The sequence below is a fragment of the Rhinatrema bivittatum genome, chromosome 19 (assembly GCF_901001135.1).
Source record: "Rhinatrema bivittatum chromosome 19, aRhiBiv1.1, whole genome shotgun sequence".
Taxonomy (NCBI): Eukaryota; Metazoa; Chordata; class Amphibia; order Gymnophiona; family Rhinatrematidae; genus Rhinatrema; species Rhinatrema bivittatum.
This window is the reverse complement of record NC_042633.1, coordinates 11,330,540-11,402,628: the sequence shown is the minus strand read 5'-3', so window position 1 is coordinate 11,402,628 and position 72,089 is coordinate 11,330,540. Positions and strand designations below refer to the sequence as shown.

Below are 72,089 nucleotides of genomic sequence, written 5' to 3'. Positions count from 1 at the left end.
CTACCTCAACACCTTTTCAAGGTGAGTAACTGAGCTGAACTATTCAACTTTTTTACTTTGGTATACACTGCTCCTAGCTTATTTCTAGCTTCTGGCTACTTTTTCGGTTGGTTTTTTTTTTGTTTTTTTGTGGTTGTTTTTTTTTCAATACAAGCACTCAGTTAGTATTAAATGCAACATAGACTTAACTGGCATATCAGAGTCATTGTGGCAGGAGGATAATCAATGGCACAGTGCTATACCAGGGTGCAAAATATATTACAATGATAAGGAGGAGCATCATGGTGGTGGGGTGACGCTTTATGTCTGTGATGGCATAGAGTTCAACAGGATAAAGATCCTGCAAGAGACTAAACGTACAATTGAATATTTATGGGTAGAAATCCCTTGTGTGTTGGGGAAGAATATAGCAATAGGAATATAATATCCACCTGGCCAAAATGATGAGATGGACAGTGAAATGGTAAGAGAAATTTGGGAAGCTAACCAAACTGGTAGTGCAATAATAATTGGAGATTTCAATACCCCAATATTGACTGGGTAAATGTATCATCGGTACATGCTAGAGAGATAAAGTTCCTGGATGGAATACAATACATGACAGTTTTATAGAGCAATTGGTTCCAGAACTGACAAGAGAGGGAGCAATTTTAGATCTAATTCTCAGTGGAGCACAGGATTTGGTGAGAGAGATACTGGTGATAGGGTTGCTTGGCAATTGTGATCATAACATGATCAAGTTAAATTAATGACTGGAAGGGGGACAGTAAGTAAATCCATGACTCCATCACTAAACATTTAAAAGGGAAACTTTTATAAAATGAGAAAAATAGTTAAAAAGAAATGAAAGGTGCAGCTACAAAGGTTAAGAGTGTGGAACAGGAATGGTCATTGTTAAACTATACCATCTTAGAAGCACAGTCCAGATGTATTCTATGTATTAAGAAAGATGTAAAGAAGGCCAAATGATTGCCAGCATGGTTAAAAAGTGAGGCAAAAGACGCTATTTTAACCAAAAGATCTTTATTCAAAAATTGGAAGAAGGATCTATCAGAAGAAAATAAGATAAAGTATCAACACTGGCATGTTAAAGAAAGAATTTGAAAAGAAGATAGTCATAGAGGCAAAAACTCATCATAAAATCTTTTAAAAATATATCCGAAGAAGAAAGTCTGTGAGGAAATTAGTTGGACCGGTAGATGATAGAGGGGTTAAAGGAGCACTTAAGAAAGATAAGGCCATCGCGATAAAACAAAACAAATTATTTGTGTTGGTGTTTACTGAAGAGGATGTTGGGGGAGATACCCATTCCAGAGATGGATTTCAATGGTGATGAATCAGATTTACTGAACCAAATCATAGTGAACCTGGAAGATGTAGGAGGCCAGAATGACAAACTGAAGAGTAGTAAATCCCCTGGACCAGATGGTATACATACCAGGGCTCTGAAAGAACTAAAAAATGAAATTTCAGACCTATTACAATTAATTTGTAACCTATTATTAAAATCATCCATTGTATCTGAAGACAGGAAGGTGGTTAGTGTAACCCTGATATTTAAAAAGGGCTTCAGGGGTGATCCAGGAAACTATAGATTAGTGAGCCTGATTTCAGTGCCGGGAAAAATACTGGAAACTGTTATAAAAAAATAAAATCACAGAACATTTAGATAGACATGGTGTAATGGCACACAGCCAGCATGGATTTACCCAATGTAAGTCTTGCCTCACTGATCTCCTACATTTTTTTGAAGTGGTGAATAAACATGTGTTCAAAGGTGAACTGGTAGATGTGGTGTATTTGGATTTTCAGAAGGTGTTCCACAAAGTCCCTCAGGAGAGGCTTCTAATAAAATTAAAAAGTCATTGGATACGAAGCGATGTCCTTTTGTGGATTGTAAACTGGTTAAAAGACAGAAAACAGAGAGTAGGATTAAAGGGTCTGTTTTCACAATGGAAAAAGGTAAACAGTGGCGTGCCTCAGGGATATATACTTGGACAAGTGCTTCTTAGTATATTATAAATGATCTGGAAAGGAGTATGATGAGGTGATGTGATCAAATTTCCGGATGACATCAAATTATGCAGGGCAATTAAATCTCAAGTGGATTGTGATAAACTGCATGAGGATCTTGTGAGGCTGGAAGATCTGGCATCCAAATGGCAGATGAAATTTAATGTGGACAAGTGCATGGTGATACATATAGGGAAAAATAGCCCTTGCTATAGTTACACAATTTTAGGTTCCATATTAGGAGTTATCACCATGGAAAGAGATCTAGGCATTATAGTGAAAAATGCATTGACATCCTCAGCTCAGTGTACTGCAGAAGTCAAAAAAGCAGAATGTTAGGAATTATTAGGAAGGGAATGGTGAATAAAACAGTGGATGTCATAATGCCTCTGTATTGATTCATGGTGAGACCACACCCTGAATACTGTGTGCAATTTGTCGCTGCATCTCAAAAGATATAGTTGCACTGGAGAAAGTACAGAGAAGGGTGAACAAAATGATAAAGGGCATGGAACGGCTCTCCTAAAAGGTAAGACTAAACAGGTTAGGGCTATTCAACTTGAAGAAGAGATGGTTGAGGGGGGATAATATTAGGGGTCTACAAAAAAATGAAAGTACTTGAACAGGTAAATATAAATCAGTTATTTACGCTCTCTTACAATAAAAGGACTGTGCGTACTCCATGAAGTTAGCAAGTAGCTCATTTAAAACAAATAGGAGAAAGGATTTATTTTCACTTATTGCATAATTAAGCTCTGGAATTCATTGCCAGAGGATGTGGTTATGGCAGTATAACTGGGTTTAAAAAAGGTTTGGATACGTTCCTAGAGGAGAAGTTCATAAACTGCTATTAATCAATAATAGCTTAGGATCTATCTAATGTTTGGGTACTTGCCAGGTTCTTGTGACTTGGATTGGTGACTGTTGGACACAGCATGAACCCTTGGTCTGACCCAGTACGGCATATCTTACGTTTTTCTGTCTGTCCTCCGTATACATAACTGATCAGAGATATGAAAGCAGCGAGGGGAGAGAAAGGCAGGTATGGGAATAGCAGGAGCAATTACCAGAGATATTGGAGCAGAACCCAGCAAGGATGGGGCTGGAGGAGATAAGCTGGGCAATCACTGTAGAGAGAAGAGCAGCTGCTGGGGAGAGAAAGGGGGTAGGGGTAGGGGAAGCAGGTACAAAACCCAAAACATTTAACATCTCTGGGGAAGAGGAATGTTCTTTCTATCTCCTGAAAGTCGATGGGGCAGATTTAAGTGTGAGGGAAAAAGAAAGCCAAGAAATCCTCAGTTTCATTTGCTCTGCTCTTGACTGCAGCATCTGGAAGGAAAAATATTAACAAAACTAAGATTGTGGAAACCCTGGGGGGCTTCTGCCTGCAGTGGTTTTCTTTTGCCCCAGGTTTTTCGCTGGCTCCTTTTGTTTCTAAGTCTGATACTTAAATCCCATCCTGCAGTTTGCTGCTCTGCGCTATCATTCAGCTTAGTGACAGATTCTCATACATTAACTTAAAGAAATATTTTAAAATCTTACTCACTGCCTTCTGAAGTCCTTCATAGCAAAGCTGGAGCTCTCACACACAGGGTCTGATGCAGCTGCTGCCGACTACCCTCTTATAACTTTCATTTATTCCCTCATCACTAGGAACAATTTCCATGATGGGATAATAGCTAATTGTTTTATGATTGTGGCAGGCCCTGGGGGGAGAAGATGTGATTGATAAACAAAGGAACAAAACTTTGAAAAGCAGATTGAAGGGACATTACTGTTTCATGAGTGTGCAGTGTTAAAAGGAGACCTGCCAGTGTCCATAGTCTGGAATCAGCATGAGTGGGGTGCAAAGGAGACCTGCACCTTCTCCTCAGGTTAAGGAATTCGGAGATAAGAAATGCCATGTTGGGTCAGAAGCAGGGTCCATCGAATCCAGCATTCCTTCTCCCAGCACTGGCCAGTCCAGATCACTTGGAAGTTCCTGGCAAATTTTACACTGAAAAGTCTGTAAGAACAAAAGAACTTAAGAAGTTGCCATACTGGGTCACACCAAGTGTCCATCAAGCCCAGCATCCTGTTTAGAACAGTGGCCAATCCAGGTTACATTAAATAGATCAAACACTACTAATGCCAATAATAACAGTGGCTATTCCCATAGTCAAACTTATTAATACAGTTTATAGGTATGTGCAGAAGGAAATAAATTGCTGCTATTCGGAATTCGTTTCACCGGGACCCAAATCTGTTGCATTCATTTCATAGGGAAAAAAAACAATTTGTTGATTAGTTTTATTTGTTTTCCGATTTCCCATTAAAGACAATGGGGGAAGTATTTGCAGCCTATTTTTGGCTGTAGAATTGGAGTTTTCTTATCAATTCTGATTAAACTTCTGGAGAGCAATCATCAGAATGAGAAAAGTGCTCCAAGGTACTTAGACTGTGGCAAAGTGGCACCAAAGTGGCATGAATAGCCTAAGGTACTTTAAAGGGTCAAAGGGGTACCAGGAGTGGCAAGAGTGCATTAACAGAGGTGCAAAGCAGCAGCAAGAGTGTCAAAAACACACCTTAGCTTAAAAAGAGAGCACCAATAATAGATGCATGAACCCTCGAAGGCAGCACGACAGGCAAAGCGGCAAGACAAGTGGCAACATCCTACAGCACAATGAAGGGGGAATATAGCAAGCAGAAAGACTAGCACCAACACACTGAGGAACCATAATAGTGGCCAGAACACCACAAGGAGTTGAGTGACCTGTATGGCAGCAAGTCAGAGTGGCAGAAATCTGATAGGGGAAAGACAGGCTGGCAGAGCAGAGGTTATCTGGTCCCTGTGGTTTTGATAGGGCCAAGAAAGGCTGGCCCCGGGGAGAGTTCCCTTTCCTTTGTGCAGGAAAGGGCTCCCTAGAATGGATTCGCCCCTAGAATGGGGTGTTTCCATTGACATCTAGTGAGCTCTCGCTGGTCTTTTAAAATCTGGTGGATATAGCAGATATACAAACAAGAATTTTCAAAGCCGAGGCAGAGAAGGGTGCATGTGAACAGCGGTTCAACATGGGTGAGAGAGTAGATACAGGCTGGCTACACATGGGGAGAGTTCCCTTTCCTTTGAGCAGGGAAGGGCTCCCCGGAATGGGATGGCCCCTAGAGTGGAGCACAAGCCTTCAAATCGTGGCGACATGGAGCAGGGTGCCATGTGAACAGCGGTTCAACATGGGTCAACTGGTGCTAAGAGATAGGCTGGCTGCTACACCGGGGAGAGTTCCATTTCCTTTGAGCAGGAAAGGGCTCTGCGGAATGGGTTGACCCCTAGAGTGGAGCATGAGCCTTCAAAGTATGGCGACGTGGAGGAGGTCTCACTGTGAAAAGCGGTTCAACATGGGTCAACAGGTACTAAGAGATAGGCTGCAATGCCGGGGAGAGTTCCCTTTCCTTTGAGCAGGAAAGGGTTCCGCGGAATGGGTTGGCCCTTAGAGTTTATAATGTTACAAATTGTTAGGATTTAAGCATGTGCAAACATATCATGACTTCATGAGCAAGATGGAGGAAGTTCTCTTCTATGTCCTGAAACAAAAAGAAAATTATTTGTTTATTTAAGGATCTATGCTGTGATGGATTAGTATTTTGAATTGTCAGAGACTGAGGTTTCCCTTTGCAATGAGGGTTCAGCCATTAGGACCAAAAGAAGTGCTGATGTCATCTCTCGCCCAAATCTACAATATCGACCTATGTTGAATTTGTACCCTACAGTGCCTCTGTAAACCTATGGGAACACAGAGGACGAACTAGAGTGCAACTACCACCAGTTTTCTATAGTACTAGAAACATTACTTTTGGCACCTAAGAAAGATTTTGGGAACATGGCCCATATTATGAAGGTCAGGAAAACTATTGAGCATATGAACTATGCAAGCTCCAAACCACTATGCAAGCTCCAAACAGCTTTTTATGTTCTTACATTCCAAATGTGGATGGACAGGCACAGCAATCGAGGATAGAGGTCAAGCCCTTGTAGGGACGTAAGGCCTGGATGCACAGGCCCAGCATTCGAGGTCAAACCCTAGTAGAGACATAAATCCTGGACGGACAGGCACAGCATTCGAGGTCAAACCCTAGTAGAGACATAAAGCCTGGATATACATGCACAGCATTCGAGGTCAAACCCTTGTAGGGACATAAGGCCTGGATGGTCAGGTACAGCGTTCGAGGTCAAACTCTTGTAGGGATATAAGGCCTGGAGAGACAGGCACAGCATTCGAGGTAAAACTACCACCAGTTTTCTAAAGTACTAAAAACATTACAGTTTATTTATGTATTTATGTATTTATTATTTTTAATATACCGATATTCAATCTGAGATATTACATCAGTTTAAATTCTGGTACTGGAGGTATTTCCCTATCCCCAGAGGGCTTACAATCTACGTTTCGTACCTGAAGCAATGGAGGGTAAATGGAGGGTACGGTTGGCAGCTAAGAAAGATTTCGAGAACATGGCCCATATTATGAAGGTCAGGAAAACACTTTGAGTATATGAACTATGCAAACTCCAAACATCTTAAGTCAGCTTTTTATGTTCTTATATTCCAAATGTTGCAAAACAGGAAAAGAATATTCTGGAAAGAAGTGATGCACAAATACGTGACACTGAAATTAGAAATACTAGAACAAAACTCAGACAGGCACAGCGTTTGAGGTCAGGCCCTTGTAAGGATGTACGGCCTGGACAGTGGACAGACAGGCACAGCGTTTGAGGTCAGGCTCTTGTAGGGACGAACGGCCTGGACAGTGGACGGACAGGCACAGTGTTTCAGGTCAGGCCCTTGTAGGGACGTACGGCCTGGACAGTAGACGGACAGGCACAGCTTTTCAGGTCAGGCCCTTGTAGGGACATACAGTCTGGACAGTGGATGGACAGGCACAGCGTTTCAGGTCAGGCCCTTGTAGGGATGTACGGCCTGGATAGTGGACGGACAGGCACAGCGTTTCAGGTCAGGCCCTTGTAGGGACGTACGGCCTGGACAGTGGAAGGACAGGCACAGCGTTTCAGGTCAGGCCCTTGTAGGGATGTACAGCTTGGACAGTAGATGGACAGGCACAGCTTTTCAGGTCAGGCACTTGTAGGGACGTACGGCCTGGACAGTGGACGGACAGGCACAGCGTTTCAGGTCAGGTACATGTGCTGATATTATCTGGAACATAGGAGGCAGTTGGAGCTGCTGCAAGGCTTTCGATAGCTTTTATTAATCTTGCCATTCACAGGGAAAATTTGGAAACCCAAGCAAAGGCAGGTTTATTTTCAAAAACACTAGCATTTCCATCAACTCTGGTGCCAGCCTTGAGAGGTAAGGGCCCACGATATCCCCTGTCATTGAAAATACACGTTCCTTGGGCACACTTGTTGGTGGACATAACAGATATTGCTGATCCACTTTGGCTAGGTGTGGCCAGACAGTGGACTTGTGTGCCCAATATTCCAGCAGATCTGTCTGCATGTCCTCTGTGGGCTCTGAGAGATACCGTGTCACTGACAGTTGTGTTGATGTCTCCTTTGCTTGGGTGGGCAGAGAGTCACTCATACCAGCTGCCTTCTCTCTAGCCTGTAGCAGAACAGATGACTCTTTATGGGCAACATGCCTTTTGCATACTGAAGTGGAGAAGGAGGAGGAGGTACTAGCTGTCGCTGACAGAGTGCTGCTCCTGCTTGGGCTAGCACAACTTCCAGAAGTGCCCGCCGCTGTTTCCTCCTCTGCATTCCTGTCTAATCTCTCTCTGCCTCTGGCACTCCTGATCACGGTCATTTGATAACAGCAGGTCCTTCACAAATGAGAGATAATTGGACTGTAGGGCGAGTTTCCCTTTCACACAGGAATCACAGACTGTGGTGAGTATGTATGTGTGGTCTTCTGTTAAAGACTTTAATCTCTATTCCACCTGCTGCTGCAAAAGTTCCAGACAATGCAGCACCTCAGCTGTCATTCCCTCTTCCTGTTTAAAGCCCTCCAAATTTTCACCCAGGAAATTAACTAAAGTGATGATATCAGCCAAGGTGGCACTTCTGGAACTCAGCTCCTCCGTGACATCCTTGAAGGGCTGCAGGAGTTTTACCAGCCTACTCATGACTAAGCAATCATGATGCCCTAGGGGATTCTCCACACCTATGTCCATTGAACCAGAAAGTTCATGAAGGGGTGTCTGCAGCTCCACTAACCTCTGCAGCATCATATAGGTGGAATTCCACCGGGAAGTAATGTCTTCAATGCGACGCTTGTGAGGCATCTTCAAATCAGTCTGTTTTTGTCAGAGAACCTGCCCTGCCTTCACACTTCTGTGGAAGTGTGTTGCTATGTTCCTGCACTTGTGTATTATCGTATGCAGGTATTCATTCTTTTGGTGATTGGACTCTAACCCCGAGCTGACTTCACTACCAAGTGCAGAGTGTGTGCAATACATCGGATGTTCTGAAAGCCCCCATTGCCTTTACCATGTTTGAACCATTGTCTGTGACAAAGAACCCTGCCTGAAGATTCCTGTCTTGCTGCTGTAGTTGCCAGCCCATCAGCATCTGTCTGATGCATGCTAGAATATTGTTTGTGGTATGGGCCTCGTCCGTCAGGTAGGTGTGCAGTAAAACCCACCTCTACCCTGATGCTTGTTCAGTAATAGAGCTGCTGCCTGCCCCTGCCTCAACCAGGTCCCACCAGTGTGCTGTCAGGGAGAGGTAAGAGTGTGCAGCATTCATGGTGGTCCAGATATCACAGGTGAAATGCACACTCCCCTGTGCCTTATCTAGCAGCGCGTGGATGTGACTGTGACACTGCTTGTACAGGCTGGGGATGACCTTTCTGCTAAATGTGGTTCTGGAGGGGACTTTCTAATTTGGAACTACGAACTTCAGAAAATGCTTGAAACCCACATTCTCCAGTATCTGCAAGGGCTGGTCATCAAGGGCAATCATTTCCCCAATGCTCCTGGTTACAACGTTTGAGGCTGCCTGCCTCCTACCCCGGGATAGCGTTACCGCACACCACCCATTTCCTCCATGATGGGTTGTTGCTTCTGACACATGGTAGGGGGCTGCTGGTCTGCCACCTGACTGCTAGAATGGGCTGAGGGCATGGGGTGACTCTGCTCCTTTTCAACCACTTTATGCTGCCTGGAAAAAGGGGTACCCTGACTGGTACTGCCACCATTCCCAGATGGCAGTACTGTTGTTGGGTGTTGCCTCTTCATATGATGCGTCATTCCAAAATTAGATATATGTCCCATTTGCTTGCCTCTGCTAATAGCCCTGCCACAGTAATTACACTGAGCAAAACGCGGATTCTCCATCTCGTTAAAGTGGATCCAGATCACAGATGTCTTTTGTGATCCCTTCTCTATAGCCTTCGGGGTGGATGCTGGCACTGGAGCTGAAGTAGTGGGTGCACCCTGAGAAGCAATGCCAGGGGCATCAATCACATTCTGTGCCTGTGATGACTGCTCTTCCTCCTCATCATCATCAGTTTCATCTCTCCCCTGCAGCACTGAAGTGGAGGCTAAGACAGGACTAACGAATTCTCCTAAACCTTCGTCAGCTATTACGTCTTCCATTTCTGATGATGAGAATCCCACACAAGATGATTCTTCATCGGAATCAGAAGTAAACTGTGCCTGCGCTACATTTTCAACACTAAGTCGAGTCTGCTATCACACTGCTGCTTTTGATTCTCACCCTTTTGTCTTGGATGACTCAGCCTCCCCTTCTCTCACCTCCAAAACTATAGGGTCAGAAACAGGTGGTGGAGATGCATCATTTTTAGATTTCATTTTTTCCAGATAAACTGCCTGCCCCTCCAGAGATTTTAGATTGGAACAGGTCCCTTTTAACTTTAATCGGGGACTCTCATTCCCTTTTGAGGTGCCTCCTCTCCCAGTCCCAATCACTCGACCACTTTTAGCTTTCCATGACATTATAGATTTAATGTCTAAAGAAACAAACCGGTCTAATATTGCAGGTAGCGACCAAACAGAGAGGAACCGTATACACCAAATGAACTTTATTGAGATAAATGCCCGACTCAGGCCGAGTTTCGCTCAATTCTGAGCTGCTTCAGGGGCTGTTACTATTGTTCAACTGTCAGGCCAATATGTTCTGTAAGCATGCCTCATTTTCAAAGCCTTTATTTTTAAATGCTGTTTTTGCATGCCAAATTCTGCCTGTAACCAGGGATGTTTAAAACTGGATCATTACTGTCAAAACCGCATTTCCAGCACATCTCCACAGTTAATGCACATACTCGGTTTGACAGTAGAACCACGCAGACATGCTTGAAATGCGTTTTTAACAGCCAGGTTTTGCCGGAGAAACATAATTCAAATTACTTCGGCAAACGCGCATGACTACTGCATACCTCCAGTTTAATAGCAGTAACCGCGGAGACGCGCTGGTAATGCGGTTTTGACAGTAATGATCCGGTTTTAAACAACCCTGGTTACAGACAGAATTTGGCGTGCAAAAACAGTGTTTTAAAAAAAAGGCTTTGAAAGGGAGGCATGCCTACAGCACATATTGGCTTGACAGTTCACTTGGTGTTTACCTTTCCTCATTATCAGGTCGATACAGTACAGTGCACTCCGGAGTGCAATGTTAGCCAGCATTTAGATGCGCGTTTTCGACGCGCTAGCTTTACCCCTTATTCAGTAAGGGGTGATAGCGCATCCAAAACTCAAGTCCAACCCCCCCCCCCCCCCCGAACCTAATAGCGCCCGCAACATGCAAATGCATGTTGATGGCCCTATTAGGTCTTCCCGCGCGATTCAGTAAGTAAAATGTGCAGCCAAGCCGCACATTTTACTTTAAGAAATTAGCGCCTACCCAAAGATAGGCGTTAATTTCTGCCTGCGCCAGGGAAGTGCACAGAAAAGCAGTAAAAACTTCTTTTCTGTGCACCCTCTGACTTAATATCATGGCGTTATTAAGTCAGAGGTCCCGAAAGTTTAAACAAGTAAAAAAAAAAAAATTTGAAATAGGCCCGCGGCTCGCGGGTTGAAAACCGGACGCTCAATTTTTCCTGCGTCCGGTTTCTGAACCCGTGGCTGTCAGCGGGTTCGAGAACCGACGCAGGCAAAATTGAGCATCGGCTGTCAAACCCACTGACAGTTGCTGCTCCTGTCCGAAAAGAGGCGCAAGGGACACGCTAGTGTCCCTAGCACCTTTTTTTACCTCCGGGCCTAATTTAAATAAATGTATTTACTGTATCGCGCGCACAGGAGAGTATCCTGTGCGTGCGCTGGGAGAGCGGGCACTCGCCCGCTCTCCCGCTTTTTTTTTTAAAAATTCTTTATTTATCCATTTTTAAAATACAATACAAGAATTACTTGCAGTATTAAAATTACAGAAAAGAAGAAGAAATAAAAATCAAAAACAGAGAAACATTTTACACAATAACAACTCATAACTTTTCTGTATCATTTATAAGAACATTAGAGAAGTATATCCCTCTTGAGCAATTCTAATGAAAGATAAATCATGAAATTGTAAGTTATTTCTCCAAATTACTTTTCTCCGCCATTTAATTAACTCCCAGGAGTGCTTTTAGATGTTCTGGATCCATATAATGGTATGTCTGACCTTTAAGCTTTATTACACACTTACAAGGGTAACGTAATAAAAATTGACCGCCTTGTTCAAATACATGATGTCTTAAATCGAGAAATTTCTTCCTCCTAAGCTGAGTAGTTTTTACAAGATCTGGATAAATCCAGATCTTGTAACCATAGAAGGTTTTAGATCTATTTCGAAAAAAATATTTCAAGATGTTATCTTTGTCTGAAATAAATGCTAACGTAATCAGCAAATTTCCTCTTTTCTCGATAACTATCTCTTCCTGGGATTTCTCAAGGAAATCCGATAATTCTACCGAGATTTCTTTATTTGGGTCTTTTAGATCTTTACTTTGTATTCCAGATTTTGTTTGCTCTTTCATCTTAGCAGAAGTGGAGGCATTGATATAAAAGGCTTTAACTATTGTGGGAGTACACTGTTCAGGGATCTTTAATATTTGATTTGTATAGGATCTAAATAGGTCTATCGGACCCATTTTACTTGTGATAGGAAAATTTATAATCCTCAAATTTAACATACGAGAATAATTCTCTATGTTTTCAATCTTCCTTTGTAATTCACCTTCATTTTTAATTTGATGAACTTGTACATTCTCTACTTTTAATAAACGTTGTTCCATATCATTTACTTGCTTCTGCTGTACAATCAATACATCAGCATTACTTTTAACAACCAAGTTAGTTTCATTTACCACCTTTGTTAGATTTTTTATAGAAGAGTCCAGTTTAGTCAAATAAGTCCATAGAGTCTCTAAGGTTACATTTGCTGGTTTAAGTATCACTTCCTGAGCCAACATTTGTTGGTTTTCATCACCCAAATGATGTTTCTGTGCTTTAGAAGGGAGAGTATCTCGTTCTGTGTCTTGATCCATTTTTGACGAAGGAATCTTGTTTTTCAATATCCCTTCCTTTACCCCAGTAGTTTCACCAGATTCATCTACACTCTCTGGATCTCCTTGAAAGATATCCGGCAAACTGATGGGTGATACCCCTTCATTGCCAGGTGGGGTTGGAATATCTGGCGCCCCTGGACTTAAAGATATGTCCTCGGCCAAAAGAGACGGAATTTGCCCTAATTCCATCCCTTTAGCGGCCCCCATAATATGACTTTAGTTTTTACCTTTACAGTCAATTTGCTCCCGCGCAATACCTAAATATTATTAATTAATAGTTATATTGTTATTGAAGTTAGCATTTATTATGTAAAGACCTTTCTGTTTAATCGTTTACTGTGTTAAACTGTTATATGTACAGCTGGTTGCTAAGTTATTGTTTCACTGTAAACCGAGGTGATGTATTGCTATACGTACCTCGGTATAAAAGAATCCATAAATAAATAAATACAAAAGAGGCCCACTGGGAATTTGCCTTCAGAGACCACCACTGTCCCAATGTACGTGAGTCTGTAAAGCTGGCTGCCCACAGGCACAGTGCCTTGATGTGTGCACTAATGTAATCTATGTACAGACAACAAAGTTGTAACTACAAAACTACCCAGTGCCCACTGTTACTGAAGCCCAGTGCACTCACTGCACTCACTGCACTGCCGACTTGTATTAAAAGAGCACAGGGAGACAGTGAGTTCAATAAAAAAAAACCTACAGTTATGCCAGTTAACAAAAAAGCCTGGATTGGCACAGGAGCAAAATCGATGAAATTTCTGTTTCAATGGCAATTCTATCAAACTAGCTGGAAATTGAATTTTTCTCCCACCCACAACACCCAAATGCTGCTTGCAACCTACCCCAGGGGTAAAATAAGCAGAAAAATGCCACTGCTAGTGCTAGCAGCTTCTCTCAGTGGCACAGACAGAGAGACCGTGTCAACTCTCTGATCAATTAAAAAAAGTGCGGTAACAAAAACAGGACTACCTGGCACTGCAGCCGAATCAAACAAATATATTTTTCTATCGAAGTAGCTAGCAATTGAATACAGATTTGATACACTCAGACTAGCTCTGAGTTCAGCCACCTCCCAGACCACCTCCCCACCATCCCCTCCAAGAAAGTGCGTGTTTCTCCATTCATTAATCCCATTTCTTCTGTTTTTATTTCCATTCAGACATTATCATGCCAGGAAAACGTACCATTGTACAGGTAGAGCCAGAGTCCAGAGATCTGCAACAGCAGGCAAGCACAAGTTGTAGCCATCCATCCAAGAAGTGAACATGTGATGCTCGCTTTATGGATGCAGAAAAGAAGGTATTGTGCCGTACTGTCTGTGAGAACTACAAAGTTCTCTTCCAATCCAAGGTTTCTTGCTCCATGAAGAAACGGATTTGGGAGAAGATCGTGCTGGATGTCAGCTCCCTGTCTGTTACGCCCAGGGAGGTATATCAGGTACTGCATGGTGGCGTGACACTAGAAAAGAGGTGAAAGAAAAGGCTGCCAAAATTGATGCGGCAGCAAAGAGGACTGGTGGAGAGTCACCATGTCATATAGTCTTGACACCACTGGAGGAGCTGGTTCTCTGTACTGTGCGGCCAGAGGTCATGCTCGGTGTGCCCGCACTGTACAGCGCTGACACTGGAGCAAGTGAAGGTATGCATTAGGAGATATCTTGTTTGCATTGCATGTTTACTTTTGTGCTCTTGGGAGGCAAACTGTTGACAACTAGAACTTCAACCTATCTTTCTCCATCTTTCTCCACAGTTAGAGTTAATAAGGATGATGTTATTAGTGAAGAAGATAACCAATCCATTCCCATACCTGAATTTGTATTCCCTATGTCCAGTACTGACTCCCCCAGCTAATACGTACAGGGTGGTGAGACACAGGAACTTGTCACACTTAACCTGTTTGAAGTGTCTTCTGCGAGCCAAGAACGTGAGACATCTGAGGCATCATTACCCATTGAGACATCTGAAGCATCAGCACCATCTCCGCTAGAGGTTGCTGTGGCACTGGAACAGGAACTGGCAACAGTGTCATGTGACCTGGAACAGGTGTTATTTGGTATTGAAGGGCTAAGTGAGCACTTTATGACTGGAATAACATTGCAACTCAATTGATCATCAACGAAGGTTCAAAATATTCCATAAAATTGTCAAAAATGGGAACCTCGTATAAACTATAAATTTCACAGACAAATTCCTTCATAAAATTTATATAAAGTGAAAAGTGGTGGTTTCATATATTTTTTGACTGGAACCATCCAGGTTATCCTGTCCTTTTGTTTTAATCCAAACCAATGATAAACCAACCCACCAGCGGTGATGTGCCACTGGTCGCACATCTGAAATGAGAAAAAAGAAGTAATTACTAGGGAGCAAAAAAACAGAACATGGGACCAGCGGGCCTGACAGCGTAAAATGACAATATCCCATACTTTATATAGGCCAATACTATTAAAGGCTCACCTTGTGGATGCGGCGATAGAGGTGGAAGGTGAGTTGGTTTATGATTAAAACAAAAGGATGGAATAACCTGGATGGTTCCTGCCAAAAAAATATGTGAAACCACCACTTTTCACGTTATATAATTTTTATGAAGGAATAGCTCTGTGAAATTTATAAATAGTTTATACGAGGTTCCCTTTTTTGAAAATTTAATGGAATAACATCACAACAGGTTCAACGGAACAACTTGATGCTCCAGGAACTGAGGCAGATCCGAGCTGACAACAATGGGGCACTGGCTTCTCAATCAAAGTTGATGAAGGAACTGATCAGCGCCATCAGAGATGTCGCCTCCGCTTGTCGCTCCCTTAACCATGCATAGTGGTTAAGGGAACGACATTAAATAAAAGTTTGTTTTATGTATTACAGGAACGAATTGTGTTTCATTTTTATGAGTACTTATGTTAATTCATCACCCATAAAGCATAATTTCTGTCTCCCTCGCTTCTCCAAACCTGTCATGCCTCTCCCTTTCTATCATATTCCTTTGCAATTCCCTCACCCCCCATAACCACCACTATATTGTATAGCTTGTGTAACAACCAACTCTTTAAAACTAATATTTATTTATTTATTTATTTATTTATTAAAGGATTTTCTATACCGAATTTCTTGATACAAATCAAATCAACTCGGTTTACATCAAACAATAAGGAACTATAACCAACCAAACAGTAAAACAATTTGAAGGAGAGTAAAGTTACATTATAACAAGGATGTGTAACTTGGAGGAGGAAATAAGAGGGGGACGAGAGATTAAGATATACATTGGAGTATGCGAAGGTGACACGTAGAAGACCTCATGATAAATTTGTAAACATTCTCTTAACATTTATATACACAGTTTAGCGTCTGTTAAAGTGCATAGTTGCTAGAATGCATAGTTGCTAGAACAGATATAAGTCAGGCTGTTATATATAACTATATATAAAAAGAGAAAATGGAAAAAAATACAGTACAGGCAATTTCAAAATTAAAATATATATATATTTTTAACTATGGGTGATGAATATACAACAGAACAGAACAAAAACACATATTTACAACAGGGGAAGGAAAGAGAATGGACATGCCATGGGGGCAGAGGAGGAGCATCATCATTGATGACGTGGGGACGGTGGCTGTCCTAGAGGAGCCCAGGACATAACCAGCAGCGATTGAGCTGCTGCCATGGAACGCAGCAGCTCAATAATTTCTTGCTGGCCATGCCGCAGGTCCTGGAGGATGGCCACCGTCTGCACCGCCATACCCTCCATGACATCCAGGCCACGGGTCAACCACACCTGGAGAGCCAGCATAGCATCCAGGTGTGCATCCATGGGAGAGGGCCTGGCCTGCTCCCGTGGCACTTCCCCAGATGCTCATCCTCAAACCGGTGACTCTCTCCTGGTACCTCTGGTGTGACCTGGACATCATCGTCAATGACGATGACCTCCTCGGCCTCCATGGCTGGTGGGGCTGGAGGAATGGGGGCTGAGGGTGGCAGCGTGGGGGGTGGTGGCGGCGATGCTGCTGGTGGTGCCACCAGTCGCACATCTGAAATGAGAAAAAAGAAGTCATTACTAGGGAGCAAAAAGCAGAACATGGGACCGGCGAGCCTGACAGCGTAAAATGACAATATCCTATACTTTATATAGGCCGATACTATTAAAGGCTCACCTTGTGGATGCAGCGATAGAGGTGGTGTTGAGGGTGATGAGGGAGCTGCTGAGGGTGGCAAGGGTGCTGGTGAGGGTGGTGAGGGTGTTGGTGAGGGTGGTGGTTCCTGTTCCTCCTCCGAGGAAGAAGAACTTGTGTCTGAAAAGAGAAAAACGAAAGCATTACTGATGCGCTTGGAAAGATCCAGAATGGTAGGATGGAGACATTTGTTATTGACATTAGTTTGTAAGCCCTCTGGGGATAGGGAAATACCTACAGTACCTGGATGTAATCCACTTTGAAGCGCTGAAAAAAGTGTGAAAACTGGAATATAAATCTAAATTTAAAAAACTTATTAAACAAAAACTAACTTCTTACACCTCTTGCATCATTTCAAATTTTTAATGTTAAACCAACAGCACATACCTTCCTGCAGTGTTCGGCGGGTGCGCAGGGCCCAAAGGAAATTCTGGTCCTCCCTCCTCAGTCTTTGGGCACTCTTTTTCAATGCATCAACCTGGCAACAGAAGAAAACAAATAGAAAACATTCAACAATGCAAGAAATCGACCTAAGTCATCTATTTTTAAGAAAGTTTCCCTCTGTAGCACTAGATGGGCAACCCTGTAACACCATAGTTGTCCGTCTAGTGCTCCAGAGTGGACCCTTTAAGGTTTTTCTGGTTGGCACCATAACAGTGCATGTGCATATTTATAAAATGCTTGAGATAATATACACGCATGCATAATTTAAGAGCATGTTTTGAGGAATGTTGCACAAGGGTGAAGGGTTCGCAAGGCAGGTTTCTTCAACCACTAAGCCACAGATCTGGTTCTTCATTCTTGCATGAGCCCTGCAGCCATTTTGTTATGAGTACAAAGCAATTATTAAAAAATGTACCCTACAAAATGGACGTCTCAATGCGGCCTTTGTCCCCTTCACAACAGTAAACAATTTTGGTTTACCAAACACCTATTGCCATGGCCTTTCTAAGGTGTCCATGTCCACGGTTGTCTCGGCACCTGCTACCCTCCCGACTACACCTACATAGACGATCCCTTGGCCTACAACTATAGAGGACTCTGAACTTACCTCCCGTGGGAATGAAGATTGGGAATTGAAACTTGCCCTGAGCGCCTGCCAGGCCTCATTGGCCTGATCCTGGTCTCACAGGCGCCCAGGGTAAAAATACAGATGTCGTTCATCTGCAATAATAAGCTATGCCAGGAGCCTCACACCCCCTCAGAGAAACTGGGTAGCCTCCCTCGCGGCATGGCTACCCAACTGCGAACAAAGAAAGTTAATTGCAGCATGCAAAGAAACAGAGAAGCCTAGAATTTTCTTAAACTAATGATATGAAGTCTGCAAAACAATGCAACAAGGCAATAGCAAAATCCAGAAGAATGCTGGGCTGCATAGAGAGAGGAATATCGAGTAAGAAAAGTGAAGTGATTATCCCCTTGTACAGGTCCTTGGTGAGGCCTCACCTGGAGTACTGTGTTCAGTTCTGGAGACCGTATCTACAAAGAGACAGAGACAAGATTGAAGCGGTACAGAGAAGGGTGACCAGAAAGGTGGAGGGTCTTCATTGGATGTCATACGAGGAGAGATTGAAGAATCTAAATATGTACACCCTGAAGGAAAGGAGGAGCAGGGGTGATATGATTCAGACTTTCAGATACTTGAAAAACTTTAACGATCCAAAGACAATGACAAACCTTTTCCGTCTGAAAAAAATCAGCAGAATCAGAGGACACGAGCTGATGCTCCAGGGAGGAAGACTAAGAACCAATGTCAGGAAGTATTTCTTCACAGAGAGAGTGGTGGATGCCTGGAATGCCCTTCCGGAGGAAGTGGTGAAGTCCAAAACTGTGAAGGACTTCAAAGGGGTGTGGGATAAACACTGTGGATCCATCAGGTCTAGAGGACGTCTAGAGGAAGATTCAGAACCAATGTCAGGAAGTATTTCTTCACGGAGAGGGTGGTGGATGCCTGGAATGCCCTTCCAAAGGAAGTGGTGAAGACCAGAACTGTGAAGGACTTCAAAGGGGCGTGGGATAAACACTGTGGATCCATAAAATCAAGAGGCCGTCAATAAAGAGTGGGTGGCTCGCCAGAATGACGGCTACTGCCTGGAGATAATACCCTTATTCAATAAACATACACATGGTTACTGTGACTCCAACATCACTCTAAGCTACAACAGCAAGAGGAAATGTGGAAAAAAGGATTCGCACTCACAAAGTGGGGAGTAGCTGGCTTGTTACGGCGGTTACTACCCCAAACCAAATAAGCCTGATACTTCACTTTCAATGCATATCCAGCATAGCTCTCTGCTTCAACGGTAGGGGAGAAGAAAAACTGATACTTCACGCATAGCTCTCTGCTTCAACGGCAGGGGAGAAGAAAAACTGATACTTCACGCATATCCAGCATAGCTCTCTGCTTCAACGGCAGGGGAGAAGAAAAACTGATACTTCACGCATATCCAGCATAGCTCTCTGCTTCAACGGCAGGGGAGAAGAAAAAAGGATTTGCACTCACAAAGCGGGGAGTAGCTGGCTTGTTACGGCGGTTACTACCCCAAACCAAATAAGCCTGATACTTCACTTTCAATGCATATCCTGCTTCAACCGCAGGGGAGAAGAAAAACTGATACTTCACGCATATCCAGCATAGCTCTCTGCTTCAACAGCAGGGGAGAAGAAAAACTGATACTACACGCATATCCAGCATAGCTCCCTGCTTCAACGGCAGGGGAGAAGAAAAACAACCAATAAGGGCTGAATAACACAGTCTGGGTAAAACAAATAAACATGGGTGTAGCTTGCTTATTGCGGCGGTTACTACCCCTACTACCCCTAACTAATCAAGCTTGATATTTCACTTGGTTGCAGCTCCATCACTGCTCTCTACATTAATGGTGGGGGTGGAAGAGAAATAGAACCAAAGAGCTAAGAGAAACAGATAAGTATGAGAAAAAAATGTGAAGCTTGCTGGGCAGACTGGATGGGCCGTTTGGTCTTCTTCTGCCGTCATTTCTATGTTTCTATGTTTCTATGTTTCTATGTATAAAGAGGAGGCAGCAAAACACTGCACGGAGCGGCAGTAGTCACAGAGGCATTCACAGAGCGGGATGCCAGTGACCAGTGGTTGGTGTTCCACCTTCACGGAGCGGAAGGATGGAGGGCTGCCATCTCCAAATAAAAAAAAACAGGGGTGGGCAAGAGTATGTAAAATTAACGGTGAGTTCATAGGCTATAGGTATTACCAATTATTAGGCTTATTCAATATTTGTTGATAGTTAAGGTGGCTCTAGCGGAAATGGGGCTACTACCTGGAGATAATGCCTTGCCCTTGTTCAATGTACATGCACAGGGTTGATGAGACTCCATCATGGCTCTGGGCTTCAACGGCAAGAGGTAATGTGGAAGAAAAATTTAAAAAAAAAAAAAAATTATTCACAGGGAAGCGAGGTGTAGCTGGGCCAATACATTTCTTTCAATGCATGTCCAGTGTAGCTCTCTGCTTCGGCGAGGGAGAGAATCTGATACTTCTCTTTCAAGCATGGCTCTCTGCTTCAGCGGCAGGGGGAGTGTGGAAGGGAGGATCGGGGTGTGGACGGCAACCAACGGGGTCTGGATCGTATAGTCTGGGTGGACAGGGGCAGGGGTGTGGCCTGCTTGTTGCAGCGGTTGCTACCCCTCATTGAGCTGGATGTTCACATGGATGCAGATCTGGCGATGCTCTCTACATTGGTGGTGGGGTGGAGGGGAAATAGGGCTGGAGGGTATTGGAAGCCAAGTAACAGGTGTGAGAGAGAAAAAGGAAGAAAAAAAAAAGTGCGTAGCTTGCTGGGCAGACAGGATGGGCCGTTTGGTCTTCTTCTGCCGTCATTTCTATGTTTCTATGTTTCTATAACATTACAACACAATAAAAAAAAAAGGGTTTTTGGAAGGAAATCATAATTGGGTGCATTTTCAAGAAGCTGGTCAGGTATATTTCATATTACTGACCATATTCATATATATATTTCATATATAATATTTCATTTCATGATATTCATATATCATATCCATATATATATAATATAATAATAGATATAGGTAGTTTATAGTAGATGAGATATATATATAGAATAGATATGCGAGATTATTTTTTATATAGTATATAGATATCTTATATATAGATTACTATTATGCTATATAATTATTATATTTATAATATATTTATATTATAATATATATATATATATAATATATATAATATATTCATATTATATATATATATATATATATAATATTCATATATTCATATATTCATATTCATATATCTTCATATTCATATATATATTTCATATTCATATTTCATATATATTTCATATATATATTTCATATATATATTTCATATATACTTCATATTCATATTCATATTTATTTCCTGCCTTATCTTCTTTCCAGCTTGTTGCAAGCTTCCAAGTTCTCTTCCCTGTTGATTGTAACTTTGACTCATTCCTACTTACTGTTTATCTTTCGTTTACTTGAGTAGTTACCCCAGTTTTTTATTCTTGTTAATTGTAAACCGATCCGATATGGTTATTTACTATGAAGGTCGGTATATAAAACTGTTAAATAAATAAATAAAATATTTATAAAGGTAGATTTTTTTAACATGCGCTCAGGCATCCGTGTGAGGGCACTTCCCGGTGTACACACATGGACGCGCTGATTTTATAACATGTGCGCACTGATGTTTCAGACTTAACGTCTTTCCTCAGGGGAATGTTTCTGTAAGATAAAACTCCAACAAACAGGATTATTGCCACACTATTGCCACACTATTTTTTTTTTCTATTCAAGCAACCATTTCTTGATGTGATTCCTTCGCTTCCTCCGGTTCAATCTGACGCCATGGATGTCAGGAAATGTCGGGATACGAGTTGAAGATTTGCAGAATGCAGGAGGATGTAAGGTATCCATACTGAAAACCATCAAGCGTTACAGTGAATTTGAATAACATCAAGAAACAATGAACATGTTGTGCTCGGGGGTGGACCCTTGTCCTGCAGCAGTGGTAGGGACCAGGAAGCACCTGCCCCCAGGGAGCGGAGCACTGGAGGAGACAGAGGATAGGATGAGCTTCACCACTGGAAGCCTGCAGTCCCCACAGTTGGAGCTCATATGTAAATATTTGAAAAAATGATGTAAATCAATCCGAGTCTGAAAGGCATCATAGTGGCTATATGGAACAAAAGATAAGCCCTTATCCAAGGCTGCAGTCAAATCCTCAGATAGAGATAAATCAGACAAATTAATTATCGTTGATTGCGATATTGTGCCTGCGTTATAGGGCCCTCCCGCTCTGATGTTCGTGTCCGTGGGTAGTTGGAGGCAATACAGGGGGCATCATTTCATTTACAGTTTCCTTTTCTACTCCATTTTTTAATAATTTCTAACAATCTATTTCCTTTTTGGTCGTCAAAATGCAGTGAGCTATAGATTTTAATGTTTTGTGCACACTGATCCCTAAAGTTCCTCTTTCCAGGTACTAATTCCTAAAATGGATCCCAGCACTGTGTAGACATAGTTAGGATTATACCTCCTCATATGCCTTACATTTATTTGCACATTTTAATTTTCATCTCCCCAGTCTCGAAGAGTCTGGTATGGTTGTATGGTTTTAACTACTTTGAATAGTTTTGTGTTTATCTGCAAATCTGAACATCTTGCTAGTTGCTCCTTTTTCTAGATCACTTATGAACTTGCTAAACAATGTAGGACCCAGTACTCATCCATGGGGCACAACACTATTTACCTTTCTCTACTGGAGAAACTGACCACCTTTTAGACCTGTTCTCTGTTTTCTACTTCTTATTATATTTTAACCAGGCATGGGCATTCAGCAGAAATGAGATGAAATTTCCTATTTCATTTCTGATCATTCTCAAAACAGAATGAGCTAATTTTCAATGACATTTCATTACAATCTTGTTTTGTTTTGAAAAATTATTATTATTAAAAAAAAAAAAGGTTCAAGTCAGGCTTAGGCCTAGCCCAAATACAGGGCCTCAATTAGGGAGTAGGTTGAGAAACAAAGCAGGGGTCCTGGCCTACGCATGAACAAAAGTCTGGTACATCGGCCTAGGCATGGAAGCCTGGGCCTTGCCTAGGCATATGCCATGACCTGATGATGGGGCTGCAGCCTATACCCAAGCAAAAAGCTGGGTCTCAGTCTAGGCCTTGGCCCTATGCTAGGACCTAAGCTAAGACACAAGTAAAGTCCGAGGCACAGGCTTGTGAAATTTCCCGATGAGCACCCCTAACACTTACTTTATTTATTTGTATTTAAAAACTCTTCTATACCATTGTTAAGTTAGATAACCGTCACAACGGTTTATAGCAAGGCATGATAATGAAAATGTGAGTGGTATAGAATACAAATTAATTGTGTGCCATCATAGTGTGGTAACAATTTATTTCAATAAACTATGTGTGTAAAATAAGCTTGTCTGTTGGGAGCATATAAGGCGGATGAATTTAACATTAATGTGCATTTGTAGGTTACAAGTAACAACTTCTAGTTTGGTGCTTCCTTATCAATCAACTGCTTTTTTTCTTCTCTTTATCTTTATAAAAAGCTTGTTTAAATAGCCAGGTTTTCAGATTGGTTTTGAATATTTTGAAGTTTCTCTGCAGCCTTATTTCGAGTGGCATGGTGCTCCATAGCACGGGGCCAGCCAGTGATAGTACTTTCTCCCTAACTTGCATGAGGCGTGCTGTTTTGACAGAGGGGACAGTAGAACCTTATTAGCAGATCTTAGGTTTCTTTGCGGGACATATACGCGTAGTGCAGTGTTAAGCCAGTCAGCTTTTTCATCGTGGATTAGTTTATGTATTATGCATAAAGCCTTATATTGAATTCTTTGTTCGATTGGGAGCCAGTGTAAATCAGTGAGTGTTCCTGTAATGTGTTCATTCTTTTTTTTGCCATTCAAAATTCTAGCAGCTGAGTTTTGTAATATTTGTAGTGGCCGAATTGTAGATTGTGGTAGTCCTAAAAGAAGGGAGTTACAGTAGTCTGTACTTGTGAATATCATTGCCTGCAGAACTGTGCAGAAATTGTTTAGTGTTAGGAGAGGTTTTAGTCTTCTCAGGATCATTAGTTTCGCATATCCTTCTTTTATTTTCAATGAGATGTGTTGTTTCATGTTTAGCTCAGGGTCAATTATTACTCCTAGATTTCGTACTTTTGTTGCTAGCTCAATGGTTTGGTTATTTTTAATTGTGAGTATTGGTTGAATGTGGTGTATGTTTTTGCGTTCAAGGTGTAAGAATTCCGTTTTGTCGATGTCTATTACCAGTTCCATCTGATTTAAAAGCTGTTTAATTATCTCAAGATACATATTGGCAAGTTTCATTGTCTCTTCAATGGTGTTTACAATTGGCAGCAGTAGCTGTATATCGTCTGCGTATAAGTAATGTATGATAGGGATGTGAATCGGGCTTCGGACGATTGAAAAGATCGTCGATATTTTCAAAATCGTCAGAAATCGGGGGCTCCCCCAAAATGATAGGAAAACCCCACGATATTGATCGTGGGGGTTTCCTTATCATTTTGGGGGAGGGCGGGAAAAATGGCACACAAAAATAACCCCTAAATCCACCCCGACCCTTTAAAAGTAACCCCTTAGCTTCTCCCACCATCCCGACCCCCCCAAAACCTTTTTACAGGTATCTGGTGGTCCAGTGGGGGTCCCGGGAGCGATCTCCGGCGATCTCCCGCTCCGGGCTGTCCTCGGGCTCCCGGGCCGTCGGCTGCCACTAATCAAAATGGCGCCGATGGCCCTTTTCCCTTACCATGTGACAGGGTATCCGTACCATTGGCCGGATCCTGTCACATGGTAGGAGCACTGGATGGCCGGCGCCATCTTGTGCTCCTACCATGTGACAGGGGCTGACCAATGGCACCGGTAGCCCCTGTGACATAGTAAGGGCAAAGGCTATCAGTGCCATTTTGGTTACTGGCAGCCGATGGCCCGAGTGCAGGAGATCGCTCCTGGACCCCCACTGGACCACCAGGGGCTTTTGGCAAGTCTTGGGGGACCCTCCTGACCCCCACAAGACTTGCCAAAAGTCCAGCGGGGGTCCGGGAGAGACTTCCTGCACTCGGACCTTAAGGGTAGTAACTGCCGCTCCATGCTGGTTTAGCTTTTTTTATTTATTCCCATCCTCTAACCTTTTAGGGATCCACAGTGTTTATCCCATGCCCCTTTGAAATCCTTCACAGTTTTAGTCTTCACCTCTTCCCCCGGAAGGGTATTCCAGGCATCTACCATCCTCTCCATGAAGAAATATTTCCTGACATTGGTTCTAAGTCTTCCTTCCTGGAGTTTCAAATTGTGATCCCTAGTTCTAATAAAGGTTTGTTGATGACTAGGGATGTGAATCGTGTCCTCGATCGTCTTAACGATCGATTTCGGCTGGGAGGGGGAGGGAATCGTATTGTTGCCGTTTGGGGGGGTAAAATATCGTGAAAAATCGTGAAAAATCGTGAAAAATCTAAAAATCTAAAAATCGCAAAACCGGCACATTAAAACCCCCTAAAACCCACCCCCCGACCCTTTAAATTAAATCCCCCACCCTCCCGAACCCCCCCCCAAATGACTTAAATAACCTGCGGGTCCAGCGGCGGTCCGGAACGGCAGCGGTCCGGAACGGGCTCCTGCTCCTCAATCTTGTTGTCTTCAGCCGGCGCCATTTTCCAAAATGGCGGCGAAAAATGGCGGCGGCCATAGACGAACACGATTGGACGGCAGGAGGTCCTTCCGGACCCCCGCTGGACTTTTGGCAAGTCTCGTGGGGGTCAGGAGGCCCCCCACAAGCTGGCCAAAAGTTCCTGGAGGTCCAGCGTGGGTCAGGGTGCGATTTCCCGCCGCGAATCGTTTTCGTACGGAAAATGGCGCCGGCAGGAGATCGACTGCAGGAGGTCGTTCAGCGAGGCGCCGGAACCCTCGCTGAACGACCTCCTGCAGTCGATCTCCTGCCGGCGCCATTTTCCGTACGAAAACGATTCGCGGCGGGAAATCGCTCCCTGACCCCCGCTGGACCTCCAGGAACTTTTGGCCAGCTTGTGGGGGGCCTCCTGACCCCCACGAGACTTGCCAAAAGTCCAGCGGGGGTCCGGAAGGACCTCCTGCCGTCCAATCGTGTTCGTCTATGGCCGCCGCCATTTTTCGCCGCCATTTTGGAAAATGGCGCCGGCTGAAGACAACAAGATTGAAGAGCAGGAGCCCGTTCCGGACCGCTGCCGTTCCGGACCGCCGCTGGACCCGCAGGTTATTTAACTCATTTGGGGGGGTTCGGGAGGGTGGGGGATTTAATTTAAAGGGTCGGGGGTGGGTTTTAGGGGGTTTTAGTGTGCCGGCTCACGATTCTAACGATTTATAACGATAAATCGTTAGAATCTCTATTGTATTGTGTTCCATAACGGTTTAAGACGATATTAAAATTATCGGACGATAATTTTAATCGTCCTAAAACGATTCACATCCCTATTGATGACCATGGATCATTAAATCCTTTCAAGTATCTGAAAGTCTGTATCATATCACCCCTGCTCCTCCTCTCCTCCAGAGTATACATATTCAGATTCTTCAACCTCTCCTCATAAGTCATTCGATTGAGACCACCCACCATTTTGGTTGCCCTTCTCTGAACCACCTCCATCCTGTCTCTGTCTCTTTTGATTAATTTTATTTTCTTAATGTGAAAGTGTCACCTGCCTATAAATCAAAGGGTGAGCTGGAGTGGGTGGGAGAATGGAGGGAGGGAAATATATAAACTCAATCTACTGGTTTCTGCCTACTTTCAGACTAGGTATTTAATGCAGATCACACAAACTCCTTTTTCTGACTGCCTTCTGACGAGCTATTTAGTATAAAACACACAATCGCCTGGTTAATTTTCATGCCTTCTGATGAGCTATTTAATACAGACACACAAACACACTAAAGAATATTCCAGAATAGTTTAATTCTTCCCAAAATTGTATTAAGTTCTAAAATTTCCCCAAGCAGTACTTACTGATTCTCTTCACCCACCTCTCCTCTCAGTGCTCCCACTGGATTCTTCACCATGGGCCACGAAAGCCTCTACAGCTTTGCCAGTCTACAAGCCAGCACCACTTCAGTCCTCATTATCCAGGTAATTTTTTATTTTTATTATTATTTTTTTCTTTTTGATCCTCATATTTTAATTTTACTTTGCCCTTTTTTTTCTTTCTTACAAAGCATCAGACACAACAAAGTTATCTAATTATGTAGACTATTCAATAGTAAGATGTACACTCCTTTTGCTATCTATACAGCATTTCAACAGGACACATCCCATGTCATGTGGTATCAACCAACTGTAGCCATTTTTTGCAGGTTTTTTATGCAACTGTGCCACATTCTCGTGAGCAACCATGTTTAAAAATGAGTCACTGACATCGTACATATGCATTTGTAGCTGATAGATGTCATTAGATAACCTTTTAGGCATCCATACTGTCCTGTTGCTTCTGCCTATGCTACTCTTGCTTTGATCATCAGTCTTGGTCCTATCACTGAGCTAAGGAAGTCTCCAATTTTCAGCTCTAGAAGCTTGACTGCCTGTAGGAGGTCACTTCCCTTTGAGTTTTGCTATTAACTAGGCCATAGTGCCATTCTGTGCTGGCTAATTTCTTCTTCTACACTTTCTGTCCTTCTACCATTCCAGGTATTGGTCATGTGCATTTCCATAGACAAACTGAACCCAGATCCCTCCTTTCCGTCATTCTTCCCTTCCCCATCCTCTATTTGCTGTCTCTGTCTCAAGCTTCTGATTGGTTGAGGGATGCAATCTGTGTACATGTCTTTTGAGTGGCATGTGTATTCTGTATTTTCATGTTCACTAAGTTAATGCTACCTAAACTTCTTCTTTTTACCTACCAGGGACAGATAAGGGTTGGAAGAAAAGATTATCATGTCTTGGTGACCCCATAGTCAATCATTTAGGGGTCGATTGTAAAAGGCACGAGCAAACATCCATGTTCACGTGGTTCCCGGTGCGTGCAAATGTACGCAGCTATTTTATAACATGCATGTGCTTTGGCACATGCATGTTATAAAATATTAGAGATGTGAATCGGAACCAGAATCGGTTAGGATAACGGTTCTGATTCACATCGTGTTTTTTTTTCGTCCGGCCCGATCACGGTTTTGTTTATCGGCTGTGCCATCCAGTGCTCCTACCATGTGACAGGGGCCGGCCAATGGCACGGATACCCTGTCACATGGTAAGGGCATAGGGCCATCGGCGCCATTTTGATTAGTGGCAGCCGACGGCCCAGGAACGGGAGATCGCTCCCGGGACCCCCACTGGACCACCAGGTACCTGTAAAAAGTTTTTTGGGGTGTCGGGAGGGTGGGGGAAGCTAAGGGGTTAGTTTTAAAGGATTGGGGTGGGTTTAGGGGTTATTTTTGTGTGCCGTTTTTCCTGCCCTCCCCCAAAACGATAAGAGAACCCCTACGAGCAATATCGTGGGGTTTTCCTATCGTTTCAGGGGAGCCTCCGATTTCTGACGATTTTGAAAATATCGTCTGATATTTTCAATCATCCGAAGCCCGATTCAGATCCCTATAAAATATGGTTCCCATAGATACATGCGTGCCGGATTTTAAAATCCACACACGCTGTATGGATGGGTCAGGACTTGCGTGCACAGCGGGGGGGGGATTTTAAAAAGCAACATGCGGCGATGCAAGTAGGCCTTTCCCAGTTCCCTCCCAGTCTGCTCAAATTAAGGAGTGACTGGGAGGGAAGTTCCCTATACCCCTACCCAACCTTCCTCCATTTTCTCCTCTCCTATCCTTCCCGACCTCTAACCCCTACCTATCTACCCTATTTCTTTTTGTTTTTTAACTTACCTGCTCCTTCAGAGTAGAAGGAAGTTATACGTGCCAGCTGGCTGCTGGCACGTGCTTCCTCGAAACAGGGCTTACTGGTCGCTGTCCCAGCTGGCTCCTTCTCTGCCTCTTCCCACCCAGACACTACCCCAGGCCCGCCCTTTTTAAATGGCCCGGCACGTCTGTGTGTACCGGGAGTTACGGGCGTGGCTGGACCATTTTGAAAATGTGCTCAGCGCTCTCAGGGCCCAGCCACACGTGTAACCCTCTGATTTTACGTGGGCAGGCTATCAAAAATTCAGGCTTTATTGTTTATTTAGTTTGATACATTGCATAATTAATAAAATCAATACAGTTTAGATACATAAAATTTATAATATGACATTCAATACACAAAAATAAAAGCTATGAAAATTAATACCTTAAGAGGTCGGTTTTAAAATTCCAGTGTACATATCAATTGGGGGATGCGTTTACTAGTCATGCTAGTGTGCGCCGACTGAATTTTAAAAGCTCCTAGATTCATGCATATCTCCCACTGTGCAGACATGTCAAAAGTTTTCCAAAAGGGGAGGGGTGTGGTATTGTCTGGGTGGGGCATGGCAGTTTTGGGACATGACCAAGAGATGTGTGTAAACACACATTTGGGCACAAGCCCAGGTCCTGTGGCATGTAAGTTTACTTCTGTTAGGGATGAGGTATAAATTAAAAAATGATCAGAGCCATTTCTCAGGGGTTTTAAGGATCTGGGTACTTGGGAGGGTGTAGGGGGGGTGCAATCTATGAAACCAGTATGGTTTGCAGGACCTAGCTGTTAACTGGGTGAACTGTTGGATGAATTGGTCAATCTGGCAATGGCATGGATGCACGCCCTTTTTACATTTTCCCAACGTACGCAGTAGAAGTGGGATTTATATGCACAGGGTCACGCCCCACTTAAAATCGGATGCCCATATGCATTCAGTGAGCCTATGTTATAACATGTGTGCAAGTTATAAAAAGCCTGCCTATCTGGGTGCACACCGATGTACATGCGCCAAAGAGTGTTGTGCACCAATTTGAAAGGTATCATCTTATTTTTAGGAAACACAGGCCCAAACCAACTAATGATTCAAAAAATAACAGAAACAACAATCCCTAACATTCTTCCTGAGTTTTAAATACTCTAACTCAAGCAGTTGGAAGTGAGTAATATATCAGTGATGCTTGATAACTAAAAATGGTCTGCTGAGTGGTCTATAAACAAATCTCAGTAGGAGAAAATAGTCTTAATAAATGCTGTTTGGAAGAAGGCAATAGCCTTGAAGGAGAATAGTGCATTGTATGTTGGTTGACCTATGTGCAATGCCCACAATAAATGTAAATAATATAAATGTACATACTTTGCATATACAAATGTGTTTCATGCATATTCATTGCGGATATTCTGAAAACCCAATGGTTGTGAAGGTGGATGAAGTGACCATCAGGATGTAATCTGGCTCAAACAGACTTTGGTCAGCGACTGATCTTTCATTTCAAAGATGCCAAGACGTGTTATAAATTATAAGTGAAGTGTTTGCAATCTCTGGTATCACCAGATTGGCTGAGATTTTCATGTAAGGAAAAAAGTCCCAATCATCCATGATTTAATTTCCACTAATAAGCCATAATGGTATCTTTATTATTGAATCCTGGCTATTTGATACGAACACTATCACTCTTAATAATTTGTGTCCATCAGAATATACTTTCTTCTCTGAACCTAGACCTAACTGTCGAGGAGGAGGACTGATAGCTGCTATCAAGGCTTCTCTACTCCCTTGTAAAAAAGCCTTGATCTCTAAACCCCCTTACGAAATCATGTTACTCTCAACCTCCAGTGCTAATTTTTGTGTTGTTTATTGTCCACCAGGTTTGTTAAGTTCAGACTTATTTCCTCTACTTGAAACCTTGGCCTCCCTCCCTGTAGAACTTTCTCAAACTATTCTTCTTGGTGACTTTAACCTCCACATAAACCTTTCTCCTCCTCTTACCACTGCCTCCTCTTTTTTGGAGGCAAAGGCTAGCTTAGCTGGAAGCTGTTTAGAGGAAGAAGATCAGCCCAGACCTCTTCAATTAAATAATATTACTAAACCTACCTTCCTTAACAGATGATGATATTAAGTAATTACTTTGTGATTGCTTGGAGCACTGCTCTAACTCAGACTTTAGATATGATTGCCCCCCCCCCCCCCCAAAAAAAAATGTGCTGTGTTAAAAATAAACCAAGTTCTCCTTGGTACACTCTACAATTACAAAAATTAGAAAGTGAATTACAACACCATGAAAGACGATGGCATAAACAACCGACAATTGAATGTAAAAGCATCTTTTACTCCTGCTTGAACAAATATAGGAAACAAATTAACTTTGCAAAGAAAAATCATTACACAAACAAATTCACGCTGTGAATGGTAACCCATCGATTCTTTTTAACATAGTAAATCCTTAACCACTCAAAAAATTAATACTTTTGCTCATATTGACAATTCAGTCTGCAACAACATTGCTGATTACGTTAAGGATAAAATTATTAATATTTCTAAAGAATTATCTCATCTACCAATACCTAACTCAAATTTACCCTTAGTTACTACTAGTACCTGGTCTGCTTTTGATTATTTTGACCCTTCTACCATCACCCATATAATATCAAAAATGAAAAATTCAGAATATGGAGGGGATTCAAGATGGTTGCTGCTGAGCAGGCTGTGTGAGCATGGCATCTTTTTTCTCTTCACTTCGGAGTTACTTTTGCCTTTGCGATGCTGCATTCAGCCCAAAAACATCAGGCTAAAGAAAGGACTTACCCCGCAGTCCTTCTGGATTCCCCCATTTTAGGCCCTATGGATGCCCACTTTCAGCGGGGACATCGATCGGGAGATTCGTCCTTGGAGGCAGAGACAGGTTTGGAATTACCGTCCTCCCATCCGGACACGTTGACATCTTTATCCCCAATCATTAAGGTTCCTCCAACGAACACGGCTGTTTCCAGAGTCCAGGGTTCCCTGTCGGGAGGGGCTACTTCGATGATGCTGAAGCCCTGCGACCCGATGTGGGATCAGGATGCCCTATGAGCCCTGGAGAAGAAGCTGGTGCGGGTCCCTATCGGGGATTTGTTGGCTCACTGACAGAAGGAGCTTTTTTAATCTCGGAAGAGAAAAGAGAATTTCTGTCCCGGTTCTGGTACGATCTCAAGAGATTATCCTTGATTCTATATGGGAGGCTATAGTAAATCTTGAAACCACTATAACTCTTCAGTTGAATCCTATCGTTGATAGAATTAATACTATGGAAAAAGGTCTTATTTCTATGGAAAAATCAAAAGCTTCTTTTCAAAAAGAAATTGCAAAAGTCAAACAGAATACTTAAACTTTGAAATCTACTCAAGATTCATTGTTAAAGGTAAATCAGTTGCTTCAATATAAAATTGAAAATCTGGAAAATGTAAATTTGGGGGCGAAATCTCCATTTTATAAATTTTCCAAACTTTTGCATGTTTCTACAAAAGATATGTTTAAAAGATATCTAATGGAACTTCATAAGGTTCCTGAGGCAGAGGTTCCTCCTCTTTCTAAATCATACTATTTGCCCCCATTTAAAAAGAAGGCTAATCAAGAAGGTGTACAAGCCATGGATTGTTTAACTTCCAATATGGATAGAACATCATTACTAGTGCCCTCAGATACTACCCTTGTACATGTAGCCACTATGGTGGTTACCTTCGCTTTTTAATTTGATTGCAATTGGGTTTTGAGACTTTTTTTCAAACACTGTCTCGAGCCCTTATTTCATTCTATCATTAGGGTGTATCCTGATGTCTCCAGGTAAACACAGAAGAAGAGGCATCAGTTCTTCTTGATGAGACCAAGGGTTTTGCAGATTGGTGCTACTTTTCTTTTGAAATTTCCATGCAAATGCCTGATTAAATACAAGTAAATCACAAACTTGCTATGTGGAAAAACAAATTGCGTATCAAGTAAACCTTCATAGGATGCTATTTTTTGAATTTGTGGCTATCGTGATGGTAAGCCCTATGAATTATAAGGCTTTTAAATCATTAGGTTACTTGATGTTATTGTTTTGATTCTTCCGAGTGAAATTATCACTTATGAAGCTATTGATGTCAGTCACACTTATCTTAGTGAAGTCCATTAGCATTGGTTAATAAAGCCTTCATTCTAATACATGCTATATTTTGGGTCTTTTTCTAAGCAGTGATTAAATACAAGGGCATGTTTTCTTTATTCCTTCTCAATTATCTTTTTTTCTTCTGATAAACCTGTCTTACAATCAGAGTGTTCTAATTTAGCTCAGTCTGTTCCTCCTTTAGATGGTTGAGTAGACTGCTTATTGGATATATTACTCACTGTATTTATAAATGCTCTTTAATACCTTTTGCTTAATGTTCCCCTTTTTGGTTTTTTTTTTTTCTTTTTTATGTTTGTAATTGGATCCCTTATAGTGGACTTATGGAATTGTAGGAAAGTGTTTTGTATTTCTTTTGTTTATTTATATTTAGATACATATTTCTTTTCCATTTTCCTTTACTATTTCAAGATTATCTGTCTTGATTCTAACTAAAATCCATAAATAAAAAGTTTAAAAAAATGAAAAATTCATCTAGCCCTTTCAACGCTTGTCCAGGCTACTTTTTAAAAGCTGCTCATGAATATTTCTCCCCGACTTCAGCTCATCTCATAAACATTTTCCTCAATTTGGGTATTTTCCTGATCAAATAATTCAAACTTCTATTCTACCCATTCCTAAGGAAACAAACTCAGATGTCACTGATTCCAATAACCTACAGCCAATTGCTACACTAACCACACTTGCAAAAATTATTGAATCAGTCATTTTACACCAATTCTCTGACTACATCAGAAACAATTGGTCATAGCATAGTATTTTAAAGTTCTTTTATTTTATCACGGTGACTCCTTTCAGTGAAACACAGTGTTTGACAACAGTCCCCAACACGGACCCGTGTTTCGCCAGTCTGGCTGCTTCGGGGGGATATTTTTAACAACAGTCTGTGTCACAAGTTATTTCAGTAACATTCAGACTGTTGTTAAAAATATCCACCCGAAGCAGCCGGACTGGCGAAACACGGGTCCGTGTTGGGTAAGAACATAAGAACATAAGAACATGCCATACTGGGTCAGACCAAGGGTCCATCAAGCCCAGCATCCTGTTTCCAACAGTGGCCAATCCAGACCATAAGAACCTGGCAAGTACCCTGTTGTCAAACACTGTGTTTCACTGAAAGGAGTCACCGTGATAAAATAAAAGAACTTTAAAATACTATGCTATGACCAAGTAAAGTCTTCTTTGTGCTTTTGGTGTATATAATACAATTGCAGAGTGCATCTTTGCTCCAGTGATATACTGGATTACATCAGAAACAATGCCATTTTTCATTGAAATCAGCAGGATTTCTGGAAAGGACACCACATGGATACGTTACTTATATCTTCACTAGTGGAATACCCGTGCTTCGATACGGTGGAGTAGTTGATAGAATTGTGTGAGTTTATTTAACACAAGTTGCAAAGTAATTGTTTTGAGTGTGTGAGGGCTTTGGAGTTTATATCTATAGCTGTAATGTACAATGTACTACTGCATGATTGGCACGGCATATCCTGCATTATGGACTGCTATTCATATCCCATTCTGACGTGACCCTGGAGGGGTGTTGCAGTAGAAGGTGGTATGGAACGAACCATCGAATGGAGGACAGTGAGAAGCTGTTAGTTTTTGCAAGGACATGATAGGGAATGCCGGTGCCAAGTTTCATCCTTGTAGGTACTCCGCAAGAGGGAGAATTAATAATGATATCCCATTCCGACGTGACCCTGGTGGGGTGTTGTGTTAGATGGCGGTATGGAATGAACCATTGAATGTAGGACAGTGAAAAGTGGTTAGATTTTCCAAGGACATGATAGAGAATGGCGTTGCCAAGTTTCAGCCTTGTAGGTACTCGGCAAGTGGGAGAATTAGTGATGATATCCCATTCTGACGTGACCGTGGTGGGGTGTTGCGTTAGCTGGCGGTTTGGAACGTATCATCAGATGTAGAACAGTGAGATGCAGTTAGGTTCTCCAAGGACATGATAGGGAATGTTGGTGCCAAGTTTCAGCCTTGTAGGTACTCGTAAAATGTTGTGTCCGTCGCTGTCCGACGTCTCTGCTCCGCCCACCTTACCTAGTTGGCAACTCCCTTCGGGGTTGATGGGGGTCTGGCTGCTGCGGCGTCTCCGTGCAGTCCTCCTCCGGTGTTCCCGGACCGGCTGGATGCTGCAAGCCGCCATGTTAACCAGATACCTAGGGGGCACATGTGCGCGCTGCCTGACTGATGTACCAGCATTGGCGCGAACCTCAGGGGCGTCCCCCTGAGATGATGTCATGAGCTCCAGATATTTAAGGTCTCAGTTTTTGCTAACAAGATGAGTTAGCAAGGGGTTCAGTTCCTCCTGGTCGCTGCGGATGAGATTCACTCTCCGCAAACACAGCTACTCTGCCTCATTGGACTTCACTAGAGGTACCCGCTCCTCGGGGGCCTCGCTCTCTCTCTTTTCTTTTCAGGTCGCAGTCCAGAACCGGTACTCGCTCCTCGAGGGCCCACGTCCTGGACCTGCCCCTGGATATCACTTCTGCTAAGAAGTCATCGCTGCTAACAACATCAGTGAGTTTCCATCTATCTCTCAGAGCTTTCCCTGGGACCAGGTACTCGCTCCTTGAGGGCCTAATGCATTCCAACTCCTGGGTTGCCTTAAGAGACTATTGTGTGAGTGTTACCAACAAGGACTTGTTCCAGAACTCTGCATATCTTACCTACTCACTTTCTTAGTTCTCTACCGGTCAGCTACCTGGGGATCGCTGTTCCAGTACCTGAGGGACTACAGCCCAGCCGGGCACTTCCAGCTCACTGCTGTCACCTCTGGTGGTTTACTATATTGTCTAATAAAAGAACTAGTGTGTGTCTGTCTCCTACACTAAGCCTGACCAGTGATCCCTCTCGAGATTTTCCCCGAGGGCATGGTCATCTGCCACTGGTCCAAGGATCCACCCACAACTATTCTAAATAACAACAGATAGCTCATCACTGAGCTTTATCAACAGAGCTTTCTAACAGATTGCTACTTCTAGCAGAAAGCACATCAGATTGCTATCTCCTTGCAGAGATTTGCAACAGATTGATAGCTGCAAGTGGGAGAATTAGTGATGATATCCCATTCTGACGTGACCCTGGCGGGGTGTTACATTAAATGCCGGTATGGAATGCACCATCAAATGTAGGACAGTGAAATGCGGTTAATGTTTCCAAGGACATGATAGGGAATGCTGGTGCCAAGTTTCAGCCTTGTAGGTACTCGACAAGTGGGAGAATTAGTGATGAGTTAGTGAGTGAGTGAGTCAGTGAGGGCTTTGGCGTTTATATATATATAGATTCAATACAATCATTAGAGGATTTGTTATATATCTCAGGTGCATTCAACACCTCAACTGGAGAAAGTGCAGAGAAGGGCGACTAAAATGATAAGGGGCATAGAACGGCTGCCCTATGAGCAAAGGCTAAAGAAGTTAGGTTTGTTCAGTTTGGGGAAGAGACAACTGAGGAGGCAATATGATAGAAGTCTAAAAAATCATGAAAGGACTTGCACAAGTTAATGTAAATTGGTTATTTACTCTCTCAGATAATAGAAGGAGCAGGGGGCACTCCATGTAGTTAGCAAGTAGCTCATGTAAAACAAATCAAAGAAAATTATTTTTCACTCGGCGCATAGTTAAGCTTTGGAATTCAGTGCCAGAGGATGTGGTTATAGCAGTTAGTGTAACTGGGTTTAAAAAGGTTTTGGATAAGATCCTAGATGAAAAATATGTAAAATGCTATTACAGTAATTAATTAGCAATAGTAGCTTATGATCTATTTTATGTTTGGGTACTTGTCAGGTACTTGTGACTTGGATTGGCCACTGTTGGAAACAGGATACTTGGCCTGAGTGACCCTTGGCTGATGCAGTATGACATCTTATGTTCTTATGTTCTAACTGGTTTAGGTCCTTCCTAACTTATCACCCTCAACAAATACATATAGGCACATATCATTCCCATTGGTATACTTTTCCATCTGGTGTTTCTCAAGGATCATCATTATCAGCCATTTTGTTTAACATTTACCTCTTTCCTCTGTGTCACCTTTTGGCAAGTGTAGGCGTAGATTTCAAAATCTATGCCAACAACATTCAATTTTTTCTCCCCTATAGCAACTCTTGGTCACATACACTCTCTTTTGTGAAACTGTGCATCAACTCTATTAATATTTGGTTAATTCACAACCGCTTGAAACTCAACCCCTTAAAAACTGAGATATTACACCTGTCCCCTATTCCACTGTCAACCTCCTACTTACCTTCACCTTAATAATTATACTATCCCCATTACAATGAAAGTCTGTAATCTCAGAATCACCATTGACTCTGCTCTATCCATGTCTAACAATATTTCTGCTTCGTTTAAAACATCATTTTTCAAGATTCATCTACTAAAGCGCCTTAAGCCACTACTATATCCACATGATTTCCGGACTGTATTACAGGCCCTAATTCTTACAGGCCTTGATTATTGCAATGCTCTAAAGCTAGGTCTTCCATCCACTGACTACTATCTGCTAGAGATGAGCTTCATTTTTCCATGTCGGGTCGGGTTTCGGTCCGGGCGCTTCGTGGGAAAAATTTGTTTTCCTGCGGGTCGTTTTTCGGCGGTACAGATCAGGAAAAACGAACCGGGAAAAACGAATCGAAAAAAAATCAGAATAGGAAAAAAACCACCCCAACCCTTCAATTTCACTTTATTATAAACCCCCCCCCCCACCATCCCTATCCCTCCCCAAGACTTACTAAAAGCCCTGGCGGTCCAGCGGGGTCCCGAGAGCGATGTCTCCCTCTCGGGCTGTGGGCCTTCGGGCCTGCCATGAATCAAAATGGCACTGGTGCTCTTTGCCCTTTCGATGTGACAGGGGCTACCGGTGCCATTGGTCGGCCCCTGTCACATGGTAGGAGCAATGGACGGCCAGCACCATCTTAGAAAATGGCATGGGCCATCCATTGCTCCTTCCATGTGACAGGGGCTGACCAATGGCACCGACAGCCTCTATCACATGGTAAGGGTAAAGGGCCACTGGCACCATTTTGATTCCTGGCAGGCCCGACAGCCCGAGAGGGAGACATCACTTGCGGGATCCCGCTGGACCACCAGGGCTTTCAGGGTTAGGGTTTTGGGTTTTTTTAAATAAATGTGCCCCCCCCCCCCCCCGCTCTAACCCGAAAAACAAATGTTTCCCAAAGTTCGGGGAAAACACGTTTCGGGGTTCGGGTCCCCCGAACTAGGATGAATTAGGCAATTTCGTTGAAATTGCCTAATTCGTGAAAAGAGAATGCACATCTCTACTATCTGCCCCCTTCAACTGATCCAAAATGCTGCTGCACGCATCTTGGTTGATGCAAAGCATTGCGATCATATAACACCTGTTCTTGCTTCAGTACTTTGGCTGCCTGTCTCTTACCGCATTCAATACTAAATCATTATGATTATTCACAATGTCCTTTATACAACTTTGTCAATTTGGTTATGTTCAAGTTTACATATTTATCAACTGATTTGTCATCTTTGTTCATTAAACAAGTCTCCTTGAAGTACCTTTCATAAAACTAGCCAGTTTAGATTTAACAAGATAGTGTGCCTTCTCGGTTGCAGGTCCTATATTATGGAATTCTCTCCATGATTCCTTAAGGCTTAAATCCAGCTCTAAAGAATAAAAAAAAAATTAAAATCCTATTTCTGCAGCTTGGCATTTAATCATTTAGCTCCTACTTAAGGCTCCATTTCTCTAGTTTTGATGTGAGTTTATGTAACCCCTCCTTTTTATGAGAAATATATTGCCTTATGTTCACGTTGTCATAATGATTTGTATTGTTGTACATCTTATTTTATTATGTATGTTTTTATTGGAAAATGCTTCAATACTTCCCTATGAAGAAGTGCTGTACAAACATTTTAAAAAATAAATAAATACATAAATAAATGTGTTGACTCAGCCATGTTACTTCTAAGTTTTAATATTCAGCTTCACAGAGGGGTGATTTTTTTAGATCAACTGTCAAGCAAGTCCTTATTTACTAGGGCTGCTGCTTCAAGAAACTGTATTTTAAGAAAACAAGATTACATCATGCAAACTCAGATGTTTATTAATGAATAATATGCAATGCAAATACAGGGCCAAATTTTAAAACATACTCGCTGGCGTAGATTTGTGCGCGCAACCCGGCACACACAAATCTACTCCCGATTTTATAACATGCGCGTGCCACTCCCCGCCCCCTTTTTCAAGCCCCGGGACATACGCGCGTCCTGGGGCTTGCATGTGCTGCCGAGCCTATGCAAAATAGGTTTGGTGCGCAGGGGGGGTTTTAAAGGGTTACCCGCATAACCCTTTGAAAATATACCCCACATTGTTTACTTGAGGCTCCCTATGGCTTTCCCCATTAGGAATTGCTTTGTGTTCATGTCTGGTCTGATTAGGATGATATAGCATTTGGGGAAGAATATACAAACCAGCAACCCAGCACTGGAGGACAAAATTGCAAATATTTCCACAGCCACTGTGTATTTTCCTGTTGTGCTTAGATAAGCAGGAATGAAAGAAAGCCAGACAGCAATGAATATAAGCATGCTGAAGGTGATGAACTTAGCCTCATTAAAGCTATCAGGCAACTTTCTAGCTAAAAACGCTACAATGAAGCTGATAGTAGACAACAAGCCCATGTATCCCAGCATGCAGCAGAATGCAGCCAATAATCCTTCATTGCATTCAAGGACTATCTTTCCCATCTGGGATTTCATGCTCATTTGGAAAAATGGGGGAGCCACTATCAGCCAAGTGACACAGATAAGGACCTGAACCAGGCTGCAGGCTAATACCATGGTGTTGGGCAGTCGTGGTCCCACCCATAACTTTAAGTTGCTGGTTGGCTTGGTGGCCTTGAAGGCTATGACCACCATGATGGTCTTGGCCAGCAGGCAAGAAATGCATATAACAAATACAATGCCAAATGCCATCTGACGCACCATGCAGGTCAGTGTTGTGGGGTGGCCTATGAACACTAATGAGCACCCAAAGGACAGGATGAGGGCTAATAACAGGAGATAGCTCAATTCACGATTGTTTGCTTTCACAACTGGGGTGTGGCGGTTCTGGATGAAGACAACAAGGATAGCAGCTGGCATCAGGGCACCAAGCACTGAGATAACAGCCAAAACAATGCCCAATGGTTCTTGATAGGAGAGAAATTCAATGGTCTTCTTCTGGCATCCATCTTGTCTCCTGGTAGGCCATTGGTCATCGGGGCACTTCATGCACTCCGTGGCATCTGCAGGAAGAAGAAATGCCAGATGCGGCTCTGATGAGGAAATTTTGCATGGGAACATCATTTACCTTAAGAGATTCTTTATCTTGTCCCATCTTTTTTATATCATCTTGTTGAATTACAAGCTAAATCTATGTAGCCTGTTAGTGGAGGCATAATTATTTTGTGTATAATTTGTAATGATAATATTGATGTTGCATTTTTTTTTTTAAATGTAACTTGCTTGTGGAAGCTTTGCTGTCTTGAATCCTGCCTTCAGTAAACATTTTCAAATGGAATTGCAGTTTGTAAATTAATACATTAAATTAAATATGGCAAAAGAAAAAGGCTTATTGTTCTGCCTGGTGAAATCCATACAATAAAGTCTAAATGGACAAATTATCCCTTGGACATGAAGCCTTTTACCATAGCAGTTCATATAAATATTTTATTTACTTTCACAGTCCTATGGAAGACAGAATTCTTTCATAGTTGTGTTATTTTCTATTCAATCATCCAAAAGAAATGAGATAATTAATGTTACCAGCTAACTTCAACAGGAAATTATTATGATTGAACCTAGCACTCTTGTTCATCCCCTCTGTCTGACCCTGAACAGTCTCTGACCCTCAGATTAAATCCCTGTCTCCCCACATATTTGTAAGTCTGCTGCCATAATCTCTCATGGAGTCTTCCATACCCCTTTACTCTATTAATCATTGCCATTGTGCTTTCCAGGGATGTGCTGGTTTGCATAGTATGTGCATTAGATGATGACCATTGTTCCCTGGAGGTACTGGTTTATCTGGGCACCTAGGTCAGTTTCCCTCCAACAGATAGACATTACCATGTTAGCTTCCAGGTCCTTATAGGTCTCTTCTTGAAGATGGCACATCATAAATTACTTATTATCTGCAAACCACTGAGGGACTTCAACTCAGGAAAACATCACAGGGCCTAAAAGTATGATTTAGTGCATTCAAACCTTGAGAAAGAAGGTGTAAACCTAATTTTTCAGGCAAGCTTTTAGTGATGAAGAGGGATTAATTTCCGGTTAGTAACTAATAGGGATGTGAATCATTTTTGAACAATTAAAATTATCGTCAGATAATTTTAAAATCATCCAAAATCGTTAGAGTGCATGATACAATACAAATCCCCCGATTTATCGTCAGGGGCATTTGTATTGTATCGTTAAATAGGGCGCTGGAAAACCGGCACACCAAAAAAACCCTAAAACCCACCCCGAACCTTTAAAACAAATCCCACACCCTCCCGAATCCCCCCAAAATGTTTTAAATTACCTGGGGTCCAGTGGGGGGGTCCCGACGCGATCTCCAGCTCTCTGGCCACGGCTGCATTGAGAAATGGCGCTGGTGGCCCTTTGTCCTTATCATGTGACAGGGCAAAGGTAGCGCCGGCGCCATTTTGGTTCCTGGCTCCCGACGTCACGAGTGCAGGAGATCACCCCCGGACCCTGGCTGGACCCCCAGGGATTTTTGGCGAGCTTGGGGGGGCCTCCTGACCCCCACAAGACTTGCCAAAAGTCCAGCGGGGGTCCGGGAGTGACCTCCTGCACGCGGGCCGTATTGCCAATCTTCAAAATGGCGCCGGTGTATGACGTAGTGAGGGCAAAGGTAGACGCGAACCCATGAGAAGAAATAGAGACGGATGCCCTGATAAAAATTTATTTACAATCAACGGGTCGCCTCAGCGAACGGGGAGATTGGGGTTTTTATGAAAATAGCTTAAGAAAAAATTGATAAACAAAAATTGATTTATCACTAAACCTGGATAATAAAAATAAAGAATAATAGACGGGGCGAAAGAAAAGGACACCCACCAATTGGTTGTCCTTTAATAGAGCCACCGTACAGAAGCTACACCATAGCACAAGCATTCCCTTGTATTGGTGTATGTCGGAGAATTAATTGCATCAGTAGCATGGGTTCCTCTTAGTGTTTGGGTAATTGCCAGGTTCTTGTGGCCTGGTTTTGGCCTCTGTTGGAAACAGGATGCTGGGCTTGATGGACCCTTGGTCTGACCCAGCATGGCAATTTCTTATGTTTTTATGTTCTTATCAGGGTTTGTAGACATGCTTTCATTTGATAATGTTCTCTGCTTTACTTAGTTGTTACTTCAGCTAAGTTCAATGAAGGCTGATGTTTGGTATGGGATGCAGTCTATTCATTTATTGATATCAATTGCTAGATATATTTTTGTTTTTATTATGCATGTTCTTGTACCCTGCTGTGAATGTTGGATTCTGCATGTACAATTTCTTTCAAATAAATAAATAAAACACAAGGAAATTGGGTGGTGCTCTTGAGCAGCGACCAAGATGGCCGCGTAATCCATATGCTCTGAGAAATCCGCACATGTATGGGATATCTCTGCTCTTAAATCTACGCTGAGCAGCATTTTTTTTTTGCTTCACTTGCACATCTATAATGTCAGTGTCGAAGTCTGGGAAGATAGAGGCAGCCTTCACAACCGGAGGAGGAACTAAACGAGCAAAGGCCAACCCTACATCTCCTGACAGGTCCTCCTCTATGAGGAAGATAGCATAGGTGGACCCCATCCTAACGGAGCACAGATCACTAAAAGAAATGCTCCAAAATAACATGGACTCTACGGTTGTGATCCACGAGGACCTCTCGGAATTATCGCAATGCTTCTCTAATTTTGTTTCCGGCCTTGAAGGGGTAGAAGCGCAAACAGAATCTCTGCTTTTAACGTCTGCGCAACTTCCCATTCTCTCGCAAAAAGTGGAGCACTTGCAATGGGATCTCGAAGACCTCTCCAACAGGAACAGGTAGAATAATATTCACCTGTTAGGAATTTCAAAAGTATCGGAAGACTCTGATGTCATAAAGTTCCTGACCGATCTCATTCCCACATGTCTTCACCTCAAAATCGATTTTCCTCTAGAGATTGAACATCTCACCATATTCCTTCTTGGCAGCCAACACACTTCAAGCATCTGCAGCCTATTATCCTCAAACTACTGCGATACCCGCAAGTACTGGAAATATTATCGACGGCACAAGCCAAGGTGCCGATCTCTTACCAAGGCTTCTCTTTGTTCCTGATCTGGCAAAATCTACAGCGGCCTGTAGGTGCCGATCTCTTACCAAGGATTCTCTTTGTTCCTGATCTGGCAAAATCTACAGCGGCCTGTAGGAAGGCCCTTCTGATATTACACCCGTGCCTGGAAGCTTTAGGCGCTTGTTTTCGTCTGCTATATCCAGCCGATATGAGGGTTACTTGCCATAGACAAACCAAAACCTTTGAGGCCCTGGAGGCTTTGGAGGCATATCTCACATCGCTGGATGAGTCATCTGGAATGGTGACCTCTATTCTTTCTGGTGTTCAGAGTGCAGTTGCTCTCCTGCAGAGGTGAATTGGAAATATTTGTGGGTATCATTGTTATGCATCTCACTGTCTTCCAGTTTAACTCAAACTTCATTTTTTATTTCACATAGGGCGGTATGGACCCCGTGGAAATTTTTTCGGGCAGGTTTGCTACACTCACATCAATGTTGGTCATGCTCTCTCCCAAGAGCAATGCTATCCCATATGCTTTTTGAGTGTACTATTGTTTCTTCCTTTTGGCAGAAGATATGGGATATAATTTTGTGAATTTTACTCTGCCTGGCCACATTACCTTTTGCATAATTGTTTTTAGGGAAGCAGTGTTTTACTCCTTGCTGCCATCACCAAACCACATAAGAACATAAGAAATGCCATACTGGGTCAGAACAAAGGCTCATCAAGCCAAGTATCCTGTTTCAACAGTGGCCAATCCAAGTCACAAGTACCTGGCAAGTACCCAACTCGGTATAACAAACAAACAATAAATAAATAAATAAATAAATAAATAAATAAATAAATAAATCTCATGGACCTTTTCTATAGGAATTTATCCAAACTTTTTTTAAAACCCAGTTACACTAACTGCTGTAAGCACATCCTCTGGCAATGAATTCCAGAGATTAACTATGTGCTGAGTGAAAAAGAATTTTCTTCGATATGTTTTAAATGAGCTACTTGCAAACTTCATGGAGTGTCCCCTAGTCCTTCTATTATCTGAGAGTAAATAACCGATTGTTGCATGGTGGACCCCTAGCTGAGATGAAGTTGGCGCTACCTACAGGAGGAGACCCCTTGCAGGTCTTCATCATCGTTGGCGGGTACAGGACCTTCACCAATACCAGGCCTCTTTCCCTGCAGGTTGAGCCCTTAGGTTCCAGGGCTGGCTGGTGTAAATACGCATGAGTCTCCAGATGACGATGAATCCCATGATGAGAAAATGAAGTCAGGCGTACCAGAGGTCTGAGGCAGGTGGCTAGCAACAGTGTTCAGAAGGAGGCCAAAGGTCAGGGCAGGTGGTGAGCAAGAGAAACCAAAGAACAGGCAGATGGTTAGGGAAGGCAGCATACAAGATGAAATCCAGGAACGTACCGAGGTCAGGACCAGAAGAGCGGTCACGGAGAAGAATGAGTGGAGCAGGGACCAGGAACTGGAGGCTAGGCAGGAACTGGAATGTGGGGCAAGATCAGGAACACAAGGAACAGGAACAGGCAGGAACTGGAACACGGAGCAGAATCAGGCAGGAACTGGAACACGGAACAACCAGCATCTCTGAGGCAGAGTGGGACCTGTTGCTGAGGCGAGGAACTGACGGTCAGGCAGGGTTTAAAAAGTCCCATGGCCTGAAGTCATCATTCTATCCTTCTGGAAGCACAGTGATGTGCTTAATGAACATTTTTGGTGGAACTCTGTGTTGCTCGGTGGACCCCTAGCCGAGATGAGGTTGATGCTACAACCAGGCAGATGGGCAGGCAGATGGACCCAATAGGTCCTTGTTGTCAGGAGGCGGCTTCGGGAGAGGAGACCCAACAGGACCTTCACCTGTAGCAGCCCATGTTCACCGCAGGTTGAATCCTTGGGTAATGAGGCCGGCAGGACTTAGGCGCGGGTCTCTCGTAGATGACAATTCCAGAAGACAGGAGACCGAAGCAACGTCAGACATACCAGAGGTCATGGCAGGCAGTGGATGATAGTAACCAGGCACAGTCCAATAGCTGGGGCAGGCGGCAAACAGGAAGAGTCGTAGAACAGGCAGATGGTCAGGGCAGGCAGAAAGCAAGGCAGAATCCAGGAATGAAGCAGAGTCAGAGCCAGGAGAGCAGATGGATGGGGGTGAGGAGGAAGGACAAGAACCAGGAATGGGAACCAGGAACCAGGAGCAGGAATTAGGAACCAGAACAAACAACTCGCACTCTGGAAAGAGTAGGTCCCATTGCTGAGATGAGGGCCTAATGGTCAGGCAAGACTTAAATAGTCCCCTGTCCTGACGTCATCGATGAGGGACATGGGGTATTTTCCCGCTGCTGGCCCTTTAGGAGTCTCAAAGGATTGAGCGTGCCTAGGGGGGCAAGTGTAGCATTGGCATCAGCGGTGGTGCGGCCGACCGAGACGGGGAGCATGGAGGAACAGCCCGAAGGGGACCGGGAGCCCCCTGCAGACCGTAGGTACGCCAGAGCAGCTTCTCCAGGGGCCTGATGTGAGGGATGCAACGAGCGCAACACTCAGTTTGTTTATATAGTAGATATGAAAAGGCAATGGCGGTTAACTATCATCACCTAACCTCCTGGTCTCACGTGTAGAAGTTATTAGACAATTATTTTACGTTATTCAATGAGACTGGCACTGCGCTCTTGTTGCGCGTCCTGTTCGCACCCGGCCCGTGCATGGGCCTGCTCACCTCCCTGGCTCTTCTGCAGGTCCCAGGTCAGCCTCCCTGGTGGCAGCCATGAGCTCTTCCAGGCCTAGGTGTCCTGCTGCGGCGGTTGCTGGGCCTTCCACTGCGCACCAGGCCTCACATCGGAGTTCAGTGTCTTCTGTGGCATTGGCCACGCTCCTACGTGCACGCGGACCGCCCGGCCTCTTGTAGGGCCAGGGGTGGGTCCTACCTCTGCGGCGCGCCCTGATTGAAGGAACTACTTAAGGAAGTTCGTGCCTGCACTTCCTTGCCTTGGCAATCGGGTCGGTATCCTGTTAAGATTGTCACTGTTTGCTAAGCTTGTTCCAGTCTCGTTCCAGTCTTGTTCCAGTCTCATTCCAGCCTTGTTCCAGGATCCTTCTGTTCCAGCCTTGTTCCTGCATCCTACTGTTCCAGCGTCCTTCTGTTCCTGTGTTCGTCTGTCGTCTTCCCAGGTAGTACCTCCGGACTGACTCTCTGGTACTGACCTCAGCCTGATCCTTGAACCTTCTGCCTGCTGCCTGCCTTCTGACCTCAGCATGCCTGTGACTTCATCTGACCTCCAGAACCTGACCTCTGCTTTGTTGACCACCCCTCGGACTGACCATCGGATTCTGACCTCTGCCTGATTGACTATGTCTTCAGATTCTGGCTCTGTCCCTTGCCTTGTCATCGCCTACGCTGTTCTGGTCCTCCTTGCTCCATCTGACCTCCAGTCTCAAACCTGAATGCGCTCCTCTCCTGTCCATGGGTACGCCTGCCTACCATCTCTCCAGGAGACCCTGCGAGGCCCAGCTAAGTCCAAGCGGCCCGGGTCCCTATGGGCTCCTCCCAGGGAGATTGTGGGCTTCTACTGGTGAAGCTCATCCTAGACTCTGCCTCCTCCAGTGCTCTGCCCCCTGGGGCAGGTGCTTCCTGGTCCCTACCAGGGAGCCATTCTCCACTGCTCCAGGACAAGGGTCCACCCCCGAGCGCAACATCTCCCCTCTTCCTACTAATTATTTGGTTTAGTAACTTAGTTCTTTTCTTGGGCAAATTAGTTATTTTATTTTATTTTACTGCTTTCTATTTTTACTTTTCTTTTTATTTATTTTCTTTTATTGTATTTAATTTTATTAACTCACTGTATTGTATTAGATAATTCTTGTGTATCACCCAGTACTATGTTTATTTATTTATTTAGGATTTTTATATACCGACATTCTCAATACAAATATCAAATCAGGTCGGTTTACATAGAACAAAACTGTCGCGGTTGAGGCGTTACATTAAACAGAGTTTCTGAACATAAGAACATAATTATTAAATATTAAATAGACAACAATGTCTCGTCAAAATAACATGAATAAATGTAGGGAATAGTTAAAGAAGAGGGTAGGCTAAATAGGGATATACAGGTAACAGAGAACAGTGTTGATGGGCAAAAAAAAAAAACGTGAGTAATACATGAGCTAGAGAACTAATGCATCAACAAAGGAGTCTTTTTAAAATACGTGGTCTGTCCAGATCAGGCATAATAGGGCCTTGAGGGGGTATGGGCGGTCGTGGAACTTATAGTGGAACTTTATAGTGGACTATTTTGCTCTTTGACCGGTGTCGGAGTGTTCCTGCGATTCTGGATAGGCTTGCCGGAAGAGCCATGTTTTTAGGTTTTTCTTAAAAGTTAGATGACATGTCTCTTGGCGTAGATCCGGCGGTAATGAGTTCCAGAGGGTGGGCCCGGCTGTGGAGAGTGCTCTTTTAGTTAGTGAAGTTTTGATCGGGGGAGCATATAAGGAACCTTTGTAATTGTATCTGATAGGTCTTTGTGATGTGTGAGGGCAGAGTTGCGAGTTTAGATTTAGGTGGGCGATGCCCATAATATCCTTGTGGATCATTGATAATGACTTGAAGGTAATTCTGGCTTTTATAGGAAGCCAGTGAAGGCTGTGGAGAATTGGTGTGATGTGGGCTCTTTTATTTGTGTTGGTGAGTAACCTCGCCGCAGAGTTCTGCACCATCTGTAGGGGTTTTTTAGATAAGACTGGAAGACCTAGCAATAGAGAGTTGCAGTAGTCTAACTTAGACAGAATTAAAGACTGGACTACTAGACGGAAGTCACTGAAGTGGAGGAGTGGTTTCAGATTTTTTAGCACTTGAAGTTTGAAAGTTCTGTCTTCTTCACTGTATTATTCAATGGTACTCTGGTTCTGTATATGTGAAGCTTGTTACTTTAATAAAAACAATTGAACATAAAAAAAAGTTTAAAAAAATTTAAAAAACATACGTCTTTAAAAAAGCTATTGGCAACACAAGATAAAAAGGTTTCTGTCAACATAGATTAATAAATTGAGGCATGTCCGGAAGTACATGGTTTTTCTTTTTTTTTCCTTTTTTGTCAATTTTTCATTGCATATTTTTAGTTGTTATATATACCGTTTGATGATTTTATTATTTTTTAAATGTCATAAGAGTTTTAGTGTCTAACATTGTGAATGTTATATTGTAAATCGCCCAGATCAACATTGATTGTAGGGTGCGGTATTTAAAAATCTTAAATAAATAAAGTAAAATAGTAAAACAGAAGGCAATTCTTCACTAAGAAATCTACTTTTTAAGATTTTAATATATAAGCTGGAACATGTTTTTCTTTAAACATTTGCTTGGAATTGAAACTGCATTACCCTGTAATCAGGGATGGATTTAGGATTTTGCCACTTCTATGCACATTTGGTGTTTCCCCCATCTACTGTAAGGATTTGTTTCTAGGCAGCAGAGGGCTGTTCTCTGCTAAGTGAGTTTCAGGAAAGCTGGGAGGTGACAAATCTTGGCCATCTTGATGCACCTACATTTTTGCAGCCCTAGGAACAAGCATAATGGTGCCTATTGACAAATCCAGGGGTCATTAAACTGACTGAGACAGAACCATTGTACCCTCTAATACCTAGGAATGTGCATTCGTTTACATTCGTGACATAGTGAGGGCAAAAGCGATCGGCGCCATTTTGAGTATTGGCATCGGACGGCCGGGTTGCAGGAGGTCGCTCCCGGACCCCCGCTGGACTTTTGTCAAGTCTTGTAGGGGTCAGGAGGTCCCCCCAAGCTGGCCAAAAGTCCCTGTGGGTCCAACGGGGGTCCCGGAGCGACCTCCTGCACGCCGGCCGTCCGATGCCAGGACTCAAAATGGCACCGATAGCCTTTGCCCATACTATGTCACAGGGGCTACCGGTGCCATTGTTCAGCCCCTGTCAAATGGTAGGAGCACAAGATGGCACCAGTGACCATGTGACAGGGGCTGACCAATGGCACCGGTAGCCCCTGTGACACAGGCTATCGGCGCCATGATGAAACCGGCAAACGAGTGCAGGGATGGCTTCTGGACTCCACGCTGGACCACCAGGGAGTTTTGGTAAGTCTTGAGGGGGTCAGGAGGGTGGGGGGTTGTAGTTAATTTTAATTTTAGCCGGGACACGAATTTAACTCGCCGTATTAACGCATCGGGGCACCATACGGCCGAATGTAACGCATTTGCGCCCCGACAAATCCGAATCACGAATGCAATGAAAACCTTTTGGCTGCACATCCCTACTCAGTGGTAGTGTACAGCAAGACACTGCACTGTGTGTCTGTGTGTGTAGTTTTCCACACTCACACATATTGGTACAGTGGTGTTCAGTACAACCAATAAAGAAATAATCCTTTTAATCCAAATTCCCAGTAGGCAGTGACATTAAAATCCATGATGTCAGGGAAAGGTACACGTCGAGTTATTAGCACTGGCAGAGGAGGCACTGACAGAGGAGGTAATTCAAGCGGCAGTACCCATTAAAGTTAAAAATGGACCTGTTCCAATCCAAAATCTCTGGAGGGGCAGGCAGTTCCAGCCAGAAAAAACTTAAATTTAAAGATGATTCACCGCCACCACCTATTTCTGACCCTGTTTTGGAGGAGAGGGAAGGGGAGGCTGTGCCATTCAAGGCCGTTGGGGTAGTGGAGAAAGCAAAAGAGCAAGACCTAAAAGCAGCAGTGCGACAGCATACTCTAGTTAGCGCTGACGATGTAGCACAATCACTGCTTCTGATTCCGATGAAGAATCATCTTGTATGGGATTTCCTTAATCAGAAATGGAAGACATAATAGCTGAAAAAGGTTTAGGAGGATTAGTTAGTTCCATCTTAGCCTCCACTTCAGTGCTGGAGGAAAGAGAGGAAACTGGTGATGATGATGAGGAAGAGCAGTCAGTGCAAGCAGAGCGTCTGACTGATGCCCCTGGCATTGCTTCTCAGGGTGCACCCACTACTTCAACTCCAGTGCCAGCATCCACCCCAAAGGCTATTACTAGCAACGGTAACATGGAATAGACTTAGTTTTTGGGTACTTGCCAGGTTCTTATGGCCTGGATTGGCCACTGTTGGAAACAGGATGCTGGGCTTGATGGACCCTTTGTCTGACCCAGTATGGCATGTTCTTATGTTCTTAAGGGATCACAAAAGAAATCTGGAGCCACTTTAAAGTGAGGTAGGACCCACATTTTGCTCAGTGTAATTACTGTGCCAGGGATATTAGCAGAGGCAAGCAAGTAGGCCATCTAACTAATTCTGAAATGATGCATTATATGCAGAAGCAACATCCATCAGTGCTGACATCTGGGGATGGTGGCAGTACCAGTCAGGGGACCCTTTTTTCCAGGCAGTGTAAAGTGGTTGAAAAGGAGCAGAGTCATCCCACGCCCTCAGCCCCTTCCAGCAGTCAAGTGGCAGGCCAGCAGCCCCTTGCTATGCATCAGAAGCGACAACCCACCATGGAGGAAATAGGGTGGTGTTCGGTAGCACTATCCCGGGGAAGGATGCAGGCAGCCTCAAAAGTTGTAACCAGGAGCATCGGGGAAATGATTGCCCTTGATGATCAGCCCTTGCAGGTAGTGGAGAATTTGGGTTGCAAGTGTTTGCTGCAGGTCTTAGCTCCAAATTACAAAGTCCCCTCCAGAACCACATTTAGCAGAAAGGTCATCCCCAGCCTCTACAACCAGTGTCACAGTCGCATCCAAGCACTGCTAGCTAAGGCAGAGGGGAGTGTGCATTTCACCTGCGATATCTGGACCACCATGAACGCTTCACACTCTTTCCTCTCCCTGACAGCACACTGGTGGGACCTGGCTGAGGCAGGGGCAGGCAGCAGCTCTATTAATGACCAAGTATCAGGGTGCAGGTGGGCTTTACTGCACACCCACCTGACAGACGAGGCCCATACCTCGGCCAATATTCTATCATGCATCAGAGACATGCTGGAGGGGTGGCAACTACATGAGGCAGGGTTCTTTGTCACAGACATTGGTGCAAACATGGTAAAGGCAATATATGACAGGGGCTTTCAGAACATCTGTTTTGCACACACTCTGGCCCTGGTAGTGAAGTCAGCTCTGGGGTTGGAGTCCAAGCAGCAAGACAATGAATACCTGCATACGTTAATACAGAAGTGCAGGAATATAGCATAGAATGGGCTAGAGAGAAAGCAGCTGGCATGAAGGACTCTCAGCCCACCCAAGCAAAGGAGACACCAGCACAAATGTCAGTGACACTGTATCTCGCAGAGCCCACTGAGGACATGGAGACAGATCCGCTGGCATATTGGGCACACAAGTCCACTGTCTGGCCACACCTAGCCAAAGTGGCTCAGCAATATCTGTCATGTCCACCAACCAGTGTGCCCAGTGAACGTTTATTTTCAATGACAGGGAATATCATGAGCCCTCATCGCTCAAGGCTGGCACCAGAGTTAATGGAAAAGCTAGTGTTTTTGAAAATAAACATGCCTTTGCTTGGGTTTCCAGATTTTCCCTGTGAATGCCAAGATGAAAAAAGTACTTTAAAGCCTTGCAGCACCTCTGCCTATCTTATATGCTCTGGATATATCAGCACATGGACCTGACCTCTTTGCTGTGCATGTCTGTCTCGCACCTTATGTCACGCTACAAGGGCCTGACCTCATTGCTGTGCCTGTCTGTTTCACGCCTTATGTCTATATCAATCAACACCTTTTCTGGGGTCTGATGAGCACCTTAACCCGGTGTTTGGTTCATCCCGCAGCGCCATTTCTGCTTACCAAAAGTGGCCCACTAGGTACTCGCATTCCATGCCCGGCTTCATGCCAGTGAGCCGGGCGTCTTACCCATTTCAATTTTGAGAATAGGTTGAATGGAACAATTTCATCTTCCTGGTGGTGCCCTTCTGTCAATATATTTAAGTTTCAGCTTTGCAACCATTCTCCCCCCGGAACCCAAAGACTTGGTTTCCCGGGAACTGCTCGGCAGGTAATGTGAATAATGCCACCAGATCGCTAGTCAGCATCGTTTATGGTCGGAACTATGACGGTATCTGATCGTCTTCGAATCTCTGACTTTCACTCTTGATTAATGAAAATATTCTTGGCAAATGCATTCGCTTTGCTTTGTCTTGCACCAGTACAAGAATTTCAACTCTAGTGGTACAATATGAATGCCCCTGGCTGTCCCTCTTAATCATGGCCCCAGTTCCGAAAACCAACAAAATAAAGCTGGAGTCCTATTCCATTATTCCTAGCTGAAGTATTCAGGTGACTGGCCTGCTTTGAACACTAATTTTTTCAAAGTAAACAGTTTGATATCACATAATACTGACAGACTGTAGGTGGCACCTGAGGGTATAGGACAGAGTCAGTCAAAACTTGTCTGCATCTGCTGGTGGGGAGCAAAACCCAGGAGTCTGAACTGACCCATGTTGAACTTCTGTTCACATGGAACCCTTCTCCACTTTGACCTTCAAAGTTCTCATTTGTATTTCTGCTATTTCCCCCATATTTTCAAATACTAGCGAGAGTTAACTAGATGCCAACGGAACCGCCACACTTTCCAAGGCTCGGGCCCCACTCTTGAGGCAAACCCATTCCAGGGTGCCCTGTCCTTCACAAAGAAAAGAGAACTCTCCCTGGGGCTCTTTTTGAATATTTGCTACCTCCACCAAGATCTGCACCCACAGCGGCTCCACCCAGGCATAATTCATCATCTTTCAGGTCCTAGCATGCATGTTAGACTCCTTGGTCCGTGTTTCAAGACGGGTCGGGTGGACAGTATGCCCAGGTAGATAGTCACGGTGAAAGCAGGGGGGGGCTATATTCAACCCCCCCCCCCACCCCACCGCCCACATGAGGGGGAGGGGGTTCCAGAGGAGGGTGCAGCAGCAGTCATCTCTCCGTGCCTGCCTATCAACACCAGAGGGACCTGACTACCTCCACTGTGCCTGCCTGTCTTGCCCCTATCAACACCAGAGGGGCCTGTCTACCTCCACTGTGCCTGCCTGTCTTGCCCCTATGAACACCAGAGGGACGACTATATCTCCACCGTGCCTGCCTGTCTTGCCCCTATCAACACCACAGGGACCTGACTCTACCGCCACTGTGCTGGCCTGTCTTGCCCCTATGAACACCAGAGGGACCTGACTATATCTCCACTGTGCCTGCCTCTCTTTCCCCTATGAACACCAGAGGGACTTGACTATATCTCCACTGTGCCTGCCTCTCTTTCCCCTATCAAAATCAGAGGGACCTGACTCTACCTTCACTGTGCCTGCCTGTCTTGCCCCTATCACCTTTCTGCCACTCTGCCTTGCTACCATACACCAGACATCAGACGACTCTACTCCTTGTGGTGTTCTTGCCACTATCATGGTTCCTCAGTGTGTTGGTGCTAGTCTTTCTGCTGCTTTGTCCCTTTATCGGCGCCTTGGGGTTTTTTCTGACACCTTTTCTGCTTGCTTTGTTCGCCCTTCATTGTGCTGTAGGATGTTGATGCCACTTGTCGTGCCACTTTGCCTCTCATGCTGCCTTCGAGGGTTCATGCAACTGTTATTGGTGCTGTCTTTTGAAGCTTTGGGGTGTTTTTGACACTCTTGCTGCTGCTTTGCACCTCTGTTAAAGCACGCTTGCCACTCCTGGTACCCCTTTGTCCCTTTACAGTGCCTTAGGCTATTCACGCCACTTTGGTGCCACGTTGCCATAGTGTAAGTACCTTGGAGCTCTTTTGCCCTTCTAATGATTGCTTCCAGAAGTTTCATCCAAATTGATAAGAAAACCCAAATTCTGCAGCCAAAAATGGGCTGCAATACTTCCCCTATTGACTTTAATGGCAAATGAAAAACAAATCAAACTAATAAACAAATATATATATATATTTTTTTGCTTTGAAACTAATGAAATGAATTGGGGTCCCAACGAAACGAATAAACGAACCAAAACAATTTTTTTTCTTCTGCACAACCCTAATACCAACCCTCAGTCTTACCAAATATTCTCACTAATGAGTGTAATTAATACCACTCACCTGTTTGGTTACTAAACTCATCTTCAGAGCAGGGGACACAATCAAAGCAGCAGGCAGGTTGGCCTTCAAGAATGGCCTTCCGGAACCCAGGACCACAGCTCTCGCTGCAGGTAGAGACAGGAGCCTTAACAGAGAGAAGTGTGAAGAGGAACAGAGTAAATGTATCTATTAATAAACTTCAGGCAATAGTGGTGAATAAGGTTAGACACACTGGAAAAAGTGAAAAAAATGAAAATTCAAAAATTGATCTAAAAAAATATGGATAGTAAAAGTTAGGTATATGAATCAGTACCGGACTCGTTTCCTGTATCGGGTTCGGGGAAAAACCATGGGAAATCTCCGTTCCCGCAGTTCTTAGCGATTTTGTTCAGCTGTCTCGTGCCGAAAAAAACAAAACACCCCAACCCTTTAAATTTAATTAGTTTGAATCCCCCACCCTCCTGACCCCCTCAAAACATTTTTTAGGTACCTGGTGGTCCAGCGGGGGTCCCGGGAGCGATCTCCTACTCTCAGGCTGTCAGCTGTCAGTAAACAAAATGGCACCGATGGCCCTTTGCCCTTACAATGTGACAGGGGCTATCTGTTCCATTGGCCAGTCCCTGTCACATGGTAGGAGCAATGGATGGCCGGCGCCATCTTTAAAAATGTCGCGGGCCATCCATTGCTCCTACCATGTGACAGGGTAATGGCACAGATAGCCAATGGCACAGATAGCCCCTGTCACATGGTAAGAGCAAATGGCCATCGGTGCCATTTTGATTATTTTATTTATTTATTTAACAGTTTTTTATACCGACCTTCATAGTAAATTACCATATCGGATCGGTTTACAGTTTAACAAAGGGAAAAAAGAAAACTAGAGTAACAAATTCACGTAAACGAAAGATAACAATAAGTAGGAATAAGTCAAAGTTACAATCAACAGGGGGCGAGAACTTGGAAGCTTGCAACAAGCTGGAAAGAAGAAAGGCCAGTAAAAGTAATTTTACCATAGCGTGTACAAGTTAATAAACTTAAGAACGGTACTTTAACCTGAATGTCTCAGAGTCCATTTATTTTTTCTTTGAGAAACGGAGAGCCAGACCAGGTAGGAAAGAAGGCCAACTAGTGATTGTCTGGTGGTTCAGGGAAGGCTTGGTGAAAGAGCCAGGTTTTAAGTCTTTTTCTGAAAGTTAAAAGGCTTGGCTCCAGTCTGAGGTTTGATGGGATACTGTTCCAAACAGAAGGGCCTGCTATCGAAAAGGCTCTGTCTTTGGTCATAGCGAGGCGTGTGGCTTTAGTGGGGGGAACATTAAGAGTGCCTTTGTAAATGTCTCTAGTTGGTCTGTTAGAGGAGTAGAGTTTGAAAGGTATTTCCAGGTCAAGTTGAAGTTGATGATGGATGGTTTTATGGATTAAGGTGATTGATTTGTATAGAATTCTGTAATTTACTGGTAACAGTGGCAGCCAATGGCCCGAGAGCAGGAGATCGCTCCCGGGACCCCCGCTGGTCAACCAGGTACCTTAAAAATATTTTTTGGGGGGTTGGGAGGGTGGGGGATTCAAACAAATTAAATTTAAAGGGTCAGGGTGGATTTGGGGGTTGTTTTGTGTGCCCTTTCTTCCTGCCCCCCCAAAACGATATGAGAACCCCACGAAAAATTTTGTGGGGTTTTCCCATCAGGTTCAGGGACCCCCCAAATTTTGACGAGTTTGAAAATATCGTCCGATATTTTCAATCGTCATTAAAACGATTCACATCCCTAGTAAAAGTAGAAACACCAATTATATATACAAACTTGTCCCTTGATCAATGAAGATAGTTATATTATAAGAAACGTTGTATCCAACTTTTATCTATTCAATATAAAAAAACCTTTTTCAGTATTTTATATTTTATAATTTATTATTAGTAATTGATAACTTGGACCTTCATACCACCTCGCAGATACCAAGCTTTACTTTTGCTTGTATTTTCACCGCTCGGTGTCCCCTTTAATCATTGGTCCTTTCCAAAAATATTTTATATATAAAGAGACTTTTTTTGAAATTCTTCTTAAAATAAAATGCAAATGCAATACTTCCCCCTTGGTTAGAATCTAGTGTCCAGAGTCCGACATGATATCACGTTTCGCGTGCTACTGCCTCAGGGACTCTCCAGATTTTTGCATGTCCCGCTCCCTCAGGGAATCTCCAGATACTTGATCATCTTCAAATCTTCAACAAATTATCCGCTCCAAAGAGTCAAAAAATAGGCCCTTTGAATCTCTTCTACAATAAAAGTATTTTAGATAAGAATTATACACATCAGGGACAACATTACAAATCACTTAGAAAACGCTTACCAATACCGCTACCATTTTGACATTCTTTACTGCTTAGGCACAACCTTGCTGAAGACAAGTCTATTTATGTAAAAACCACGTACCTCACTGCTTATTCACGTACTGTGATTGACAGACAGTCCTGCATGAACCCGACCTCATAATTGTGACCATGTCAGCTGGCATTGGTCCTTTACATAAGTGATTTCTATTGTTGTCCCTGATGTGCATAATTCTTATCTAAAATACTTTTATTGTAGAAGAGATTCAAAGGACCTATTTTTTGACTCTTTGGGGTGGATAATTTGTTGAAGATTTGAAGATGGTCAAATATCCAGAGATTCCCTGAGGCAGCGGGAAGAGCAAAAATCCAGAGAGTCCCTGAGGCAGCAGCATGCAAAACGTGATATCATGTCAGATTCTAGACTCTGGATTCTAACCCAGGGGAAGTATTGCATTTGCATTTTCTTTTAAGAAAAATTTCAAAAAAAGACTCTTTATATCTATATATATTAGAGATGTGAATCGTGTGATTGATCGTCTTAATGATCGATTTTGGCTGGGGGGGGGGGAGGGAATCGGATCGTCGCGGTTTTGTTTTTTTTTTAAATCGTGTAAATTGTAAATCGGGTGAGGGCGGGAAAAACCGGCACACTAAAACAACCCTAAAACCCACCCCGACCCTTTAAAATAAATCCCCCACCCTCCCGAACCCCCCCAAAATGTCTTAAATTACCTGGGGTCCAGTGGGGGGGTCCCGGTGTGATCTTCCACTCTCGGGCCACGGGTACGTTAATAGAAATGGCGCCGGCGCCATTTTGGTTCCTGTCCCCCGACGTCACGAGCGCAGGAGATCGCTCCCGGACCCCCGCTGGACCCCCAGGGACTTTTGGCCAGCTTGGGGGGGCCTCCTGACCCCCACAAGACTTGCCAAAAGTCCAGCGGGGGTCCGGGAACGACCTCCTGCATTCGAATCGTAATGCCGTATTGCAAAATGGCGCCGGCCATACGGCCATACGGCCGGCGCCATTTTGCAATATGGCAATATGGCCATACGGCCGGTGCCATTTTGTATCTTAGAGGTCAAGGAGGTCCTAGATGTGTGACGCCATCAAGGCCACTGGGAGTACCTCCTGTCATGGGAGGGCTTCGGGCCAGAAGAAAATTCCTGGGAGCCCTCTCACCAAATTTGTGACAAGACTCTCCTACAAAACTTCCATCGTGACCATCCTGAGAAGCCCAAACCAGTAAGGGGGAGGCCTAGAAGGGGGGGGGGGGTACTATTGCGTGCTCCGGCCGCGTTGGCACCGTGGCCGGACCTGCTCACCTCGTGCAGCCCTCCACGAGCTCTGGCCTTGCCGCTAGCTCCCAGTGTCCACGGTGTCCTGTGGCTTCTCCTGGGCCTTCAAGGTCCTCGACCTTTCGCAGCTCCTCACGCCAAGGCTCGACGTCCACGCTGGCGTCGGGTCCGCACCTATGCGTGCTCGTGCATGCAGAACTCCCGGTCATTTAAAGGGCCAAGCACGGGAAACTCCTCCACGGCGCACCATGATGTCATCACCTGAGCCCTGTATATAAGACAGGGCTCAGTCCCTTGATCCTCACCTTGGAATTGAGTCGTTCCATCCCTGCCTGAAGAATGCTCGCCCCGGATCTCGACCCCGGCCGTCCATCTCTGGAGTACCGTTCTACCCGTTGGCTCCATTATGCAGAGGATGGATTCTTGGTCTGGCAGGACTCCACCGAGCATTGCATAGGGTCAACACCGTTGGTGCTCTAGTTTGCCTCGTGTGTTCCAGTGTCGCCTGTTCCAGCATCTCCAGTTCCAGCGTCTCTTCATTCCCTGTGTCTCCGTGTGTTTCTGTAGCCTTCTCAGGTAGTACTCTTAGGACTGACCTCTGGTACTGACCTCTGCCTGCCTGAACATTCTTCTGTCTTCTGCCTGGAACTGACCACTGCCTGCCTGACCATTCTTCTGTCTGCCACCTGGAACTGATCACTGCCTGCCTGACCATTCTTCTGTCTGCTGCCTGGAAGTGACCTCTGCCTGCCTGACCATTCTCCCGGCTGCCATCTGGAACTGACCCTGGTATTGACCCTTGCTTTGGCTGACTATTCCTGGACTGATACTCTGGCTCTGACCCTTGTGCTTCACTCAGACACTCTCTTCTGGCCTACTGTGACTACCAGACCAATCTGCTTGGAAACTCATCGCGGCTTCCACTTGACTAGACCCGCAGGCACTTCCTGTCTCGCCCAGAGAGCCTCCCTGTACTTCTACCTCCCTGAAGTATCCAGAGCTTCCAGTTCGGGTTTAATCCATCCATTCTGCATCAGCTGCACATCATTGCTTGTGGTGGGCACACCCCTCCGCTATCTTTCCGGGAGACCACCAGAGGCCCATCTATGTCCAGGGGGTCCGGGTACCCAAGGGCTCAACCTGCGGAAACCCCAGACTGTTATTGGTGAAGCTCCAGTTAGCCTCTTTCTCCTTGTGTGCTCTGCCTCCTGGTGGCAGGCGCTCTCTGGGTCCGACCAGAGGGCCATACCAATCCTGCACCAGGCCGAGGGTCTACCTCCAGTGCAACAGGTGGGTTCAGTGATTTCCCAGGAATATAGGTTACTGGTGAGTCAGCTTTTTCTGACTGCCAGGTTTAGCATAGCCACCTTCTGGAAAACCAGTCCAAAGATGTACCATTTGTGGGATTAGGTTTGAGAAATTTCAGATATTGAGCATTTGAGATTTGCTTTAAAAAATGACAATTTTAAGTATCATAACATCTGAGGCATATAACCAGACAGGTTAATGTTACGCTCTCCTCCTCCAGAGGGGAAGAGTTAGCAATCTGGTACACTCTCCTCCTCCAGGAGGGCGGAGTTAGCAATCTGGTATGCTCTCCTCCTCCAGAGGGAGGAGCTAGCAATATGTTACACTCTCCTCCTCCAGGAGGGCAGAGTTAGCAATCTGTTCTGCTGTTCTCCTGAAAGGGGAAGGAGTAGCGATATAACATGACCTGCTCCTCCAGAGGGGAGGAGTTAGATATCTGTAGATCTGTTAGCGAACTGCTATAAGATGCTCCTGTAAGGAAAGGAGGTAGAAATTTGTTATGGATCAACTCTCCAAGGAAGAGGAGTTGGAAATCTGTATAATGATACTCTTCTGAGGAGAGGAGAGAACAATAGGTATATTGTACTTTGCTACTGAGATAGCAATCTATCATGCTTCCGCTACGGAGTAGCAATCTGTATGCTGCTGGCAAGTTTCAAGAAAGAGGAGTAGCTGTCTATATAATACTTCCGTGAGCGGAGTTAGTGGTCTGTAGTGGTTGACTCCCACAGAGTGACGATAGTGAAAGGAATGACCACTTGGAGGAAATGGTGAATCCCTGGGCCGATGGCAGATGACAGCGTCCCCAGGAGGAGATCCTGAGAAGAACCACCGGCTAGGCTAGAATATGAGATAAATACAAATAGTTCTTTATTAACTGGAAGCTGGATCACCAGGGGTGGCAGTAGTGAATCGCTGTGTTCGGTAAGGCTGAAGCCCCTTCTGATACTGGAATATAATCTCTGGGTCGCTGAGCTGTAGAGAGAGACTAGAAGTAGTGAGTAGACAGGGTATACTGGATACAAGATGGTACACTCACAATAGTAGATGTCTGCAATGGTCTCTATGCCTCAAAGAGTCTTCAGTACGTTCAGGAACAAGAGCCGTAGGCAAGCACTGGTTCCCACAAACAGTCTGTAATAACAACTCACAATTGCTGTATATGAAATGGCTTCTAGAGTAGAAGAGAGCCTGTAAAGGATTCTAGGAACATGGGCCTCGTGGAGCGAGTACCGGTCCTATCTGCAATCTTGCCAATGTAAATCTTGATCTCCGTACCTGCGATAGTGTCTTATTTTATTTATTTATTTATTTATTTATTTATTTAAATACTTTTGATATACCGATGCTCAAGACGAAGGTCTTATCGTACCGGTTTACAGTGTAACCAGGGGTAACCAAAAAACAGAAGATAAAGTTACAATGAACAAAGGATTTACAGTTCGGGAGAGTTAAGCGAAAGAAATCAGTTTAACATAAGATCTTAACAAGAGAAACTAACGTAACAATCGCGGTAAGATACACACTTAGTCATTGGCCTGCTCTGTAAGTCTTGGACGGAAGGGAGTCTTCAGAGCTATAGGAATGTAGGCCCTCGTGGAGCGAGTACCGATTCCTATGTAATAGAACTCACTGTTTTCACGTCCGCGATCACTTCCAGGCAATGAGGAGTCTTCCGAGTGTTCTGGCAATCTGAAATCAAGAAGAGAGAGCGGAGCTCCCATGAAGCGGGTACTCCTGGTAAGTTTGAAAAGGCCGAGCAGTAGGGAAGGATTCCCCTCGCTGACTCAGATCGTTGTTGCAAGTATCGTGGTCTGCCGAAGCAAGTCCTGTTGGAGTTCCTTGCTAACACGTTAGAGGTTAGCAAACAAAGACCTGTTAAAGTGCAAATGGATGACATCACTATAGGGGGACGCCCCCGAGGTTCACGCCCTTGCTGGTACAAAGTCTGGAGCTCGCTCGCGCGCGCCCTTACATCATCATCATCATCATCATCACCAAGAGGTGGAGAGAAGCCACGGCTGCATCTGTCCGTCAGAGCCAAAGGGAGTCATTTCCGAGGTAGAGAGGGTGGAGCGAGGGGCGAGAAGAGGCACCAACGCAACAGTTAATTTCTGTTTTGAGGGTGGGTTGTTTCATCAGATGATTGTATTGCCTTTACAGTGTTTTGTGGAAGCAATATATATATATTTTGTCTTTTCTCGTATTGTATACTTCAAAAATATTTATAAATAAAAAGTGTAAAAAAAAGTGTTCTTGTTCCAAGTCAAGTGTTCCTGTTTCCAAGTCTAGAGAGTTTCCTGTTTCAACCTGCCCATGCCTGGATGCCAGGATGCACTCACCCATGAGTGGCATGGACCATGGACAGCCCTGAGGTTGTATTAGTCAGGTTGTGGCGCAGAGGCTAACGCTCTCGAGCACCCGAATGCATTCACAATACATTTTAATTCCTTTTCTTGAAGTTTGTGAGGAGCGACCATCTTTCCTGGAGGGACAGTCATGGTGGCAGCTAGGACGATCCTAGATGGGTCAATAATATGTCTGGGAGTTTCCAGAATATCCTCAGTCTGGAAGGACTGGGAAAGGGCATCCACTCTAAGGTTCTTGATGGCTGGTCGATGCCTTAGCTCGAAGTTGGAGGCAACAAGATGAGAATTAGAAGCCAAGATGTCCAAATTTTAGATTCTTTATTGAGGAAATAATATCTTTAAAAAGCCCGACTCAGGCCGCGTTTCGCCCTCTCACAATGGGGCTGCATCAGGGGCAACAACACATAAATGGATACATAAAAACTAATAAGTAAAACAAATCATAAAAAACACATCAACATCAGACATAAATAATGGTAACATAAAAAAGTGAAAACAGAATGGGGCGGATTTTAAAAGGCGCGCGAATAGCCTACTTTTGTTTGCGCTCCAGGCGCAAACAAAAGTACGCTGGATTTTAGTAGATACGCGCGGAGCCGCGCGTATCTGCTAAAAACCTGGATCGGCGCGCGCAAGGCTATGGATTTTGTATAGCCGGCGCGCGCCGAGCCGCGCAGCCTACCCCCATTCCCTCCGAGGCCGCTCCGAAATCGGAGCGGCCTCGGAGGGAACTTTCCTTTGCCCTCCCCTCACCTTCCCCTCCCTTCCCCTACCTAACCCACCCGCCCGGCCCTGTCTAAACCCCCCCCTTACCTTTGTCGGGGGATTTACGCCTCCCTCCGGGAGGCGTAAATCCCCGCGCGCCAGCGGCCTCCTGCGCGCCGGGCCGCGACCTGGGGGCGGGTACGGAGGGCGCGGCCACGCCCCCGGCCCGCCCCGGGCCGTAGCCACGCCCCCGTACCCCCCCCAAAACGCTGCCGACACGCCCCCGAAACATCGCGACGACCGGGCCCGCCCCCCGACAATAGGCTTCCCGGCGCCCAGGGCCCTGCTCGCGTAAATCCGCCCGGTTTTGGGCGGATTTACGCGAGCAGGGCTCTGAAAATCCGCCCCAATGTGTGTAACAGCAAAAGTATCATAGGAATGTATATGATGGACATTACCTCTGTTTCATCAAATTAAAATTCTTGATTATTCTGATAGATTGTATCAAGGAGCATCATATGGTCTGGAAGATGTAAAAAATAATGCATACTACTAAAAAATATATATAAAAAACAAGAGGTTAAAGCGTAAGAAAAAATAAAAAATTGAAAATGTAAATGATGATTAATAAAGTACCTCTTGATAGTGGTGCCAGTAAGTGTAGTACTGTAGTTGATATTTTTGCGATCAATTGTAAAATATTAATGGACTAATTCAAACAGCATACTGTATATAAAAATAATAGTAAATATGCTGAATTATGATTTATGTGCTTATGCCAACAACTAAAACATCCAGAGTAGCATCATTTAAAAGAAATCATTAAAAAGGAGCTTTTTTATTTTAAAAAAAAATAAATTTGCAATGGTGCTGGTAGTAAATATAACTCTGTATTAATCACAAACAACAAAGAAGTACATAGTCCCTCCTTCATAAATCGCTACTATCGCTGCATATAATAACTACGATAAAATCTAATGAAAATGCTATAAAAGAAAAACTGTTCTGTGTGCATGTTACTCTAAAGATATACTCGCTGATTAAAACTGTATAGACATTAACTCTAAAAAACCTTGTTTTCTCCCACTCTTTAAGGCTACTCTTCAATGAAAATAAATACCGTAAAAAATCACTTACCCATTTGTTGAATCTCAGGACAAATTGTATCGCGAACTGCTCATACTCGGGTACACTCAAAAAAGAAAACAAACTAGGTGCTGGAGATTTAAACGCTGAAAACCGCGCCAATTCAGATGTCAATCAAACTAACGGGGGTGTGTCCTCAAAATCCCCGTATGTGACAGCAGACAGCAATTATTTAAACAACTAGTGTGTCAAATTAGTAAATATATTAGCGATCTGCTGGATGAAATAATGCCAGAGAGAAACAGGACAATTTATAAAAAGCTGCATAATGGGTTTTTTTTTTTTTTAAATCCTAACACGCCGATAAATCTGTAGTTCCTAATCTAACAAAGAGGTGTCTGTTCAAGATGCTTGTATATCAGAAAAGCGGCAATAACAAACTATACTGATTATTATGATTTGAAAGGAGTAGCCTAGTAAGACAAGCTTGTGAGGAACAATCATCTTCCCTGGAAGGACAGTCATGGTGGCAGCCAGGAGGATCCTAGCTGGGTCAATAATATGTCTGGGAGTTTCCAGAATATCCTCAGTCTGGAAGGACTGGGAAAGGGCATCCACTCCAAGGTTCTTGATGGCTGATGGATGCCTTAGCTCAAAGTTGGAACATGCAAAAAATAGGGACTAGTGAGCTGGTTGAGCATACAGTCAATGCACATGATGGAGGTGCTCCAAATTTTATGATTTGTGTAGATGATAATGCGATGTTGAGCCCCTTCAAGCCAGTGGTGCTTAATGACCAGGAGTTCCCTGTCACTAATCCCATGGTTGTGTTCTGCCAGTGAGAATTTTCATGAAAAGAAGGAGTACAGGTAGAGAACATCATTAGCGGAGTGCTGGCTTAGGACTGCCCCTACCCCCAGGGTGGACATGTCTACTTAGACAATGAAGGGGCAAGTAGGGTTTGGATGGTGAAGGCAGGTTTTTTTTTTTAATTATTATTTATTTATGCATTCTTTCTTCAGTTTCATAAGTCTACAATAAGGAATGCAATAACACAATTTCAAAGAAAGGAAAAAGGAAAGCAGTATTAATATAGTGGGTTATACAAATTAAGGGTACTCAACCTACTAAATGAGGGACAGGCAGAATTAACTCATTCCTCACAGACTGCAAGACTGGTTTATTGCTAAAAAAAAAAAAAAAAAAGCTAATTGAGCAAACTCTGGGTTGCATCACTAGAAATTGTTGCCTCCTCTTCTGTGTTTGTCTGATTTTAAGATGAAAAAAATGCATACATAAAAAAAAAAGATGAAAAGAAAAATTCAGAATGGTGTCTGCAGAATAATCTCAGGACCCAATCACCATCAAGTTCAAATGCAAAGGTGACCACCATTGTGGCCACTTCCACAATGCGAAGTTTCCAGAAATTGGAATATATCCATAATTGGAGTTAAAGAATACATACCCTGAGATCGGGCTTGATTTTGTTTCCTCTTCAAGGAGGTAAATAATAGAGATGTGCTACGTTTTTTTCTACCGGGTCGTTTTTTGACCCAGATACTTCGTGGTAAAGTTCGATTTTTCTCTAGTTTTTTGGAAAACTGAAAAAAACCGAAACCGGCCCAAAAAACGACACGAGGAAACGAAGCTAAAAAACCCCCACCCCAAGCATTTAAATTCATTTTAATACATTACATACAAACCCCCCCACCCACCATCCCGATCCCTCCCCAAGACTTATTAACATCCCTGGTGGTCCAGGGGGGTCTTGATGGGGTCAGGAGGCCCCGCCAAGCTGGCCAAAAGTCCCTGGGGGTCCAGCGGGGGTCCCGGAGCAATCTCCTCCCCTCAGGCCGTCGGCTGCCAGTAATCAAAATGGCGCTGATAGCCTTTGCCCATACTATGTCACAGGGGCTACTTGTGCCATTGGTCAGCCCCTGTCACATGGTAGGAGCAACCGACCAATGGCGCCGATAGCCCCTGTGACATAGTATGGGCAAAGGCTATCGGCGCCATTTTTATATCTGGCAGCTGACATCCCGAGGGCAGGAGATTGCTCTGGGACCCCTGCTGGACCCCCAGGGACTTTTGGCCAGCTTTGGGGGGGCCTCCTGACCCCCACAAGACTTGCCAAAAGTCCCTGGGGGTCCAGCGGGGGTCCAGAGCGATTTCGCTGTCGGCTGCCAGTAATCAAAATGGCGCCGATAGCCTTTGCCCATACTATGTCACAGGGGCTACCAGCGCCATTGGTCAGCCCCTGTCACATGGCAGGAGCACAAGATGGCGCCAATGGCCATGTGACAGGGGCTGACCAATGGCGTCAGTAGCCCCTGTGACATAGTAGTTCAGAGGCTATCAGCACCATTTTGAGAGAAGCTGGCACTCCGGGCATGGAGGTACAAAGCTCCCGGGACCCCGCTGGACCACCAGGGATGTTAGTAAGTCTTGGGGAGGGATCGGGATGGGGGGTGGTGGTTGTATTATAGTTAATCTTAATGCTTGGGGTGGTTTTTAATTTTAAAAAAATGTGCCCCTCTCCCCGTACAAACCCGTAAAACTGATTTCCCCGAAGTTCAGGGAAAATCCTTTTCGGGGTTCGGGGCCCCCGACCCATGATGAATTAGGCAATTTTGTTGTAATTGCCTAATCCGTGATAAACAATTGCACATCTCTAGTAAACAATATGATTTGGATATGGATAGTGGAAGTTACACCATCTCAGGAACCTTGAGAATTTCCATAAGATATTTTCTAAATATATCTTTTGGTGACATGTGTGGAATTTTAGGAAAATTTATAAAACAAATATTTTTCCCACATATTACATTTTCCAAATTCTGAGGTTTGTTCAGCAAATGTTGATTTTCATTTATGAGTAGGTCCTGGGTAGGCTTCAAACCTTGTACCTCCTGTTTAACTTCCTCAATTTCCTTTTGAAGATAGTCATTCAACTTTTCCAAGAAGTTAACTCTATTTTCACTTGCATTGATTCTGTCCACAACAGGATTAAGTTGTAGGGATGTGCAACAGGGATGGATTTGTCCCATTCGGTATTCTTATTTGTGGGGAGCCAAATCCGTTGCATCCATTCTCAGGAGACCCTGATCCATTCATTAGTTACATATGTATTTGTTTCCCAAAAACCCCCCCATCCCAACCCTTTAAATTTAATTAACTACAATCCCCCACCCTCCTGATCCCCCAAGACTTACCAAAAGTCCATGGTGGTCCAGCAGGGGTCCTCCTGGCATGATCTCCTGCACTCTGGCTGTGTCCCCTGTCACATGGTAGGAGCAATGGATGGCCGGTGCCATCTTGTGCTCCTACCATGTGACAGGGGCCCACCAATGGCACCAGTAGCCCCTGTGACATAGAAAGGGCAAAGGCTATCTGTGCCATTTTGAATACTGGCAGCTGACGGCCCGAGTGCAGGAAATGGCTCCAGGACCCCTGCTGGACCACCAGGGACTTTTGGTAAGTCTTGGGGAGGTCAGGAGGGTGGGGGGTTTATTCATTAGATACGTTGTATTCGTGGGGGTTCACCATACATTTCGTGACCCCACGAATACAACGATTCGGGACATATACGTTGTGGATTGCCAATACATCGAAAATGAATGCACACCCCTATTAAGTTGCAAAGAATTTCAGTTTCCAAGCTTTTCTATAGCCTCCCATAAAGAATCAAGAGTTATCAAATTGGGTCTTACCAGGGTAGGTTGAGAAAAATGATGCAAATATCTTGTAGCAGGGATAGAGACAGATTCATCCTGGATCTGGATTTCCCTTCATTGGTGAGCTGGCACAGCCCACATTGGGGCTTTACCAGTGTCTTCTCCATCCCTCTCTTGACAATCTGACCCTGCATGGGGAAGGCAGGGTTTTTGAAGAAAGGTTATATCCATTGGAGGCTCCAGCTGGTGAGCTGCAGCAAAGCCCAGTCAAATTGCAAAGAGTAGAGTGGGAGCCACGGGAGGCCTAACACGCTAAGATGAACAGCTCTATCAATAATGTGGAAAACTAGACTCTTCACCTGCAGAAAGCCAATGCATATAGTCAAGGATGCTTTGGCGAGTATAATCTGGCCAAAGGAATGGAGGAAATTATCAACAGAGCTCTCCTGGGAACTGTAAGAAGCTGCATATGATCAACAAGTTCCTTTATGACAAAATTCCCTCCAGAGCCAGAATCAACCAAGGATTGCATGGTGAATTTCTCATCATTTACTGCAATTGTCACTGGGAGTGTCAATTGAGGTGCTGGGGTCATGAAGCCTAGGACCACCTCCCCTCTTGGTCCTAGGCTCTGTAGTTTCCCAGCTTCACCAGGCATTGCATGAACTGGAGCCCATTAAAGACATAGTTCCAGCTGGAATCAGTGAAGCTTCTCCTAAGGGGCGAGGAAACCCTGGCTGAGCTGCATAGGTTCCTTGAGGCATGTTTGAGCCAATGATACCGTAAGCAAAAGGTAGGGCTGGCACTGAAACCAGGGACCTAGCGTAAAAGGTCTGCACAGAGGGCAGAGCTCCCTCGCCCATTGTGGAGGTGATGGTTGATCCTTCCAACCAGTTTGATGAGACCATTCATGGATTCCAGAAGATCACGAACAGCCAGCTTGTCCTTGCTTCGAAAGGACACATTCTCTAAGAAGATGCTGAGAAGACTTTCTTCTCCTCAATTAAACTATCTGGCCAGGGTGCAAAATCAAATGGCATAGTCAATCTGGGTCTGGTTCCCTTGGCGCAAGTTAAGGAGGTTCAAACCGACTGTTGTCAGTTGGAAGGGTTCATCGAATACCAGTTTGAAGGCTCTGTCAAAGTGTTGCAGATCCTGGAGGAGGTGATATGCACCCACCCATAAGAAGGAGGCCCAGGCCAAGATTTTACCATCTAGAAGGGAAAGTACAAAGGTTGTTTCTGTAGAATCATTGGGGAACAGAGAAGGCTGGAGGGAGAAATGCATATAGCATTGATTCAAGAACCCTCAACACTGTTTCGGGTCCCCAACATACATGGGTGGAGCTGGCAAATGCAAAGGAGGTTCAAATAGTGTGGCTAGAGGCAATGGGATGGCCACCAGTGGTACAGGAGCAGCCAAAGTTGCCATTCCATCCAGGCGGGTGCTGAGTGATAATAACCTGGATTAAATAATTAAATAATGAAATAATGAAACAGCTTTGCACAAGTGAAAGAATGTGATTTGTCATTATGAGCAAACAAAACAGTCCTTGGGTGACAGGCAGAAGCAGGCTGCATAGAAACTTGTTGTGTAAGAACATGCTGATTCTTCAAGGCCTGGCTATTGAGTTTGGAAAGAAGGAGTGTACCAAGATAATGGCATTGTGACATCATTAGTTTTGTATATAAGACAATGATGTATCTTGTAATAAAAGAGCAGATTAGGCAGTATATCACTTTTAGATGCACTGTGCTGCTACCAAGAAAGCTAATTATATATTCCTTTCTTGCCTTTTACTAATAAAGATTATTCATTAAGAAAAGAACTTGTTAATTATTCTAGAATGGCCGGCCTTCTCTCCAGGAGCATTGGCTCCGGGATTGAACTTTCTGTGTGCATAGAGAACAGAGGTAATGATTCTATTGAACTCCCTGCAAAGGCAGATAACGATCTGAAATCCCTGGGCTACGCAGCCCCAGGTAACTGAACATAATTTGTGACCCCAACGTGATTGATTACTGGATGAAAGATAGTGCCGGCACTTCCCCGTGATGAGGTAAGCAAAAAAATTGCCGAAATAGAAATCGTGATCATTGCGGTGAGTTACAATTTTGTTTTATTAAGCCTTAGTGGTACACGCTCAGTATCAGAGGCATGATTGCCTTAATATTAGTTTGTGAAGTGTTTCTGCATGAAGATAAAATCATTACTAAGCATTGTAAGAGAAAATGGATTGTGTGGGCGGAGCGGAATGCGTTTACGAGCCGGTCTGAGGACAGAAGTTTTTCTTTAGCTTAGGTTTTGCAACAATCTCTGCAGTTTATTAAGCATAAAAAAAAGACAGGAAAATCTCTAACATAATCTTTGCATTATTTTAAAATGTTCATGATTACACGAAAGCATGAGATGGGCACAGGATCAGATTCCCAAGCGGCAGGATCATTTTTACACTCCCCTCCCCCTTATGAGAGCAAGGAATCAGATTTATCCCTTGCTTGGGCTAAAGACAGAAAAAAAAAGAGATTTTTTTTTCCCAAATTGTCCAGTAGACTTAATAGAAGCTTATTCAGAAGTGATACTAGTTCGTTTGCCTGTATAGAGTTAAATGTGATATTTTATCCCTATTATATGTAATGAAATACTATAAATACTGTTTATTCCGAGAGATGAGGTGAAACATGTAGTTAATTTCTGAGTGCCTTTCCCTTTGAATGGAGTGGATGTTTGACAGAGTTCTGAGATGAGATAAACATTTCTTTTTACTTTTTCTACATTCTGCCTTTCTGAGTTCATATATTAGGAAAGTGTTATGCCAGTAAATAGATGAGAAATTCTAGAGTTGCTTCTGCGATAAGAAAGTTTTTTTCCTATTTGCCTTTATTTGTTTAGTGTTCCTGCTTTCTGCCCTGTACTACGGAATTGTAAGACATGTTTGTGTAAAAATGTGCTCATTTGAAGCTACTTTTATATAACAATTAGATTTAATTTATTATCAGATATTGTTTTTCCTTGTTTCAGACTTAGGAGAATTAATGGTAGATTTAAGGGAACTTATAGCATTAAGATACAATTTTGATATGATTTCAGAGTTCGTTAACTGTTTTATCCAGAGGAGGGTGGCAACTATTACCAACGGAACTCTTTGGGGAACATCAGAGCACCTCTATTAGGGATATTGACAATTTGATTGCTGAAGGAGCAATTACTAGTGTTAAAGTTTAGAACTTGAAAGGACACTGGCAGTTAAAGGGTTGGCAGCAGAAAGTAAGAATAGGGGGGGGGGGGGGCTAGTGTAAGAATGCAGAACAGCATTTCTCAAGAGAAAACAGACAGAAGAGAAAACTCCATTTTAATGAATTGATCTGTTAGTTTAAAACCAGGAATTTGTGTGTTTAGTTTAAAAACAGATTGGCGAGGAATTAAAAAATGTTAATAATGGCAATAGCCTTGATTTAGCAAGAATGTTTAGTTTCATTTACAGTGAATAGAAATCTTTATCTTGCCAGTACGAGCATTCCTTGGCATGATCAGTGGTCGGGATTGTTGGATTCGTGGACCCTTGGACCGATCGGAACCAGATGGCGAGCCGCTGAGTGAGGTAGCAGCGGAAGCCCCGATCGGAAGGCGGCAAGGACCGAGTTCTGAGTGGCTGAAGTGGGATCCCGGAAAGCCCTATGCGACCAAGGGCTGTGGCAAGGACGGATGAGGCGGGAAAGCTGGTACGATGGTGCGAGGATCTTCGCCCTGGAAGCCGAGCCTCCCCCGAGAGGAGCTCGTAGGAGTTCGGCCGCTGGGACTTAGGAGATTCACCCTGGAAGCCGGCGTCCCCCCAGGAGGAGCCCGTAGGGACCCGGCCGCTGGGACTTAGGAGAACCCGCGGGGGCGGAGTCAGATGGAGTCCTAGGTAGTCGCTCACCAGTCCAGAGTCGTGCGCCAGGGAGTCGTCGCTTGCCGGTCCGAGATCAGAAACCAAAGGATCGCTGTAGGCCACACCGGGGTCCGAGAGCCGGGAGTCGTCGTAAGCCAGTCCGAGGTCCAGAGCCAGAGGGAACACCATAAGCCGTGCCGGGTCAGAAGCCAAGAGTCGTCGTAATCCAGTCCAGAGTCAGAAGCCGAGAAACACAGGAAGCCAGTCCGAGATCAGGAAACACAAGAACCAAGCGGGAACAGGAACGCAGCAACTGAAGACAGGGTAAACCTGGGAACCTCGTTGCAAGGCGAGGAACAGGTCTCGTTGCAGGGTTTAAGTACCCTGAGGGCGTCTGACGTCATCCTGGGGCTGTGCTGCAATCTCCCGCACTGGCCCCTTTAAGAGCTGGTGCCAGCCGCGTGCGCGCGTCTAGGGGGGCGGAGCCAACAGCGGGGAACGCCGGCGGAGCTGGAGAGGCTGGAGCGCGGTGCCAGAGGGCCCTGCAGGCCCAAGAGGGGCAAAGTCGCGCCGGGAACGCTGCGGCCGAGGTCCCTGCAGCCCTGGGGGACGGGAAGTAGAACCGGGGCCGCGACGGGGTAAGAGCCGATCCCGGGGCCGACCCGGGATCGCAACAGTACCCCTCCTCCTACGCCCCCTTCCGGGGGGCCGGGGCTTATCCGGGTGCCGGGAATGAAACTGGCGAAGAAGATCCTTGTCCAGGATGTGGGAAGAGGGCTCCCACGAATTCTCCTCCGGGCCATATCCCTCCCAAGATAGTAGGTACTCCCAGCGGCGGTGATGATGTCGGACATCCAATACCTCTTTTACCGTGTAGGTGGTATCAGGATCTGAGGAGACCTCGGAAGGCTCTGGCGGAGAAGTCCGGAATCGGGAGAGTACCAGTGGCTTGAGGAGGGACACATGGAAGACGTCATGGATCTTGAGCGTGGATGGCAGGCGCAGTCTGTAGGCTACATCCCCGACGCGTTCGGCCACCGGGAAGGGTCCAATGTAACACGGCGCTAGTCTCATGGACGGAGTCCGCAATTGGATGTGCTTAGTGCTTAGCCATACCCTCGTCTCGGGTAGGAAGACCGGAGCGGGCCGTCGAGCCCTATCTGCATAAGCCTTAAAGCGGGTGGCAGTCCTGCGAAGTTTTTCCTGAGTGGCAAGCCAGAGGCGTTGGAGCTGGCTGGACGTTAGTTGCGCCGCCGGGGAGGTAACCTGCACTGGTAAGGGCAACGGAGGTCTAGGCACCCTTCCATAAACTAGCTGGAAGGGAGGCTGTAGTGTAGCGGAGTGCTTGTGGCGATTATAGGAGAATTCCGCCCAG

At 44.3% G+C, this 72,089-nt stretch overlaps 1 protein-coding gene across 1 annotated transcript; it reads right to left on the bottom strand.

The window, feature by feature from the left end:
* Window positions 1-16,109: 16,109 nt before the first annotated feature.
* On the bottom strand, window positions 16,110-70,903 carry LOC115081145 (vomeronasal type-2 receptor 26-like). The gene is made up of 6 exons (XM_029585651.1): window positions 70,763-70,903; window positions 54,099-54,222; window positions 39,114-40,023; window positions 16,672-16,809; window positions 16,406-16,574; window positions 16,110-16,295 (listed from the first exon to the last, which is right to left on the bottom strand). Exons 1-6 carry the CDS (start codon window positions 70,901-70,903, stop codon window positions 16,110-16,112), a joined length of 1,668 nt encoding a protein of 555 aa, XP_029441511.1.
* Between the last annotated feature and the right edge of the window lie 1,186 nt (window positions 70,904-72,089).

What these genes read in the sequence shown, in the direction of transcription:
- LOC115081145 (XM_029585651.1), bottom strand. Translation starts at nt 70,903, where the DNA reads ATGGTGTTCCCTCTGGCTCTGGACCTCGGACTGGCTTACGACGACTCC. An exon ending in TGAGTTTAGTAACCAAACAG is followed by an intron (nt 40,024 to 54,098) that starts GTGAGTGGTATT and finishes TTCTTCCTGCAG; the next exon opens with ATGCCACGGAGTGCATGAAG. An exon ending in AAAGCCATAGGGAGCCTCAA is followed by an intron (nt 16,810 to 39,113) that starts GTAAACAATGTG and finishes TTCTCTTTTCAG; the next exon opens with ACACAAGTTCTTCTTCCTCG.